The sequence below is a fragment of the Pongo pygmaeus genome, chromosome 7 (genome assembly GCF_028885625.2).
Source record: "Pongo pygmaeus isolate AG05252 chromosome 7, NHGRI_mPonPyg2-v2.0_pri, whole genome shotgun sequence".
Taxonomy (NCBI): domain Eukaryota; kingdom Metazoa; phylum Chordata; class Mammalia; order Primates; family Hominidae; genus Pongo; species Pongo pygmaeus.
The window spans coordinates 52,164,712-52,236,800 of record NC_072380.2 but is presented as its reverse complement, the minus strand read 5'-3'; the positions used below and the strand labels follow the sequence as shown (position 1 = coordinate 52,236,800).

Sequence of the window (72,089 nt, the reverse complement as noted above, 5' to 3'; positions counted from 1 at the left end):
AAAGTAACTAGATTCTGGATTTCAACTTCTAATTGTGAATCCTTCTGTTTTTTCTTCTTACAAGAGGAAAGTTAAAGGACACTACAAGTCATCAAAAACAAGTTGGCCAAGGACTCATTACTTGTTTGTCTTATATTTTTACTGCCACTAAACTGCCTGTATTTCTGTATGTCCTTCTATCCAAACAGACATTCACTGCCACTTGTAAAGTGAAGGATGTAAACGAGGATATATAACTGTTTCAGTGAACAGATTTTGTGAAGTGCCTTCTGTTTTAGCACTTTATCACATTTTGTTGACTTCTGACATTCCACTTTCCTAGGTTATAGGAAAGACATGTTTATGTAGTTTGTTTTCAAAATGTGCCAATGCCTGTACATTAACAAGATTTTTAAAAATAAAATTGTATAAAACATTTAATTTATTGGTCTTTGTGAAGAATTAGATGCATCACCACTATATTACAACAGAGCCATTAATCTTGTAGCTTCGTCAACATTAACAGGTTTGCTTTCATGACGCTGCTGAGGAATCTGAAAGGAGAAAGTATTGTATTTAAAAACGTAGACAACAATAGCAGACAAATGACTTATATAAGCTGTTATTCAATTTAATTTTTCTAGTCATATCTTTGGAAGTAGAACAATAAATCTGTATATTCAGACAATGTTTTAGAGTCTGAATATGCTATTTATACTATAGAGCCTAGTACTAGAGAGCCAGTACCAAGAAAGACACTCAACTTACAGGCTTTGAAAACTTGGAGTTTAATTTACTAGCCTCAATTTGTTAGCCATAAAAAAAAGCAAATGATTTCTGCTTACCAGTTCTTTCTGCAGAGGTTCAAGTGAAGTGCTTTTTGAGAAATGTGCAAGTTCCTTTTGTACATTTACAAAAGCTTTATTTACTCTGTTAACTTTTTCCTCATTCATAATGTTTATCTTTTAAAAAAGAAAAAAAAGCATTAATCTATGATCTCATAACCATTAAAGATAAGATATATTCAACCTTAACCCATTAAATCTAAAATCTAAAAACTCTTACCAACAAATTAGGAATAATTCACTCAAAAATTCTTATAGTCTTATTGGGAAATTACAGACAAAAAGTTTTGATTTTTAAAAAATGGGATTTATGTGGATATGCCTCACACTTATGTTACAGAAGGCCAAGATATGTGACTGTGATACTGTGATTCATAATAAGATATATACATATATTTGGTCTTTGTCCTCATTTCCCGTCATACAGCTTTTTAAATCACTGTATTAAGAGGCATAACAGTGTCTTTTTAATGCTAATGAGATGGCTGGCAGCTGGGAGTCTCTAGATAGCCTCAGGAGGAGGGCTAGTCAGATAAAAACCAGGGTTGGAGGATTAGGACTTTCTGCTCCAGAGAGAGGAGTCGGGAAAAAGGTTAAGCCCATCACTAATGGCCAATGATTTAATGAATTATGCCTACATAATGAAGCCTCCATAAATCTACAGAAGAACTGGGTTCAAAGAGCTTCTGGATAGCTGAACACATGAGGGCTCCTAGAAAGTGGCATGCCCAGAGATAGCAGGGAAGCTCCATGCCCCTTCCCATGTACCTTGCTCTCTGCACCTCTTCCATCTGGCTACGCATCTGTCTCCTTTGTAATATCCTTTATAATAAACTGGTAAAAGTATTTTCCTGGGTTCTGCAAGCTGCTCTAGAAAATTAATCAAACCCAAGGAGGGGGTCATGGGACCCTTTATTTATAGCTGGTTGGTGAGAAGCACAGGTAAAACATCTGGGACTTGTGATTGTCACTGGAAGTTGGGGAGAGGCTTAGGACTCAAGGAATCTGACGCTATCTCCAGGTCAGCAGTGTCAGATTTCAATTAAAGGACACCCAGCTGCTGCCTGCTGAAGATTCATCTGCTGAATTGTTAGGTGTGGGGGAAACCACCCCACAAATCTAGTATTAGAAGTGTTGAGTGACCATATGAGAGTGACAATAAGAGAAACTGAGTTGCTTTTTTCCTGTATCCATATAGTGACCAAAATCTTTCTAGGCTACAGTGCTGTCATCCCGCATCTATACAAGAAACCTGGATCAAATACTTTTAGTCCCTTCTAACATAACAGTACATCTCTGAATCCTTCCTGGACCTTCTTGTCTTAATGGAAGACCCCTGATGACAGCTTCCCTTGCAGTCCTCCTCTTTTGAGTGTAACAGAGGTAGGGGTGGTGCTCTTGTTCTTCACTGCTGCTGCCGCCAAACAATTTCTCCTTCAAAACCCTTACCTCCTTTGCACTTTATGCTGCCTACCCATAGATCTCTCTCTTAGATTCTACCTGGTGGCATATATAAAAGTTCTAGTACCTCCTGTCCAAATAAAATAATCTTCCTCAAATACACCTAGCTTTTCCCTAGCTCAGGGCCTCTGCACTGGCTATTTTTCTTTGCCTCGAACCCACCACTCCCAACACTTCCTGGCTCTTTGCATTGCTAGCTCTTTATCATTCTAGTCTTGGTTTCAATGTTTCAACTATGAAGACTGTCCTATATAAACTGTCATCCCCAAAACCCCCACCATCTGCTTAATTTCATTCCTAGCATTTATAAAATCATAAAACTATTCAACCAAAAAGCTTAACTCAGCTAGCTCATGAAAGTTGAAAGATGAAATGTTAGAATTCTAAGGATTATTATAATTAAACTGAGTCCTGGAGAGCTGACTCCATCTACTACTGAAACTTGAAAACATTTTCTTAAAAATTTTTCTTAAAAGAATCTAGTTAATCTTGAAGAAATTTCTCAGGTATTTTGAAATATAGACAAAGAAAAGAAAGAAACCCCTTTCAAATTGTGCATTTCAATAAATATTTTTTATCTTCATTTTACAAGTTTTTGTTTGAATTGCAGATGTCTTCAAAGAGACAAGAATTACTGAGGAGAAAAAGAATGGGTGCTCACTGACATCCCATGTCTTGCCTCTATTAATACATTCTTGTATTTGAGTTTAGAGATAAGAACTGTTTCCCATACTATGGTTTTTAAATGAGTTCTATGCTTCAGTAAATTATTAAATTGAAGCTTCACACATTTGTAGTTAAAATGTTTATTTCTTTTCAACATTTGTTTTCAAGAAAGGGAGGTTGTTTTTCTTCCTTTTTTTTATATTTTTTTAGACAAATGCTTGAAACCATCCTTACCTTTCTAGGAAAAATGAAGAACCTTTTTAAAAAGTCAGAGCCCACAGTTGTTCAGTAGCTTAAAATGACACTTTGCTTGTAAACAATAAAGTCAGAGTACTTAATTAATACTCACCTTCTTAAGATTAGTGGTAACTGGTTTTGCTTTGTTTTTAGCCTTAAAGTTTTTTTGGCTGGCTATGTGAAATACATTCCTGGACTTCGGCCCTCTTAATTTGTTCTTGGCCATTGTCTAGAAAAGAAAATAAATTCAATTAAATTGCCCACATTTATGAACCGTAAGTAAATTTTAACTTTTTAAAGGTACCAATTAAATCTAAAAAATTCCATCTTACTCTTGATTATTTTTAAAGTTGGTGCATATATTATTTCCATGTCTTTCACTCCTAGTAGATTTTCTGCTCTTTGAGTACAGAGTAGCTAATTCTTCCCTGTATCCCCAGTAATGGGCCCATAGGAGGCATCCAATTAATATCTGCTGGTTGAATTCACTAATATCATCAACACAATAACTGTTATTCTCAGCAGTACCTCACCACCCATCCTTCTGTTAGTCTATATACTACTATGCTATTCTGGTTCCTATCATACTTTAGAGACTGATTCTGCCTCCTTCTTGACTTCTTTTTTATTCCTTTTTACTCTCCCCACTTTCTCTCCTGTGCATCCCATCCAAATCAGTCCTTAATCCTCCATTTCCTACCTCCCTCTCTCCCTTAATTTACTTTTATGACTTCCATATTACCTCTACGTCAATGGCCCTTGCCTTGAAATGTTGGATATTGTCTTTCCTCCGTAGCTAGAGATGAATTAGGCCAGTAAATTCTACCTTAAAACATCTCTCAGATCTGTCTTTAATAATGTATATGAGGAATAATTTTTAAAATATTAAGTTAACATGTATTGAGCTTTTATTGTATGTACAAGCACTACACTAATGTGCTTTAACTCATTTACTCCTTACAACAACCCTTTGTAATAAGTACTATTATCCCCATTTTAAAGATTAAAATTAAAAAACTGACACAAAGAGAAGTTAATTTGCCCAATGTCACACTGTCATTAACCAGGAGATGCCAGGACTTACAGCCAGGCAGACTAGATCAGAGCTAACGTTATGTTGTATTGCACTTCATGTATAAATATAAAAGCTATACAAAAACATGGTGTAATATTGCTTAGTTCAGGACTGGGTTCCTGTTGAAGTCCCTAGGTCCATTTGTTCAAACCACTGTTTGTCAAACTATGCCCATGGAGCAAATCAGGCCAAGCACCTCTCCTTGTAAGTAAAGTTTAATTGGAAGCCAAGTGCAGGCGCGGTGGCTCACACCTATAATCCTAGCACTTTGGGAGGTGAAGGCAGAGACCAGCCTCACCATGGTGAAACCCTGTTTCTACTACAAATACAAAAATTAGCTGGGCGTAGCGGCACATGCCTGTGATCCCAGCTACTCGGGAGACTGAGGAAGGAGAATCACTTGAATCCAGAAGGCGGAGGTTGCAGTGAGCCAAGACTGCACCAGTGCACTCCAGCCTGAATGACAGAGCAAGACTCTGTCTCAAAAAAATTAATTAATTAAAAAATAAAGTTTAATTGGAATACAGTTATGTCCATTCAATCATGTGCTGATATGGCTGCTTTCCTGCTATAACTATGACCCACAAAGTCCGAAATATTTAGTGTCCGACCTTTAACAGAAAGTCTGCCAACCCCTGGCTTAAGCCATCTGCACAGTGGCTATCTGGCACCAAGCTATGCGATCGACCTTCCCATTGTTAAAAACCAACAGTTTTCCCAATGTATAAGGGGCAACGTGCCTTGGCTTGGCATATTACTGGCACGCTGAATGTACCCTAAATCTGCCACATATATCTCCTGTTACGTCTCTATAAACTCTGCTCTAGCCAGCCTGGTCTAACTGTTCTCCTGCACAGACACCTTGAACATTCTTCCTTTTTTTCCTTTGCTCAGTCGTAGCCTTGACTGAAATTTATATCTTCCTTCAATGTAGCCTTACTACATTTTAAGTAATTAAGGAACTACTTAACCGAAACAGCAATGCTTTTGAACCCCAACAGTATTCCTCCTACTTAAAAAAGAATGCAGTAGAAAATACATGGTTATTACAGAAGATGCAAGAAATAAAATATGCATAATAAAACCCCTCAAATGAAGTAATCTAAAATCATTCCAGGCCGGGAGCGGTGGCTGATACCTGTAATCCCAGCACTTTCGGAGGCCGAGGCGGACGGATCACTTGAGGTCAGGAGTTCGAGACCACCCTGGCCAACATGATGAAACCCCGTTTCCACGAAAAAAATAAAAATTACCCGGGCGTGGTGACGCGCGCCTGTAATCCCAGCTACTCGGGAGGCTGAGACACGAGGAGGCGGAGGTTTCAGTGAGCCGAGACCGCGCCACTGCACACCAGCCTGGGCGACAGACTGAGACTCAGTCTCAATAAAAATAAAAATTAAAATAAAATTATTACAATAGTAACCAAAATCCAATCATTCATCTAGTATATATTAATCAATTGCTATATGCCAGGTGTGGTAGTCACAAACCTGGTATACACAAAAAATATATATGGAACATAAATAATGACAGTATATATACGAAACATACACAGACTTGATAGGTATATTGTACATGACACTACCTATAATATATACACAAGGACCAGGAACAGACAGTCTACAAGTGGAGGAGAGGTTTACTAGGGCTGTAGACCTGAGCAAGGTTCCTGGAGAAAGTAATACACCAGTGGCGGTGTGCGAGTGGAAGGAAATTCTCTGAAAACCACGTAGAAACTGATCATGAAAGACACAGTCCGAAACTGGGACCGCGTCAGGAGATGAAAGGCCAACAAGCACGGGGGTTTCCGGCCTGCTACCCAGTAGGGCTGCCCGAGGTAGAGCGCGATGGAACCGTGCCTACAGGCCACAGCGGTATGAGACCAGCCCAATCCAACCCCGACCCCTGCAAACTTCACGCCAGCCCTCCAGAAAACTTAATTTATTAAACTCTCACCAGCAATTTAATACTTGCGTGTAGCTTTTTAAGCTCCAGGTGACACCATCTGGCACGTACGCCGTCTAGGAAGTTCCGGGGAGAATGAACCAGTCAGGATTCCGCTCAGGAGCCGTAGCTCCACCCACTGAATGGAGCCCCGTCCACAGGCGGAAGTCCCGCCCATAGGGCGAGTTCCCACCCACCTGGCATTGTCCCGCCCATAGAGCCAACTCTAAGGAGCAAGGTGCAGTGAGAAAGCGAAGCCCAACCCATAGAGCGAGGTTCGGAAGTTCAGTCTCATTAGCATCCCTTGTCTTCCGCGGTGTTGCAGACTTATCCTCAGCTCAAGCGAGTTTGGGGCTATAGAGCCAGCCAAGTCTCTACTTCCTGGCGTGGGTACTTGTGCAGAAACTGCCCGAGGTGCTTCTGAGACTGCACAGTGAAGACCGCGGCACTGGAGGTCAGCGCTCCGCGGCGGACTCCCGGTTAACTCTGCTACTCTCCCAGGAGGAGGCGCTGTGCACCTCTGGGTGGTTTCCTGGGTTCGGCTGGTGGTAGAGGGAACCTTGAGGTTGGAAAAGATCTAGAGCTATAATCTCCGAAAGGAAGATTTGTAATGCACTGCGAGTTAGAAATGCTTTTCTCATTGCAGCCTCCACGTTTCAAAAAGAGAATTTTTGACAGCACTGCAAAGGCACAAGAAACCAGGCACAGTATAAAACATACAAATAAAACAGGTACCAGGAACTTAAAACATTCAACCCATAACATCATCTAGGTTTTTCTGCTTTAAGAAAATTGACTCAATTCTTCCAAGAGAAAAACCCTATTAAAGCTAAATTTTCACATGTGCCTCTGTGAAGCGGTGGGTCGCCCCTCCACACCTGTGGGTGTTTCTCGTTATGTGGAATGAGAGATGTAAGGCTGACTGTAGACATACTCGGGATCTCTCGTCGACTTGTCCTCAATGACCACGCTCGAGCGTACCTTCACCCTAGAGAAAAGCCTCCACGTTGGGCACCAGATGAAGGGGGAAATGTGGGGAAAAGCAAGAGAGATCAGGTTGTTAATATGTCTGTGTAGAAAGAAGTGGACATAAGAGACTCCATTTTGTTCTGTACTAAGAAAAATTCTTCTGCCTCGAGATGCTGTTAATCTGTGACCTTACCCCCAAACCCATGCTCTCTGAAACATGTGCTGTGTCATACTCAGGGTTAAATGGATTAAGGATTGTGCAAGATGTGCTTTGTTAAACAAATGCTTGAAGGCAGCATGCTCCTTAAGAGTCATCACCACTCTCTAATCTCAAGTACCCAGGGACACAAAAACTGCGAAGGCCACAGGGATCTCTGCCTAGGAAAGCCAGGTATTGTCCAAGGTTTCTCCCCATGTGATAGTCTGAAATATGGCCTCGTGGGAAGGGAAAGACCTGACCGTCCCCCAGCCCGACACCCGTAAAGGGTCTGTGCTGAGGAGGATTAGTATAAGAGGAAGGCATGCCTCTTGCAGTTGAGACAAGAGGAAGGCATCTGTCTCCTGCCTGTCCCTGGACAATGGAATGTCTTGGTATAAAACCCGATTGTACGTTCCATCTACTGAGATAGGGAAAAACCGCCTTAGGGCTAGAGGTGAGACATGCGGGCAGCAATACTGCTTAGCAAAGCATTGAGATGTTTATGTGTATGCATATCTAAAGCACAGCACTTGATTCTTTACCTTGTCTATGATGCAAAGACCTTTGTTCATGTGTTTGTCTGCTGACCCTCTCCCCACTATTGTCTTTTGACCATGACACATCCCCCTCTCTGAGAAACAGCGACAAATAATCAATAAATACTAAGGGAACTCAGAAGCCAGAGGGATCCTCCATATGCTGAATGCTGGTCCCCTGGGTCCCCTTATTTCTTTCTCTATACTTTGTCTCTGTGTCTTTTTCTTTTCCAAGTCTCTCGTTCCACCTAACGAGAAACACCCACAGGTGTGGAGGGGCGACCCACCCCTTCACCTCTATTTATTTTGTTGAGGTCATAGGAAAAACTGGATTTCAAACAAACGTAGATGTAAGAATTAAATAGAGGAGAGAAGCGCGAAGGGTGGTTTTATAGTCAACAGGGACAGGTTTATTTTAAATAAAGCTGAGACTGGTGGCTGGCCAAGTTAGGTCAGAGCCACACTCTCTTACAGACTAAGAGTTTTTAAGGATTCAGGGTGGGAGAGTTTAACAGAGGCTTGGACTGCTTCTGTGTCTCTTTGCTGTGCTTATCTGGGAGGGAGAGTTGTGTGTCTATTGCCATACATCTTTCTGCAGCTGCAGGCATACCAGCAGCTAAAAGTCTGCTTTTAGCTTCCCTATCTTAGTACACCTGAAGGGAAAGGAATGTGCTTATTAAGGCCCACTGTTTCACTGGGGCCCATTGTATGAGGGTGAGGTTTGGTAGTTACCCAAGAGACTTTCCCCCTACTTCACACTGTGCCTGAGCTGTCTTATCTGTGTTTTACTGACTGCTCTTTCTATCTGCTTGTAATTAGAAGAGAAGTGATTTCCTTGAGATTCATGAGGCTAGAAAGGGAGCTGGAAATTAAAAGTGGCAGTGTTTGTCCGAGATGACGGTGCTCCTGCTCTGTCAGTAAAACTGTCATTTATATGCCATTTTGTAGCTTACAAAAGATTTCAGCCTATACTATGCTCAAAATAGGGTGATAAAACCACTCCTCTTTTGCAAGTGATGATACTACTAAGGTTCAAAGTTTAAGCCATTTGCTGGCAGCCACACAACTAACTAGAAATTGACAAAGCCAGACAGTTTTGTAAAACTAAGCATTTTTTTAAAACAGTTTTTAAAAAGTTTTTGTAAACTTAATAATTCGCAAATCCACATTGGTTAGCACTTGGTCAAGTCCTCTTTCCAACAAACCAGGCTCTTGCCTGCTTACAGAAAGATTAGCAATTTTTGCAATAAATCACTTAATTATGTTTATGCCCATCACACACAAAAAATTAAGGAGTAGAATATACTAAGGGAAGAGGAATAATTGCTTGCCAATGTATGTTTATTCAAACTTTTACATTCTTTCTGAAGATCCACCTGTTAAAAACACCTAAAAATGCTGGTATAAAATGCCCATAAAGTGTAAGAGCAAAACAAAAACAGAAAACCGTTAGACTTTTTTATAGGCCAGAGTTATTCACAAATACTGAGGTGAATAAGTTGGGTATAATTATTTGGTTCTTTGAATGTGAGGCTATTGATGTATATACAGAAGGCAAAGAAATAGATGTAACAGAATGACATTACAGTGTTTATGAAAACTGGTAGGTCTCACTTTTATTTTGAAGTGGCGAAATAACATGGTTATTCAGGCAAGAGCAGAGGTCTGAGTGAGGAGGCCTCGGTTTTTGGTTTACCTCTGCCACCAACAAACAGTTTGACCTTGGAAAAATTACTTCATTTCTCTGCCTCCCTTTCCCATATGCATGTAGATGGTCATTATAACCTCTTCAGAGAACATTGATTATCTGCTCCGCATCCCTTTCTGGATAACCACTCTTCTCCCATCAAGTGGTCCTGGTTGGGCTGATAACTACAGTCCTCCTCTAAGAATTTTCCAGCTAGAGCTGGTGGAAAATGCTGTCTCTTGCATTTGGTGTCTTTGTGCTGGGATGATATACAATCAAAGCTACTAGTGGCCATCTCCCCAGCAACTTGGAAGAAGTCTTCCTACAATGAGAGCAACACACACAAGAAGACAGAATTGAACAGACCAGAGGACGCTGATGCGATCATTTGAGTCCTTGGATTCAGCCATAGATGGGAGAAAGATCCATCCCTTCATTTTTCAAGTACCTGAGCTAAAATATTACCTTCTTTGAGCTTAAACTACTTTGGGTTGTTTTTATTTTATTTTTTAGTCACTTTTACCTGAAAGAGTCTTGACTCCACTCCTGTCCTACCTACTTCACAGGATTATTGTGCAGAGTTAGTGAAATATAAAACATGAAAGCATAAAGTATAACTAAAACAAAATAAAGGATTATGTTAATTTTCTAAGAGCCATATTTACACATGTTCCAAATGAATCATACATAAAGAAAATAGCTTAAAGATTTTTCATCTTTAAAAATACATGCAAAAATTAAATTTCCAGTTTTTCTAACCATCTTAAAGATGAATAAAATCATAAATAGAAAACTAATCTTTCAGAAACCTTGGTTTTCCTGTGATAGACTCAGCAATGCAGAGTTATTTATACAGACCTGGACCTCAAATAATTGTCTTGGAGGCAATTCAACAAGTAAACAAAGATAATTAAGGAGAAGAAGAAAATGAGAACACCACATAAATTACAAGCCATCTATAACAAAACTCATAGTCCTCTAAGGGAACACAGCCAGCCTTGTATAGATGATACTCCATAATTTCTCTTACTTAGTCAACCTCCGTCTCTTCTCTCCACCACACAGTTTCATTAAGTCAAAATAGTTTGGACACCTAGGCTCTGTAGGTGCTCAAAGGAAACACATACCACATTTCTATCTCTCAGGGCACAATCGTCTGGATTGTAAATGCACAGGGAACAATGATTCTTGACAGAAAGTGGTAAGAACTATGATAAATGCACAAAATATGCTATTTATGGGTGGAGATAATTCCGAATTCCGGAAACATTCATGTTAAAGCTCTTATTTGATTGTCTCAGAGCAGAAATCAGCAGACTTCAGTCCAAAGGCCAGATCCAGCCCATGACTTATTTTTGTATAGCCCACGAGCTAAGAATGAAGTTACATCTTAAGATGGGGAGAAACTCAACATAAGAATGATACATAGCAACACATGCATATTCTATTAAATTCATGTTTCTATATCCACAAAGTGTCACTGCAGCACAGCCATGCTCATTTGTTTACATCTTGTCTGTCTGCTGTCATGTTGTAACGATAATGCTGAGTACTTGCGACAGAAACCGCATAGCCTGGAAAGCCTAAAACATTTATTACCTAGGCCTTGACCAATTTAATTTTTTTTTTTTTTTGAGACGGAATTTTGCTCTTGTTGCCCAGGCTGGAGTGCAGTGGCTCAATCTTGGCTCACCACAACCTGTGCCTCCCTGGATCAAGCGATTCTCCTGCCTCAGCCTCCTGAGTAGCTGGGATTACAGGCATGCGCCACCATGCCCAGCTAATTTTGTATTTTTAGTAGAGATGGGGTTTCTCCATGTTGGTCAGGCTGGTCTCGAACTCCCGATCCCATGTGATCCACCCGCCTCAGCCTCCCAAAGTGCTGGGATTACAGGAGTGAGCCACCGCGCCCAGCCCTAATTTTTTTTTTTTTTTAAACAGGGTCTCATTCTGTTGCCTATGCTGGAGTGCAATGGTGCGAACACTTCTCACTGCAGCCTCCACCTCCCGGACTCAAGCGATCCTCCCACCTCAACCCCCCAAGTAGCTGGGACTACAGGTGCACACCACCATGCTTGGCTAATTTTTGTATTTTTTGCAGAGACATGGTTTCACCATGTTGCCCAGGCTGGCCTTGCATTCCTGAGATCATGTGATCCACCCTCCTTCGCATCCCAGATTCTGGGGTTACAGGTGTAAGCCACTGCACCCAGCCACCAATTTAAAATTTTAAAACATTGCCAATCCCTATATTAGAGTTGAGCAGCATGGTGGTGTTATTCAGAATATTGCTGTTTTATACTCAAATACACAGGCAGCTTAAATGAATATTTCCTCCCGGCATTTCAAGAAGGTAGAAAAATCTTAATGTCACGACTTTGGGTTCCCTTTCATCTGATGGTTATCAATAATTTTCATTCTTCCGGGCTAAAAATGGAAGCTCCCAGTTATGTAGAAGATATTTCCACCTGGATCCATCTTAGAAAGTGGAAAGAGGAAATGGCTTAATCCTAGAGGAGATGATAAGACTGGAGAAATTATCGGGGAAAGGGCAGTTAAGGGCTTTCTGCAAGTGCTTGCGACTATCCCTGTGGCACCCCCTACCACAGCCCTAGGAACAATAGCATAAGATCCTTGTACCAATAAATGTCACAGAAGGGATGGAGCTTTCTGCCTTTAAATGTAATCTGGACTTTGGCATTGAGCATCTCAGCAGCCACTGTGATGAATTGAAGATGAGAGAAAGTTTCCTATTTTCTGGGGAATGGGTAAGCCACCCACTTCCATATACTTGAGACTGAGATCACATTTTTATGCCAAATTAAGAAGGGAGAGTCGAAGTCAGATTTAATTTTATGTAAAATTTTAAGTTTTATGATGTTTCTAGCATACTTATACTCAAGTATTGAAGTGTTATGGTGATCCTCTTTTTGGAGACACAAAGGCTTACTGCAACCTCCGCCTCCTGGGCTCAGGCGATCCTCCCACCCCTCCTCCTGAGTAGCTCAGATTATAGGCGCATGCCACCATGCCCAGCTAATTTTATTTTTTGAGAGATGAGGTCTCACTATGTTGCCCAGGCTGGCCTGGAACTTCTGGGCTCAAGCAATCCTCCTGCCTTGATCTCCCAAAGTGCTGAGATTACATGACATCATGCCCCACAATGATGTTTCTTAAACTCAAGCATTTTAACTGGCAAAAATGGAGCTGTAAGGCTTTGTATATATACATACATATGGCCGGGCATGGTGGCTCACACCTGTAATCCCAGTATCTTGGGAGGCCGAGGCCGAGGCGGTCGGATCACCTGAGGTCAGGAGTTCAAGACCAGCCTGACCAACATGGAGAAACTCCATCTCTACTAAAAATACAAAATTAGCCAGGCTTGGTGGCGCATGACTGTAATCCCAGCTACTCAGGAGGCTGAGGCAGGAGAATTACTTGAATCCGGGAGACAGAGGCTGCAGTGAGCTGAGATCATGCCATTGCACTCCAACCTGGGCAACAAGAGCAAAACTCTATCTCAATAAATAAATAAAAATAAAATGATATATACATATATCTGTGTACATACACATATACATACAGCATAACATAAGCAAGCCCTAGACCCAGAGATGGACATGCTATGATTGTGGGAAAGGTCTAATATGGGTGGAGGATGGGGTTGTGGAGATGCTATTGAAGATGAGACTGTAAGATAAACTAATGAAGGGCCTTAACCAGGAAGGGTTCATTTCACTTTAGTATTTTAAAATACTTTAGTATTTCCAAAAAATAAGGATATTCTCCCTCATAAACACAATGCAGCCATCAAAACTCAAAAAAATGGATACTGACACATTACTGCTATCTAATCCATAATTGTCATTCGGATTCCATCAGTTATCCCAATAACATCTTTTATAACAAAAGAATCCTATTCAGGATAAAGTGTTGCATCAGGTTGTCATGTCTCTTTAGGTACCTCTTACCTGAATAGAACCTCAATCTTTCCTTGGCTTTCCTGGCTTGATGCTTTTGAAAATAACTGTTCAATCATTTTTTGAAATGTTTTAGAATGTTTCTCTTTCTATTGTTTCCTCATGATTAGATTTAGTATACACTATTTTGGGTGATGGGGAGAAAGTGATCACAGCACTACTCTCTCCTCCTTATAAGACCTAATGTCTTTTAGACTGAAGAAGGAAGGAAGGAAAAAGGAATAGAGAGAGGGAGGGAGGCAGACAAGCAGATAGCAGAGTTTGAAATTTTATTCTATAGGCAATGAAGGACTTGTTCGCCTCTCCACACCCCACCACCCCCAAAACACACAGGAGATTGCTTATTATAGGGAATAATTTTGTTAGCTGCATGAAAGTAGCTTAGAAGAAGGAATGGTTGCAGGCAGGGGAGCAGTGGTTCAGGAAATAAGTGATGAAGCCTAACGAGCAGATAGAGATCCTTAGATGACTGTGCAGCCACTATGGCTCCTCTGAGCAGCCAATGCATGAAAAACAGTCAATAAAAATTATATACAGTCTGCATTTCTGTGTAGTTTCTTCATGGGTCAAATAAATATTAGAGCTACTTTCCAATGAAATTTTTATTTCTTGGCCAGGAAGAGTGGCTCATGCCTGTATTCCCAGCAATTTTGGAGGCCAAGGCAGGAGGATCACTTGAGCCCAGGAGTTTGAGACCAGCCTGGGCAACATATCAACACCTTGTTTCTACCAAAAATACAAAATTAGTTGGACACGGTAGTGTGCACCTGTAGTCTCAGCTCCTCAGGAAGCTGAGGTGGGAGGAAGCTGAGCTTGGGAGGTCAAGGCAGCAGCAAGCCATGATTGTGTCACTGCACTCCAATGTGGGTGACAGAGCAAGACCCTGCCTCAAAATAATGAAAGGAAAAAAAGGAAGGAAGGGAGGGAGGGAAGGAAGGAAGGAAGGAAGGAAGGAAGGAAGGAAGGAAGGAGAGAAGGAAGGAAGGAGAGAAGGAAAAGAAGTCTACATTTCTTATGAGGAACCAATCCGATGAACATTTTCATGATTGACTGTGGAAATAGAGAATCTTTTTTTTTAACCCCCTATTGACAGGAGCATTTATTTCTAGACTATAAATGAAAATTTGTGACACAGCCTATATAAGAAAATGCATCAGAATAAACAGGATCCTAGATATGATCTGTCTAGGTCATATTCCTGGAAATATCTGGATGGTAAGAACCAGTTAATGAAAAGAGATGGTTAATGCTTTGCGGTGAAGGAAAAGTGACTCGCATCAGTAGATTACTTTGAAGCTGCAAGAGGTGAGTCACAGGGTTTAGCTTTTCATGGTATGGTTTCTGTATTCAAATACCATGTTACTTTTATGCACGCTTTTCTCTCATGCTCTTTTCAGGGCCCAGAAAAAAAAGTCACCTTGGATTTCCATTCATGAATACATACTTCTGTGACATAGGAGTGAAAGAAGCATTTGCCGAATGAAATAAAACTTCCTGAAATGTAAAAATAGGCAAGGGTTTGTAGCCCTACACTAAAAATTATTGTAAAGCACTATCACTGTTAGCACGGCCAAGATATACTTAGAACACTTTTTGTCTTCCTGTAGCACTGCTTCTTGGATGTGATAGGTGCTCCACAAGTATACTATTAATTTAATTAAGCAAATTTGATTTAGAATAATCTCCTGGCCAAATGCCTAGGGATCTTGAACCTGAACTAATTATAGTCACAAAGAAGGGCTTGCAGTTGAAATACTCGAGGGTTAAGAATGGTCAAATACATGTCACAAACACAATAAAAATATTCCAAGGGCTTGCGTCGTACTTTTTCACGCATTATGATACTTGGTTAAAATGCAAGTAATGGTTAAAAATTAGAGGAACTGTGAAATATTTAGCAGGTGCATATTTAAAACGCAGAAAGTTGGCAAAGGCAAAGAAGGCAGTGTGCTATTAAATTTAAAAAAATGAAAGGATGCAGTGCTTTGTAATTATCAAGTTTAATTGATAATGTAAACTCTCAGCTATCTAAGTCTCAACTATGATTTTGTGTTTCAGTTTAAAGTGTTATTTTCAGAGTTTCCGCAGACCAAAGCAGACAGTCAAAAACTGAGAGAATGCTTGAAAGAGGTGAAGGAGAGTGTCTTGCAGATATTTAGGGGGAGGATGCTCCAGGCAGAAAGGCCAAGAGCAGGAGAGAGCATGCATGATTAATGAACAGAGAGCACATGGCTGAAGGGGGTCACATAGGGTTCTGCAGGTCATTGCAAGTACTTTGCTTTCATTAATTCATTATTTCTTTTCTTTTATTTTCTTTTTGTTTTTGTTTTTGAGATGGAGTGTTGCTCTGTCGCCCAGGTTGGAGTGCAGTGGTGCAATCTAGGCTCACTGCAAGCTCCGCCTCCTGGGTTCATGCCATTCCTCTGCCTCAGCCTCCAGAGTAGCTGGGACTACAGGCGACTGCCACCACACCCGGCTAATTTTTTTGTATTTTAGTAGAGACAGGTTTCACCATGTTAGCCAGGAAGGTCTCGATCTCCTGACCTCATGATCCCCACGCCTTGGCCTCCCAAAGTGCTGAGATTACAGGCATGAGCCACTGCACCAGGCCCATTATTTCTTTCTTTAATTATTATTATTATTATTAATTTTTGAGACAGAGTCTCACTCTGTAGCCCAGGCTGGAGTGCAGTGGTGCGATCTTGACCCACTGCAACCTCCACCTCCCAGGTTCAAGTGATTCTCCTGCCTCAGCCTCCTGTGTAGCTGGGACTACAGGCATGCACCACCATGTCTACTAACTTTGTATTTTTAGTAGAGATGGAATTCCTTCATGTTGGCCAGGTTGGTCTCGAACTCCAGACCTCGGGTGATCCACCTGCCTTGGCCTCCCAAAGTGCTGAGATTACAGGTGTGAGCCACTGCACCCAGCTTTTTTGATATATTTCTTTACAATCTTTTTTTTCTAGGCATATATACTATATTGCTTATTAAAATTTCTGTGTAGATACAATTTAATAATCTATATATCTATATATATACAGTTTAATAAGTAGTTTGGAAATATGGCATTTAATGTCTTTCAAAAATTATATCATTTTGATATACATAAGTTGTTTCAACCCTTTTCTTGTCATTATCACTTTTGTTGTTTCTAGAGCTTTTTTCTGTTATAAATACACTGTAATTAACATCCTTTTGAATAATCTTTGACAGAATCTCTTAATATTTTCTCAGGCAGCGTGTCTATCAATAAGATATAAAGTTATGAATACACTAAAAATTCTTGATTTAAATTACCAATTTTTTTCCAAAAGATCATATACTCTACATTTCTACCAATAGTGTATGAACATGCCTGTTTTGCCATATTCTTATTAACACAAATTGTTTATACATTTTTGGTGGGTTTTCTTGTTTTTTTTTTTTTTTTTTTTTTTTTTTGAGACGGAGTCTTGCTCTGTCACCCAGTCTGGAGTGCAGTGGTGCAATCTCAGCTTACTGCAACCTCCGCCTCCCGGGTTCAAACTATTCTCCTGCCTCAGCCTCCCGAGTAACTGGGACTACAGGCATGTACCAGCACGCCAGGCTAATTTTTGTATTTTTAATAGAGATGGGGTTTCACCTTGTTGGCCAGGCTGGTTTCGAATGCCTGACCTCAGGTAATCCACTTGCCTGGGCCTCCCAAAGTGCTGAGATTACAGATGTGAGCCACCGCGCCTGGCCACTCTTTTTTTTTTTCTTTTTTGAGACAGGATCTTGCTCGCTTTGTTGCCCACGCTGGAGTGCACTGGTGAGATCACTGCTTACTGAAGCCTCCATCTCCTGGGCTCAAACAATCCTCACGCCTCAGTGAGTAGCTGGGGCCACAGGATTGTGCCATCACACCCAACTAATTTTTGTTTCTTTTTTTTTTTTACAGACAGGGTTTCACCATGTTGCCCAGGCTGTTCACAAATGCCCAGGCTCAAGTGATCCACCAACCTCGGCCTCCCAAAGTGCTGGGATTACAGGCATGAGCCACCGTGCCCACCCTGATACATTTTTAGAAGCAGAAAAAATTTGATTAGGAAGAAAGGGCATACAGATTGTTTTAAAATTATACATATTTTGAATTTTGTTTTAGGCTTATAGTATAGTGGAGTGTTTTTTTGTGGTGTGAAGATTGCTTAGGAGTTAAAACTGACAAAACTTAGAGGTGAAGAGAAAAAGAGAAAATCAGAAATTAATGTGACTATGAAGTTTCTGGTTTGTGCATCTGGTGGATGGTGGTACCATTGGATGAGATAGAAATGTGACAGGGAAGTTGGGACAGGGAAATACTACATAATTCCATGTGAACAATTTAAGTTGAAGTCATTGGATCTAATTCAGTAGATCTAGAGCTGTGCCGCCAGCATAGTAGCCACTAGCCTCATGTGGCTTTTGAGCTCTTGCAATGTGGCTACCCTAAATTGAGATGTGCTGTCAGAATAAAATATACACAGATTTGGAACCTTTGTAAGAACAAAGAAGATAAAAGACATATGATAGTATCAGTTAAGAGCCAACCAGGAGACAAATCACACAGTAATTTGAACAGGGAAAGTTTACTGTAAAGAATTATTAAGTATAATGGGGCAACTATAAAGATGTAAAAGATAACTCTAAACAATATCCCAAGGCTAAGGAAGTTTCTAATGAGGGACAAACTTGGATGTCAGCCTCCGTTCCAAAGGGATTCAGGTCACTGGAGAAGATACGGTTGCAACCCAGTGGATGACAGAGAAGTTTGCTGGGTTGTCCAGGTCTGAGCTGGTCCACAGTTACTAGACAAGCAAGAAACAGGGTAAAGGTGGGCTAAGACTGGTGTGCAAGACTACAGGTGTGCAGAGGGACTCAAAGCATTGGGAACAACTCTGGCTGACAGATGCATAGCCCAGAGTGGACAGTGTCCATGTCAGGAGGCCATGGGAAACACTCTTTGGGGTGCAGGCAGACTAAGGCTGGTGGGCAGGTATGCAGAGGGAGTTGGGGCATCTGCTTGCCAATAGGGTGGCATGAGGCCTGGATTATGTGGGGTTTGTTTTGGGAGGGGCAGTGAGGTGGTCACTGGGTTGGGACTAGGATTGTCAGCTTGCTGAGAGACTGCATACTTTGAGTGTGCTGCTAGGCCGGAGTGCCTGGATGTCTCCATACATGGCCACATGTGGCTACTGAGAGCAGCCCAGCAGGAACAAGAATAAAACAAAAACACAGCATTCAGGAACCAGGAAGAGAAGTTCCTTTCTCCGGCAATGACCTTCCACTGAAGAAAGCTTAACATTATGCTTGCTGCAAAAAAGAAATGCTTAAAGCTTCATTATCACAGAGCTGGTAATGCAGGGTAAAATTAGACGTGAAAGACAATAAATTGATAACTGAAACACTCATTAATTTTTATTTTTTTTTTTGAGACAGAGTCTCACTCTGTCACCCAGGCTGGAGTGCAGTGGCGTGATCTCAGCTCACTGCAACCTTCATTTCCTGGGTTCAAGTGATTCTCCTGCCTCAGCCTCCTGAGTTGCTGGGATTACAGGCACCCACCACCATGGCCAGCTAATTTTTTGTATTTTTAATAGAGACGGGGTTTCACCATGTTGCCCAGGCTGGTTTCGAACTCCTGAGCTCAGGCAATCCACCAGCCTTGGCCTCCCAAAATGCTGGGATTACAAGCATGAGTTCATTAATTTTTTTTATTGACTAATGTTGAAATGATATTTTTGATGTATTATGTTAAATAATATATATAATTAAGTATAATTTCACTTTCCTTTTTAGTTTTTAAAGTGTACCTAGTCAAAAATTTAAGTAACATATATGCTTAGCACTTAGACAGTTCTGGAGTAGATGTCTAAGCTAGGTAGATTACTTCCATAAGAACTGATGGAAGGGCCTAGGAGGAGAGTGTAGAGAGAGGAGAGATTATAGTAGAAAGCCCCAAACCCCCAAATTTAAAGGTTGGTGTGATGATTAATTGTATGTGTCAATTTGGACCATGAGGTGCTTGGATATTTGGTAGAACAGTATTCTGGATGTTTACATGAGGGTGTTTTTGGAGGACATTAACATTTCAACCAGCAGATGGACTAAGGCAGACTGTCTCCCTAAGGAGCTGGGCCTCATGTAATCAGTGAAAGCCTGAATAGAAAAAAAAAGCTGACCCTCTTCCAAGTAAGGGAAACTTCCTTCTGCCTGATTGTCTTTGGGATAGGGCATTGGCTTTATCCTACTCTAGGATTCAAACTGAAACAATGGCTTTACCTGGGGTCTTGAGCCTGCTGGGCTCTGGACTGAAACTACACCATCAGCTCTCCTGGGTCTCTAGCCTCCAGCTCGCCTACTCACTCTGAAGATCTTGGGTCTTGTCAGGCTTCATAATGAAGTGAGCCATTTTTAATAATAAATCTCATTTTCTCCCTCAGTAAATATACATGGTTTTGGAGACCCCTAACTAACACATAATACAGTTGAGTATAGAAAGAAGGACCAAAGGAATTCCAGAGAGCATAGGTGGGTAGCAAATGGAAAATGTAAATTCAGGAAGAAAGTTTCCTTCTAATGAGAAGAAATTCCAGAACATGTTAGTATGCTGTTGGCAATAATGGAGAAGAGTGAATGGAGGTGGCAATGGAGGCTATAAGGGATAAAATAGTATATGTTCGGCAAGAGTGCAAGGTTTTGCTAGGCACATAGGGCTAGTGCAGCAAGCTTTCAGTAATGAAATGGTGGCATCCAGGTCAGAACTTCTTGGAATGAGGGTAAATCACACCTTCCTAGGTGGTGAGACGGGCATATGGGTACTGCTTTTCATAGAGCAAACTGTTCGGCCAGGGGCACGGTGGCTCACACCTTTAACCACAGCACTTTTAGAGGCCAAGGCAGGCGGATCACCTGAGGTCAGGAGTTCAAAGCCAATGTGGTGAAACCCCGTCTCTACTAAAAATACAAAAATTAGCTAGGTGTGGTGGTCCATGCCTTTAGTCCCAGCTACTCAGGAGGCTGAAGCAGGAGAATTGCTTGAACCCAGGAGGCAGGGGTTGTGGTGAGCTGAGATTGTGTCACTATACTCCAGCCTGGGCAACAGAGTGAAACTCTGTCTCAAAAAAAAAAAAAAAAAAAAAAAGAGGAACAAACCTTCCTGTTCTAGAGGACAGAAAGGAATAGACAAACCTTACAAGAGCTGATGACAGAATGCCGTCACACCCCTAATATCACTCTGTGGTTACATTTCAAAGAGCTGACAGCAATAGAATGACATTGACTTATTCATTCTAGGCCAAGGAACTACGAAATTCTTTAACAGCTGAATTACTTTAGCATGTATTATCTGGACTTTTCAACACTGATCTGATGTTTATACAAGCGTATTTCCTTTCAAATAGTCTTGATGCTTCCTTTTTCTCTTTCACACTTTACCTACTTTTGTAATATGCACAAATAAGATGTGAAACACTACAAAATAGGGTGTAGATAAATTTCGATTAGAAAACTGTATAAAATTAAACAAAACAAAAATGTAGAAATTGAGTTTTAGCAATATGTTCTTTTCTGAGAATAGACGACAAAGAATGTTTGGCTCTAGTTTCTGAAAGCTATCATTGGAGAGGTGACTGGAGAAGAGATTTATTGAAGTTATCCTTTCAATTTTGGTCTGAGAATCCTCATCTTGGCATGAAAACTTGGTCACCTGAGAAAGTCCTTTAACCCTTTTGAGTCTCAAATTCCTCTTTGGGAGATTGCATTATGCAAGCCTAACCATAGGATAACCTTAGGAATAAGAAAATAAAGAAATCGAAACCCCATATAGTATCAACTCCATAAAGTCAACAATCTCCACAAGATATCAAGTGATAAGACGTTCTTGTGGGTAATACTTCCTGGTTGTACAAATCACAGGACTCAATGAATAAAGGAAGCTGGGCAGAAATTGGAGAGCACCTTGGACTTGGGACTCTGCAGACTGGTGCTACGTCCCTGACCATCTGGCTTGCCTCTCTAGGGGATTGGGGAACCTTGCTCATCTAAGCTTCGTGCTTGGTAAAAATCAGATGATAATAGCTACTTTGGCTCACATTTAGAGTTTTTCAAAATAATACCTGGGGGCTGGGTGCGGTGGCTCACGCCTGTAATCCAGCACTTTGGGAGGCTGATGCAGGCAGATTGCCTGAGGTCAGGAGTTTCAGACCAGCCTGGCCAACATAGAGAAACCCCATCTCTGCTAAAAATACAAAAATTAGCAGGGCGTGGTGGCACATGCCTGTAATTCCAGCTATTCGGGAGGCTGAGGCAGGAAAATTGCTTGAGCCCAGGAGACGGAGGTTGCAGTGAGCCAAGAGGGTGCACTCCAGCACTTCAGCCTGGCCAACAGAGCAAGACTCTGTCTCAAAAAATAAATAAATAAATAAATAAATAAATAAATAAATAAATAAATAAAAAGAATACCTGGAAAAATGTGCATCTCAGGGACAGTCTGTATACATGCCATAATAAAACAATATGAACTTATACTCTGATATTTCCTTAATATGTTACTGTGTTAATTAAATATTTTCATGGCTAGATTTGTAATTTACAAGTGTTGCTTTATTATGACACACAGTGTCACTGAAGAGGAGAGTGGACTTCAGCACATTTTGTTCCTTAAGGGTGCTTAAATTGGATCTAAACAGTTCAAAAGTGAAGTGAAAAAAAAACACACATCTCCACCAACCAAAAAAAGAATGAGGTGGAGATGATGACCATATCGTGGGTCCACATTTCTGGGTTATTTGGTTAGTGTTAGTCTTTTTGTTTTTGTTTTCTGTTTGAGACAGGGTCTCACTATCTCACCCAGGCTGAAGTGCAGTGGCATGATAACAGCTCACTGCAACCTCCGTCTCCTGGGCTCAAGAATTCACTGCAACCTCCACCTCCCAGACTCAAGTGATTCTTCTATCTCAGCCTCCCAAGTAGCTGGGACCACAGGTGGGTGCCACCATACTTGGCTAATTTTTTTTTTTTTTTTTTGGCAGAGACAGGGTCTCACTGTGTTGCCCAGTCTGATCTTGGACTCCTGGGTTCAAGCAATCCTCCTGCCTTAGCCTCTCAAAGTGCTGGGATTACAGGTTGTGCCCAACCAGTGTTAGTCTTCTTTTACTTGGTTACACTTAATCGTTGTGAGCCTGGAGACAGAGACTCCTTGTTAAGGAGAAACCACACAAATAGTTATGAAAGATTATTTAGTAAGTTAATGGATTCATTGATTTGAAGAAGTAAAAGATTTTTGTTTCCTGTTTTTTTTTGAAAAAAATTCAAACCTACGGAAAAAAAGTAAGAATATTATCATGAGTTCCCAAAGATCCTTCAGCTAGATTAATCAATTATTTACTGAGACATTTGGAAGTCAGTTTCAGACATCAAGATATTCAGCCCCAGCAGTTTAGGAGGCCGAAGCAGGTGGATCACCTAAGGTCAGGTGTTCAAGACCATCCTGACCAATATGGTGAAACCCGTCTCTACTAAACATAGAAAAATTAGCGGGGTGTGGTGGTGTGTGCCGGTAGTCCTGGCTACTCAGGGGGCTGAGACAGGAGAATTGCTTGAACCAGGAAGGCGGAGGTTGCAGTGAGCCGAGATTGTGCCACTGCATTCCAGCCTGGGCAACAGAGCAAGACTCAGTCTCAAAAAAAAAAAAAAAAAGTATTTCAGCCCTGTAGCTTTAGTGTTGAACTCTTAAATCATTCTCAGTACCATTATCACACCTGAGAGAATTAGTATCAATTAATAATATCACATAGATGCTGTCCATATTTAAATTTCTCCAAATGTCCCCCAAACATTTATTACAGCTTTTATGTAACCTAGAATCTAACTAAGTGTCATACATTGCATTTGGTTGCTACATATCTTTTGTCTCTTTTAATCCTAGACTGTGTGAATATCCTATTCCCCAAAAACCTTTCATCCAGAAGTTTTAGTACCCATTACTGATCCTTGCCTGAATCAGATATTATACAGAGATTATATGGGCCTTGCAAAAATGGTGGTTTTCAAATTTTATCATTTCATCTGTATTTATTAGTGGACATAAAGAAGATCTCTCATTCTCTCTCAGCATCACTATGCACTGATGGATATTTGGTGGGTAGGGAGTTATAATCTATTACTATCATTATTTCTTTTGAGGGTCAAATTATCCCAAATTTGTCAGCAGTTCCTCCTTCAAGCTACCTTATTGGTGCATATCTGTGTATGTGTGTGTGTGTGAATATGTCTGTGTGTGTGTGTGTTTGAATGCTTTCTAGCTTTCTGGCATAAGAAATATGTTCCAGGCTCATCTTAGTCTTTCTCTGCTCTAGACTTAAAACTGTTATGTAGGTAGTCAGGAACACATAAGCAGGGCAGGAGAGCCCCTACTGCCCCCCAACCAAGAATGTCAGACAACCATCAGGTGATGGTCAGGTGGTTATTAACCTGCTTCTCTAAAATAATAATTGGTTGCAGCTGGCATCAGGAAAAGGCAGTCTCCCAATAGATAGAAACACTTAAAGTTGGTGATCAGCAGCTTCGCAATAGGATCTCAGGAGTTGGTTGAGTGGTCTCAAGCATGCACACTAAGAGGCAAATGGCACAGTTTAACTGGTATATGACCTTCCTCTAGGAACACTCAACTGGTAAGGGAAAAACCCCTCAAGTGAGCATGTGCACAATTTTGGTAAACACACTGGGCATACAGCCCCTTTCAAGTGCTGGCAGTCCACTATGCCTATGGACAGCCACCTCAAAGAAGAATCAGGGAAGAAGGATTGCAAGACCCCAGAAGCATGCCAACGTATAAGACCCCAAGTCAAAGGTCAAACAGTGCACTTCAATCTCTCAAGTTGCTGGCTTGGCCATCTTCCAGGTGTACTTTACTTCCTTTTTTCCCTCTAAACTTGTTAGTGAACTTTCATTCCTGCTCTAAAACTTGCCTTGGTGTTTCATTCTGCCCTATGCCCCTTGGTCAAATTCTTTCTTCTGAGGAGGCAAGAATTGAGGTTGCTGTAGACCTGTACAGGTTTGCAGCTGCTAACAAAACTAGTCACTTCTCCAAGTAGCTCTGGTTCCTTCGAATGGGGAATGGTGTTTAGGAAACAAGATCTGAGTGCTAGTGTTTAAATTACCTTTGCAAAAATCATAATAGTGAGAAAATTATAACAGTGAAAGAGGTCTGACCTAACCAACTTCATCTTGCCTTTCATCTCCAAACTGTCCTTGATCATTTCTGTGTGTGAACCAAGCTAACTTTGGGAGAAATTTAGTTTATAATTTCAATGGTAATAACCCTTCCCAAAGCTATTTGCTCTGGAGCTCACAACATTTGCAACTTCCCCAATTACTCCCATAAATAACATCACTATTGTAGAACCTAAGATTGACCTTTTGAGATGTTTTTTCAGGCATTTGCATTTAGGATGACCAGATGGCCCCACCCAGACCAGCAACTCCTCTGTGGCCCCCACCCAAAGTGGACTTAGCTCATGAGGACCATTTTCTACACCCCTATAATTGCATTTCCAACCAATCAGCATCACCAATTCCCTAGCCCCCTGCCTGCCAAACTATTCTTGAAAAACCCTAAGCTTGGAATTTGGTGGGAGGCTGATTTGTGTAATAATAAAACTTTGAGTAGGGCATGGTGGCTCACACCTATAATTTCAGCACTTTGGGAGGAGGCTAAGGAAGGAGGATTGCTTGAGCCCAGGAGTTTGACACCAGCCTGGGCAACACAGTGAGACCCTGTCTCTCCCTGCTACAAAAAAAAAAGTTAGCCAGACATGGTGGCACATGCCTGCAATCCCAGCTATGTGGGAGGCTGAGGCAGGAGGATGCTTGAGCCTGAGAGGTGGAGGCTGCAGTGAGCCATGATTGCACCACTCCACTCCAGCCTAGGTGACAGAATAAGACCCTGTCTCAAAAAACCAACCAAACAAAAAATCTCCAGTCACTCATTTAGCTGGCTCTGTTGCAATTCCCCTGTCTTGATCGATAATTAGTTCTGCCTAGGCAATGGGCAAGATGAACCCATTGGGCAGTTTCAGTGTCTCATAGCAAGGGGTAGATTCAGATTTGTAGAGCCTGAAGCTACTATAATTTTGGGACTTTTTTTTTCTTAAAGAAAAGGAACGTAAAGTTACAAATATAAAATTAGTATATGGCTTTAGAAGTGGTTCCTCAGTGAAGGGCAATAGATTTTAAGGTTTATTAGCTTCATTATTATTGGGATATTATTGTTTTGGGGATCTTTCAGTGAAGAGAGTGTTCAAATGCAACACCACAGGTTTATTACTTAGCTTCTGTCATTTCCTATTTTTGTATAAACCAGAATGAAAATCATGCTTCCAGAGATTATCAATATATTTGTTCATTTGCTCTATCTTACGATTTTCACACAAGTGGTTTCCAGCCAGGCACAATGGCTCATGCCTGTAATCCCAGCACTTTGGGAGGCTGAAGTTGGTGGATCACTTGTCAGGAGTTCCAGACCAGCCTGGCCAACATGGTTAAGCCCCATCTCCACTAAAAACACAAAATTACCAGGGCAGGAGGGCGGGCGCCTGTAATCCCAGCTATTTGGGAGGCTGAGGCAGGAGAATCGCTTGAACTGGGAGGTGGAGTTTGCAGTGAGCCAAGGTCACACCATTGCACACCAGCCTGGGTGGCAGAGCGAAACAACATCTCAACAAACAAACAAACAAACCAATAAAAAATGGTTTCAGAAGCATAACACCAATATCCTACCAAAAATAAACCTACTAGTAATGTTCAAGATTTTCTTGCATTTCTTCTTAATATGTTATATGTCCTAGTAAGGATATACAGCAAAAGTACTATCTTCGAATGCTATTTAACTTTTTCTTTATGGTTACATTATCAATTCAATATACAATTGATTTTAATTGTTTCTGTTTGAATTCAATTTCAGGGTTTGATTTTTTATTCTCTTTGATTTAATTTTATTTTTTTAAAATGCAGAACAATGTTAAAAGAAAAATCTTAGCCAAATTAAATTGAAAAGAGTTTAATTGTGCAAAGAACAATTTGCAAATTGGGCAGCATCTCCAATCAGAATAGGTTCAGAGAGACTCCTGCCCTTCTGTGTGGTTAGATTGATGGACAGAGAAAGGAAAGTGATGGACAGAAAATGGAAGTCAGGTACAGACAGCTGGTTTGGTTACAGCTTAAAGTTTACCTCAGTTGAACAGGGTTTGAACAGTTGGCTGCCTTTGATTGGCCAACACTCAGTGATTGGCACAAGAGTGGGCTGCAGTCTATTTACACATCTAGTTAGGTTAGAGTTCACTATATACAGAGAAAACTTTAAGCTGAACTAAAATATGTAAGGAGGCAGCTTTAGGCTAAAGTTAATTTAACAGCATTTATGATTAAAAGTCAAAAAGATACACTGAGAAGTTTCACTCATCCCTATCCCTCTGTTATTGGAAAGAGGTCCCAATCCAGACCCCAAGAGAGGGTTCTTGGATCTCATGCAAGAAAGAATTTGGGTCGATTCCAAAGAATAAAGTAAAGGCAGGTTTATTAGAGAAGTAAAGAAACAAAAGGGGCCGGTGGCTCACACCTGTAATCCCAGCATTTTGGGAGGCCGAGGTGGGCAGATCACAAGGTCAAGAGTTCGAGACCAGCCTGGCCAACATGGTGAAACCCCATCTCTACTAAAAATACAAAAATTAGCCGGGCGTGGTGGTGTGCACCTATAGTCCCAGCTACTCAGGAGGCTGAGGCAGAAAAATCGCTTGAACCTAGGAGGCGGAGGTTGCAGTGAGCTGAGATCATGCCACTCCTCTCCAGAGACTCCATCTCAAAAAAAAAAAAAAAAAGAAACAAAAGAATGGCTATTCCATCGACAGAGTGGCCCTAAGGGCAACTGGTTGTCTACTTTTATGGTTATTTCTTGATTACATGCTAAACAAGGGGTGGATTACACATGAGTTTTCTGGGAAATGGGTGGGGATTTCCTAGAACTGAGGGCTCCTCCCACTTTTAGATCATATAGGGTAATTTCCAAATGTTGTCATGGTATTTGTAAACTGTCATAGGGCTGGTGGGAGTGTCTTTTAGCATGTGAATGCATTATAATTAGCATATAATAAGGTTTGAATGGAGTTGCTGTGGTTCCATTGCCTCTGACACTTCCAGTCCATTCACACTCATCCTCTACAAGGAACTATTTTTATTAATTTATGGCTTATTCTCTACTTTTTTGGTAAAAATCTGAAAATATGTGTGCAGGTTCTTATTTCTATTTTTTTCTTAAACATGCAGTCTATTATATACATTCTTTTGTTCTTTTGCTTCCCCCACCCCCACAACCTCAATACATCCCAGGACTCACTTTACATCTGCTCTGCTCATGGAGATCTTCATTCTTTTTATAAATGGACAATAGTGCGCACCGCTGTGTGCGGTGGCTCACATCTCTAATCCCAGCACTTTGGGAGGTCGAGGCCGGTGGATCACCTCAGGTCAGGAGTTGGAGACCAGCCTGACCAACATGGTGAAACCCCATCTCTACTAAAAATACAAAAATTAGCCAGGAGTAGTAATGCATGCTTGTAATCCCAGCTTCTCTGGAGGCTGAGGCAGGAGAATCCCTTGAACCCAGGATGTGGAGGTTGCAGTAAGCCGAGATCGCACCATTGCACTCCAGCCTGGGCAACAAGAGTGAAATTCCATCTCAAAAAAAAAAAAAGAAGTCCATTGAATGATGGATGCTCTACAGATGATCTAACTAGTTTCCTATGAAAGGTAATTTGATTGTGCCAATACTTAGGTTGCTGTTTTAGAAAATTATATAGACTGCGCTATGAATTTAAACAAGAAGGAACTTGAAACCACTACTGCAAAATTATAATTGAGACAGTGAAAGAGATCAGACCTAACCAATTCCATCTTATTTCTAACTTCCAAGCTGTCCTTATTCATTCCTAGGCATAGGCTGAACTAACTTTGAGGAGGAACACAGTTTATAGTTTAGAACAAAGACAATAACAGCCCTTTCCCAAAACAAACCTTCTTGCCAGGGGACTAGACCGCCTTTGTAGGACTAAAAATTTAGTCAAAAGATTAGAAATTATGGTTTAGGATTTACACAGCTGAAGGCTGTATGATTCTGACCCTCCCCAAATTGCTCCTGGGAATAACATCACTATTGTAAAGCCTAAGACCAGTGCTTGAGATATGTTGCAGACCCTGCACTTGATGGATCAGCAGGCACCACCCAGCTCGATAAACTGGCTCATCTGATCCCATGGCCCCCACCCAGGAACTGACTTAGTGCAAGACAGCTTTGACTCCCTGTGATTTCACCTCTGACCCAAACAATCAGGTCTCCTGACTTGCTAGCTCTCCCCCACCCACCAAATTGTCCTTAAAAACTTTGATCCCCAATGCTTGCAGAGACTGATTTGTGTAATAATAAAACTCCAGTCTTCTGCACAGCCGGCTCTACATGAATTACCCTTTATTTATTGCAATTCCCCTGTCTTGATAAATCAGCTGTGTCTTGACAGCAGGCAAGGTAAACCCATTGGGTGGTTACAAACTGTGTACCCAAGCAATAAAAGTAACAATTTGGGAAGTATTTGAAAACCACCGACCAAAATTTCTTTAACAATTTTGATCTATTCAGTCATTCATCCATTCATGTAACCACTATTATTGGGTATCGAGAACTAATATTTACTTAGAACGTTAAGAACATTATTCATCTTGACATACCAAATCATCCAAGTTACTGAAAATGGGTTTACTAGGTTCCTTACAAAGAGGTTGCTTGGATTTATAAAATATGAGGTAGTTGACCCGAGACAAGGAGGTAGAAAGTGGTTCATGTACCTGATTTTTATTTTTCACTTTGAACCCAGAACACTCACTACTCCAGGCCAGAAATTCAAGGCTCTGCGGCTAGTTCTGACTCCAGTCCTTGGGTAACAAGCCCACCAAGCATCCAGGAAAGATGTCCTGAAAACCTTTCTTGCGGGGTCAGGAAGGCAGCACAATTTTGGGACCAAATCTCAACAGCTGGTTTTGGTTTCCTCACTCACCAAGCCACAAGCCTGCAGAGTGAGAGGAAGAGGCAAGGAAAGGATGAATGGGTAATGGAGGCAGCCCAGGACGGGGAGCCGGTCCTCTCTAACAGCGACCCCGCCCGCTTTAGCTGTGCGACCTGGGGCAGGTTACCTAGTGTCTCTTAAGCCACGTGTTTCTCGAGGAAATGCTGAGAGGATCTAATGGGAAGACGTGGGTAAAAGTCTTAGCTAAGACCCTCGCCCACGATAAGCCCTTAATAAGTAGTTATTTTTCAATGGTGGTGATTACCATCGTCATTATTGTTTTGTATTTGTAATCACCACTGCCACGACCATCACCGACCTCTTCTGCGCCTCCACCGGGATCCCCACCTCCCAGCCTGGCAGTTCCAGGATCTGGTGACTCATTTACTTCCTGGAAGCCCTCTAGGCGACACTTTCCTCTCCCGAGTGACTCCTTCTCAGAAGGCAGGAGATTCCCCCCGGAAACCTTTCTCTCTCCGTCTCTCTCTCTAACTCAAATATCTCATTACCGAGTCCAAACTATGAACAACTCGCGCCCAGAACTCAGCCAGCGGCGCGGGCGCCTTCCCCGCACCCCTCTGCCTCCTGGAGGACGCAGGCGGGAGCGCCCCGGGCCAGGTTCACGGTCTCGCACTCCGGCCGCCGGCGCCCCGCGGTCCCGCCCCAGCAGGCTCCCTCCCGGGCCCCTCCCCGCTCCCTCCGCTCTCTCGCTGCTCAGTCACATCTTCCCCTGCCTTCCACCCCGAGGGACGATGTTGAGGCTCAGCTGGGGATACCGCGAGCACAACGGTGAGAGCCTTTTCCTGATCCAAGGCGGGCTTTGTGCGGGGGGCGAGAGGACTAGCGCGACGCCCCTGCGCTCGCCGACCACACACTGGGCTCGCACATTGAGAAACTTTTCGGTTCCTCTTTAAACTAAGCAGCACAACTCGGAGCCCAGTGCAGGCAGCGGAGAGCAGTCTTGTCAGGGTAGACGGGTTGTTGGTAGTGGATGTGAGCGATGGTGTGTGTTATCTCTATCAGGATTCCCCAAACTCCCAAGTGTTCATACGTGTGCGTTCACCTTCATCTGAAAAGCCAAGGACTTTGCCTAGTAACAGCCACTTATCAATTACAGGCTTGGAGATTAGAAGTCTGATGACACACTTTAATGAAATAAGGACAAGTTCGCTTTCAGTCTTTTAAGCTCACTATTCACTTAGGAGAAACAAATCATAGAAAATCTTTGAAAATATATTTAGGAAATCTTAGCTTGCATTGTGACACTGAAGATTAAGTTGGCTTCGTGGCAAACAAAATACTGCATGTTTCCTAATAGCTGTTACTGTAAATATTCCCACAGCAATTTGCAGTTGGCTGACTACTACTGGGGACTTTAGTAAGGGTTCAGGTTCTCGCTGGGAAATGAAGTTACATTGTGGGCTACTTCTCCACTCTTCCTCTCTTTCCACGCTCATCCTTGCAGGGTGAGCAAAGGATTACTGAAATTATAATTCATTGATAGAAATGTATTAATAGGATAAATAATAATGACATACACTTTTCTTCTTGTATATCACACATTATCAAAAGTAAAACATTTTTTCTTGTTCCTACGTTAAACTGAACTGATTGTTTAAATAATCATTATTTGAAATAATCGCAGTGACAATAATACTTTCCTTCTATTAGCATGTACATGATTAAACAGTATAGAATGGTCAAATTTTATAGAAAGTTTAATTTCACAAACTAACAGAAAAATTCCATTTCTAATTGTAGCCTGTTTAATTTCTAATTGTAGACTGTTTTTAAACATGCTAGTTTAAAAATGGCAGCAGGTGACATTTATAACTTTAATAATAAAAGGTATATAGTCAGATTTCTTCTTGATTAAGGCCATAATTATAATCTTACATTTTGCTAATTTCCAGTGAATGTTTAGGGGGAAAATATGACAAATCTTTTTTCACTTCCCTCTCTGCTGAAGTCGTTTTTATTAGAGTTATTTAATAGTCATTGAGTCCCAACTGCGCCTTTATGGTAGTTAGGAAGAAGAAGGGTATTTCAATCAATGGATATTGATTACTCTTTAGTAGGTTAGAAATTATTCACCTGAATGAAGCTTATTTCAGGAATTTTAAAAATTCATCTTAGCAAAGCCATTAATAAGGAGTGATTTTGTATTTCTGTTAGGAATTGTTCTGTTAGGAATTAGCCATTCCCTTCTTTTAGATGCAATCTCTCTCTGAATACAACATCCTTACTAAAAGGTGTGGTCTTCAGAGAAAGATTGGGAAAATCCTATTGGAAATGTATTATCTACTAACTAGGCAAGTTTTTTGTTTGTTTGTTTATTGTTTTTGAGACGAGTCTTGCCCTGTTGCCCAGGCTGGAGTGCAGTGGCACTATCTTGGCTCACTGCCATCTCCATCTCCTGGGTTCAAGCAATTCTCCAGCCTCAGCCCCACCAAGTAGCTGGGATTATAGGCACGAGCCACCATGCCTGGCTAATTTTTGACTTTTTAGTAGAGACAAGGTTTCGTCATGTTGGCCTGGCTGGTCTAGAACTCCAGACATCAAGTGATCCACCTGCCTTGGCCTCCCAAAGTACTGGAATTACAGGCATGAGCCACAAACATTGGTAAAACCGGTGACTGAGCAGATAAAAGGAAACTTAAGCTGGGAATAGCAACACTGATAAAATGAAACATCAAGACTTGAAGCCCTGAAAGGGTACTGCCTTCACAAATAACTTAGGATTCTTTCCCTAACCTTTGACTACTTTATTATGTTTAGTTTAGGGAATGTGACATCACTGAAAAGTGTATATCACTGTAGGTATTTAAAAGTTCCTAAATCAGTTGAGCAACCACCACATATCTCTAATTAAGAATTATGCTGGCCGGGTGCGGTGGCTCATACCTGTAATCCCAGCAATTTGGGAGGCCAAGGTGGGTGGATCACCTGAGATTGGAAGTTCAAGGCCAGCCTGACCAACATGGAGAAATCTCGTTTCTACTAAAAATACAAAATTAGCTGGGCGTGGTGGCGCATGCCTGTAATCCCAGCTACTTGGGGGGCTGAGGCAGGAGAATTGCTTGAACCTGGGAGGCAGAGGTTGCAGTGAGCCGAGATCACGCCATTGCGCTCCAGCCTGGGCAACAAGAGCGAAACTCCATCTCAAAAAATAAATAAATAAATAAAAGAATTCTGGTGGCTTCCACCTGTAATCCCAGCTACTCAAAAGACTGAGATGGGAGGATTGCCTGAGGCCAGGAGTTCCAGACTAGCCTGCAGGGTCATGGGGGGGACAAGGAGGAGGAGGAGGAGGAGGAAATTTTTTTTGGAAAGATTGAAAAAGGGGACCTCTTTAAGAGGCAGGGTACTGAACTGACTATGGTAGTTAGTAGATAATATTGGGAATGTGATACAAAGTATTATTACTTTTATTTTATTTTGCTTTGACTTCTTTTAAAAATAGTTCTGTTTATAAATGACTGGAAATAGGAGAGCAAAGCAATTAGGAGAAGAAAGCAACTCTATTGATTGGAAGAATGTCACCTGCATGTTGTGACACATGCATTGCGTATTTGAAATTGAATTTTTGTTAGGTTAACTCTTACTTTGTGGCAGTGAAATAGAAGGCTTTTTCTGAATTAAGGGGGAAAAAAGATCTAGGTTATATATAGAAAAAGTACTCAGAAAGATGGTAAAAGTATTGAATAAACAAGGCTTTTTCTGTAATACATTCTAAGCAAGGACTTTTGATGCTCAAGTGGCTTTGAAGTCCAGTTTGTCAGATGACATCTTTTAAGCTGAGTGTGTAGTTATATATTTATGCTATGACTTTTTGTGCCTGAAGGATATATGAAAGAATGTATGTATGTGTGAGTTCTCTTTTGCAAAAATGAGGCATAGTAAGCAGTATTAGATTTAGAGTTTGGGCCAGGCGTGGTGGCTCATGCCTGTAATCCCAACAATTCAGGAAGCTGAGACATGCAGGTCACTTGAGCCCATGAGTTTGAGAGCAGCCTATAGTGAGACTTTCAACAAAAAAAGTTTTTTATAAAAGTAGCTGGGTGTGGTGGTGCACACCTGTAGTCTTAGCTACTTGGGAGGCTGAGGTGGAAGGATTGTTTGAGTCTGGGAAGTTGAGGCTGCAGTGAGCTGAGATCACACCTCTGCATTCCAGCCTGGGCAACAGAGCAAGAACCTGTCTCAAAAAAAAATAAAAAACATTTATAATTTTATGCTTTAAAGTTTGTTGATGATTGTGATATATTGCATTTCTTTAAATATCACTCTAAATTTTATCATTTTAAAATGTTTTTGGTTGCATTAGTAACATGTTTAATTAATTGTCATGCTATGATGTTTTAATTAGTACTTAATTTTTAGTGAAAGATTGGTTAGCAAAGTAGGTGGGTAAACCTTAGTCAGTAGCCCAGTGTAGGTGGTGATAGCTGTATAAATTTCAGGAATAGTAGAGAGAATAAGAACCTATAACCTATAAAGTGACTCACATCTGTAGAATGACGTGGAACTTACATGAAACTACAGTTTTGCTGCTGATTTTGAGAGGCAAGACTTTATAGAGTCTTCCAAAGAAGTGAAGAGGATTGAAAAGGGAACTGTCAGCTGATTGGCTCATTTCAATTTCCCTAACATGTCTGATTTGTGAAATTGATACGATTTTGACGTTTTGAATAGAGGACCAGGATGACACCTTTCTCTTGTGTTGAAATTCAAATGTAACATTGGCAAAATAACCATAGAAGAACCTTCTGAAATGAAGAAACAGAGAAATAAATTACAATCTGACTCCACTGCAGATAATCAACAATATTACATTTCCTGACACGGTGCAGCCATTTTATTTGGATTATCCTAGGTGAAAAATTTGTATGTTTCCTTGGTATGCCTGTTGCACATCACAAGTAATTGAGTGGAGGCCTGAGTGACACTAGAAGATAGCACTGAGTGATAGAAGGAAGAATAAAGAAGTAAGCACAGCATCTTTAAGAATGACAACCTTTCTTTGCTTTATGGCTTTCCCAGCTTTTTTTGACTCTTCCAGTCTGCAAACTTGAACTCTGGAGCAACAGCTCATTCTTGGAGCTGAGACTGAATGTCATTGTTTTCAATGATGAATTGTATTATTGTTTTTAGTTTGGTAGAAGGTTACCTTTGGAGAGTACTTTATAAAATTTACAGACTCTTTTGTCTACAAGCGTTACTTTAATTCTGAACATGACTTAAGGCACACCAAGAGTTTCCCACATCTATAATAAAAACAACTAATCTTGTAAAAAAAACAATTAGATGCCAAGGTCCTGAAGACAAGAATCTCATTTTATTAATCTTTGTGTTTTCTTCAATTTCAAGCACAGTGTGTTATACTCAATGTATGTTTGTTGAAGAAATAACTAATTTAATCCTTTTCTTTTGGTCCTATGTATTTAAGGTCGTATTCACTGGAAGGAATTTTTCCCTATTGCTGATGGTGATCAGCAATCTCCGATTGAGACTAAAACCAAAGAAGTGAAATATGACTCTTCCCTCCGACCACTTAGTATCAAGTATGACCCAAGGTCAGCTAAAATCATCAGCAACAGCGGCCATTCCTTCAATATTGACTTTGATGACACAGAGAACAAATCAGGATGGCTTTTCTTTTTTGTGTGTGTGTGGTGGTGGGTGAAGGGTTTGAATGATTAGACTACACCGTTTTTTTTTTTTCTTTTTTTGAGACGGAGGCTCGCTCTGTCGCCAGGCTGAAGTGTAGTGGCGCGATCTCGGCTTATTGCAACCTCCGCCTCCTAAGTTCAAGCGATTCTCCTGCCTCAGCCTCCCGAGTAACTGGGATTACAGGCGCACGCCACTATACCCAGCTACTTTTTTTGTATTTTTAGTAGAGACAGGGTTTCACCATGTTGGCCAGGATGGTCTTGATCTCCTGACTTCGTGATCTGCCTGCCTCGGCCTCCCAAAGTGCTGGGATTACAGGCGTGAGCCACCGCGCCCAGAATACACTCTCTAATCTTTCATGTTTTGTTTTTGCTAGACCTGGAATTTGTCAAATTGAAGCATATTTTTTCTTCGTGTGAATTAAGATATCTTGTTATATATTTGAACCTTCAGATAATCTTACCTTAAAATAATAAAGAGTATTTGGAAAAGGATATGTTGCATGATAATTTAAAATTGACCTTAGCTTGTTATGATAACTTCACTTAGCATTTACCATTATAAAAATATTGAAGTTTAATAGTTTTTATAGATATTTCATGATTTGTTTCTGCAAAGTTTTAGCCATAATTATTTTAGCATTATTTGCAAACCTATAATGCCATTTAGTACATGCTTTAATAGAAAAAGGTTAGTTTAAAAAAAATCTTATTCTGTTACTTTAATTGCCAAAGTAATATCCACTCATAGTAAATAAAACAATATGGGAACATATGACAAATATTAATGTCTCTTTCTTCCCACAATCTCTCCTGAAGTAACTAATGTTATTTCTTCCATAATATTTCGGTGCTTAGTTATGTATACATACATGTGTATCATCCTTGTTTTGCATTTTCTTATTAAAAATACATTTGGAATAATGCTATATAACTCTGAAATTTTTTCCCGTTTAAAAATATTTTATAGACATCTTTCCAGATTAAAATATATCTTGTTTAAAAAGCTAAACTGCAGCCGGGTGTGGTGGCTCACATGTATAATCCCAGCACTTTGAGGGGCTGAGGTGGGAGGATTGCTTATGTCCAGGAGTTCAAGACCAGCTTGGGCAACATAGTGAGAACTTATCTCTACAAAAAATAAAACATTAATCAGGCATGGTGGGGTGTGCCTGTAGTCCCAGCTACTCTGGAGGCTGAGGCAGGAGGATTGCTTGACTTCAGAAGGTCAAGCCTGCAATGAGCCATGATAGCACCACTGGACTCAGCCTGGGTGACAGAGCAAGATCCTGTCTCCAAAGATAAAAATAAAAATAAAATAATTTTAAAAGTTGAATTGTATTAGCTATGCTTGTATCATAATTTATGTACCATTCTGCTAACAATGGACATTGAAGGGAGGGAAAGTAGAAGCTTAATTTTTTAAAAAAATAAATGCATGAAACTTTTTTACTGTATATTCCCTATTAGTACTTTTTTCTAGAACATGTAATCATTTCGTTTAATGATTAGTTCTTGGGATAGTGTCTTTCACACCATGAATAAATAATGGACTCATAGATTATTTGTTAATTTATTAAGTAAGTGATGAAAAAACATTTCCTTGATATGAATGTTTAATCCTTCTTCAGACTATCTACTGCCCAAGCAGAGATTCTGCCCAAGGTATCAAGTTTAAATGTAAGATGAGATAAAGTATTAGAGAGAATCATATTTGGAAACACTTTTTAGGGCCTCTGACAGATTGTTTTTATTTTTAATCTAAGATCAGGATGATGCTGTATTTGCTATATTAATGAAAAAATATAGTTAATTTTTAAAAATCCTTAATTGAAAGAAAGTTTTTACTTATTAATTGAGCCTAGATTTAGATTAGTAGTAATATCTTGTATTTATGTAAAGCCTTATTGTTAGTAAAAATTATAAGCCCAACCACATTTCTTCTTCATATTTGTCAAATTCATAAAAGTGGTAAGATTTTTTTCTTTTTTTTTGAGATGGAGTTTCACTCTTGTTGCCCAGGCTGGAGTGCAATGGCACAATCTTGGCTCATCGCAACCTGTGCCTTCCGGGTTCAAGCAATTCTCCTGCCTCCGCCCCCCAAGTAGCTGGGATTATGGGCATGTGCCACCATGCCCAGCCAATTTTGTGTTTTTAGTAGAGACGTGGTTTCTCCATGTTAATCAGGCTGGTCTCGAACTCCTGACCTCAGGTGATTCGCACGCCTCGGCCTCCCAAAGTGCTGGGATTACAGGTGTGAGCCACTGCGCCCGGCCTTTTTTTTCTTATTTATTTATTAATTTTTTTTTGGGACAACGTCTCACTCTGCTGCCTAGGCTGGAGTGCAGTGGTGCAATCATGGCTCACTGCAGCCTTGACCTCCTGGGCTCAAGCAATCCTCCTGCCTCAGCCTCCTGAGTAGCTGGGACCACAGGCAAGTGCTCCCGTGCCCAGCTAATTTTTGTATTTTTCATAGAGAAAAGGTTTTGCCATATTGCCCAGGCTGATCTTGAACTCAGGGGCTCAACGGATCCGCCTGCCTCAGTCTCCCAAAGTGCTGGGAGCCACTACACTGGCCTAAGTAGTACATTTTCATCAAAGCATTGTAAAAAATGCATAAAGACAAATAAATAGATGGTATTTTCAACTTTTTGGAGGAAATGCCAAGTAAGGAGGGACCTGGCCTTTTATATACATGTTCAACTATATTTCTTTCAACCCCTCGGTTTTGTGAATCTATGTTAATAAAAGTGGTTAAGTCAGGCATGCTGACACACACTGGTAGACCCCACTACTGAGGAAGGAGGATGATTAGTTAGGCCCAGGAGTTTGAGGGCAGCTGGGCAACATAGGGAGACCCCATCTCTTGTGGTTAATGTAATAGATATATTGTAAAGGTGTCCAAGTCTTCTAAATACAAAGTTTATACCACCCATAAGTGTAGTTTGTTACTGTTTACAATATGTCAAACATTTAAAAAGTGAAGCTGTCTCAGAAAATAAAAAGATAAATAAATTAAAAAATAAGGCCTCGTGTGGTGGCTCACATCTGTAATCCCAGCACTTTCGGAGGCCGAGGTGGGCAGATCACCTGAGGTCAAGAGTTCGAGACCAGCCTGGCCAACATGGTGAAACCCTGTCTCTACTAAAATACAAAAATTAGCCAGGAGTGGTGACACACACCTGTAATCCCAGATACTCAGGAGGCTGAGGTAGGAGAATGGCTGGAACCCAGGAGGTGCAGATTGCAGTGAGCCAAGATCATGCCACTGCACTCCAGCCTGGGCAACAGAGCAAGATTCCATCTCAAAAAAAAAAAATGTAAAGCTACTCATTCCTCATTTTAGAATAAGAAATGATGACATTTTACTTCATCTAAAACTTTAAGTATATTTTTTATAAATGCAGACATTCATAGTGTAAAAATTTTCTACTCTACTTTGCTCTGTGAGAACCCAGGTTTCTCTCTCTCTCTTCTGTTTTTCTCTTCCTGTCATTTTCCTTCTACTTCGGGTTAATCAGTGAAATCAATTTATGTTTCCAGATTTGACACTTAGTCATCAGTAGTGTGTGCTCTTTCTTTTAAATGAAGATCCTTTTCCTATCTAGTTCACAATAAAATTACCAGGATTAATTGAAAATATCCATAAAGTACTTTGTAGTCCTCTGAGACAGTAGCTATGTAAATATGGGTCATGATTCTTATTCTTCTTTTCTCAAGATAAACCAAAAGAGATTGTTTCATGGTGACTTGGGAGATTAAATCAATTAAAAAGAAGAAATCACCATAGTTAAACAAGTTTTTGCTGGTTTTTTTTTTTTTTTTTGATTTTTGGTAAACTATAAAAAACACAAAGATACTTTCTGTAGCAAACCACATTAATTTGAATAAAACAGTTTCCATTTTGTAAAGAAGCCATTTTTGACCAGGATTAACCCTGAATCCCACCTCAGGCATGTCAATAAACCACAGGCATGAAATCTTCCTCATAGTCCTTGGAGGGCGTGTTTGGCTGGACACATCCATGCTCCGTAGTTAAACCTTTAGAGTACTACCCAAAAATCCTTTCAAAAGGGAGCAAAAGGGAGGAGGTGGATGTGAAATTTTTCCCTTCCTTCCTCCTTCCCTCCTTCCTCCTCCTTCTGCTTCTCTCTCTCTCTCTTTCTTTTCTTCACTTGCTTTGTTCCCAGGCTGGAATGCAGCTGCCCAGCCATAACTCACTGAAGCCCAGAACTCCTGGGCTCCACTGCTTCTCCCCACTCGGTCGCACACTACCATGCCTAGCTCATGAATTTTTTTTTTTTTTTTTTTTTAAGACAAGGTCTCACTCTGTCACCCAGGCTAGAGTGCAGTGGTGCAATCTCAGCTCACTACAACCTCTGCATCCTGGGTTCAAGTGATTCTCCCACCTCAGCCTCCTGAGTAGCTGGGATTACAGGCGCATGTCACCATGCCCAACTAATTTTTTGTATTTTTAGTAGAGACAGGGTTTCACCATGTTGGTCAAGCTGGTCTCGAACTCCTGGCATTTTTCGTAGAGACAGGGTTTCGCCATGTTGGTCAAGTTGGTCTGAAACTCCTGGCCTCAAGTAATCCACCTGCCTTGGCTTTCCAAAGTGCTGGGATTATAGGCATGAGTCACTGTGCCATGCCTGGCTCATGAAATTCTTCAGGAAGACTTCCAGTTGGCTGTAATATACAGGGGAAATAGTAGTTTGAAGAAGAAAGACAAGGCTGTTCTCACCTGAGCTCCTGGTCTTCCTGGACTCAAACAGTATCTCGCTGCTTTGGGAACCTCACCTGATGCCCTACCACCCTTGCTATGGCTCCCAGGGCATCCTGGAGTTTTCCTAACACAGAACTCTCCACATTATGTTGTAACTGCTAGTTGGCTTCTCTGTCTTTCCATTTAGCTAAAGCTCTCTATGAGCAACAACTATGTCTTACTTACCTACCTAGCATGGTGCCTGGCACATGGTAGGTGCTCAATACATGTGTGTTTAAGTTACAAAAAAAAAAAAAAAAAAAAAAAAAAACAACACTTGTATGATGGAAAGACATGGAAAATACCATGACATAACATTAGGGTACCTTAGCATACATAGATTAACTCTCAATAAAGTTACAAACCACCAGAAATCAATTAATATTTACCATTTACCACTTAAATAGTTAAGCATTATTCATTGTTGGAACCTTTATTTTTAAAAAATATGTGGTACTAATTTTTGTATTTTATAAATGAAATAGTTCTTGGATTATAGTAGGCGCTCAATAACAATGAGTAACTACTACTACTAACAATAATGGTGTGTGTTCTTTTTGTGGATAAAACACGTGTGCTGAAATTTTAAAAAGATATCAAAAAGAAAGTTGTATTCTGATTAAGAAAGTCCTGCTAGGAAGAGCAGTAACTTGATGAATTCAGTGATTGTTCTTTAATTTTTATCTCTAGAAAATGCCAATTTCTCAGTCATGCTTCCATTATCTAGTTCTAGGTAACTGCCTGAAGTCAAACAAATTATTCCCAAGATCTTACGCTATATATTCTTAAAACAAAAACAAAAACAAAAACAAACAACAAACAGAAAAAGATTTAGTAGGTGGACATACCATAGGTGTATAATCCCCCCAGGAGCCAAGATAGCTAGGAAATGAATTGGTAACCTATGACAATGTGACAATTATATAAAGCTCTATTATGATTATTTGTTTCCTTCACTAGACTAAGTTTCTTAAGGATAAGGAGAAACTTGTTTATCATTGAATATTTAGTATTGAATAATTGCTAGCCCATCGTAAGCTCTTAATAATTGTTGAATGAGAGACTAGCTTGGTGTGTATATGCTCTGAGTAAAATAAGCCAGATTTAATGAAGGTTCTTCTGACTCCCTAAATAATACAAGGTCGTACTGAGTGGGAACATCTATGTCCTTTGGTTTCTCTCTCTCTCTCTCCCTCTCTGTCTTTCTCTCGGTGTAATCCTGGCAGATTTGTGCTCTTGGCTCTTGTTTCTCTAGATTCCAAGCAAATTGCAGATGTGCTGTTCATGTATCTTTACTTCAGAGAACAAGTTTACCGTAAAGTGATTATTCTCAGGTTCACTAGTCCTAAGAACTTAGTTTTTAGTGATTCCCAGGTAACTTCAGTAGCATCCCTACAAACTAAAGTTTGTGGAAGAGTGCTTTAACAGGTGACGTCTCTTATTTTATCGTGGTAATATTAATTGATTCAAGTACTCTCTGGGCACTGGAGATACAGGGGACCAAAACAGTTTCTGCCTTAAAGGAATTTGTATCCTAATTGGCAGAGAGTAAATGCGTGAGCAAACAGATCCTGTTGCCAGCTTGCTTGTCATTCAAGACAGCTGACTACAGTGTAGTTTAGGAAAATGGCTAGGGTTAGCAAATTACCAAATTTTTTAAACAGTCAAATTTAAGGCTGGTATGGTGGCTCACACCTGTAATCCCAGCAATTTGCGAGGCTGAGGCAGGAGGATCACTTGAGACCAGGAGTTTGAGACCAGCCTGGGCAATATGATGAAACCCCATCACTGCAAAAAAAAAAAATACAACTAGCTGGACGTAGCTGTGTGCGCCTGTAGTCCCAGCCGCTAGGGAGGCTGATGTGGGAGGATTAATTGAGGCTGCGAGTTTGAGCCCCACTGTACTCCAGCCTGGGCAACAGAGAGAGACCTTGTCTCAAAAAAAAAAAAAAATACCAAACCCCAAAATACTGCAACCTCTGCTTTCTGGGTTCAAGTGAGCACTTTTGGTTAATTTTTGTATTTTTTTTTTCTTTTTGTAGAGACAGGGTTTCACCGTGTTGGCCAGGCTGGTCTCAGACCCCTGACCTCAAGTGATCCACCTGCCTCAGCCTCCCAAAGTGCTGGGATTACAGGTGTGAACCACCACACCCAGCTAAAAAAAATATATATAATATTTCTATATACAGATATTAAATATCAAAGATATATATTTATATTAAATATATACATATTAAATGTATATAAATATAAATATATATTTAAATAATAAGATGGGGTCTTGCTATGTTGCCCAGGCTGGTCTTGAACTCCTGGGCTCAAGCGATCCTCCCTCCTTGGCTTCCCAAATTACTGGGATTACAGGTGTGAGCCACCATGCCAAGACTGTTCATGGAAATTTAATAATGCTTACGGTATATTTAGCTTCCAGTGCTTCCTGATTCTCCCATATGCTTTAAACATGCCCAATAAAGATTAATTAGGATGAGACAATTTAGGACTATGTTTTCTATTAAGAAGCTTTTCTGTATACTTAAGATATGATTTATTGTCATAGTTTTAGAGATCATATTTACTGAGGAAATTACTCAAATGTACTTTGTCAAAGTGACAAAGATATGACAGATTTTTGAAAAATTATTTTTGTCCTATATTTCACATTTCCCCAAGAATATAGAATTTAAGGACAAAAGGTATGCTTGCTTTGCCTGTTTTTACAGTAAAAAAAACTGTGTTGATTGTGTTGACTGTGTGTCTGGTAGTAATAAGTGCTTTGTGTTCAATTTTTCTTCTGTTTTAATGACAGCATTAGGAGGAGATCCTATTACTATCTTGTTGTTACACTTGGAAGATAAAGCTTAGAAGTTAGGGTTTGTGGCCAGGTGTGGTAGCTCATGCCTGTAATCATAGCACTTTGGGAGGATCGCTTGAGGCCAGGAGTTTGAGACCAGCCTGGATAACATAGTGAGACCCTGTCTCTACAAAAAAAACAGAAAACAAAAACAAAAAAAAAAATTAGCTGGGTGTAGTGGTGCACACCTGTAGTTCTAGCTACTCGGGAGGCTAAAGTGGGAGGACGAATTGAGCCCAGAAGTTAGAGGTTGCAATGAGCCGTGATTGCATCAGCTTGGGCAACAGGGCGAGACCTTGTCTCAAGAAAAAAAAAAAGAAGTTAGAGTTTGTTCAAGATCACATAATTAGGAAAAGGCAGCATGAGTGTAGGCCTTCTAATTGCTGAAGGCTGTGCCCTAACCACAATGCTGCACTGCTCTACCAAGCTCAAACTGGACCGCTCTGCATGTCACATCCTTATTCAGACAGGCTGACGTATCCTCAGGTAAACACAAGCATTCTTTACCTTTCAGAAGTCCTAATTTCTATGCCTTTCTAACCAGCATGTCTGTTATGATTTCCCAGGTGTTCCATAAAAATCTGTATTGTGGATGCTTTAAGCTTTTAAAAATGTTCTATTTTCAATCTACACATATTTAAAAGTGGTATTCTTGTCAGCAAAGCAAATGACACATTTGTAAAAAATTCCTTGGAGGACATGAATGTATGGAGTAATTCAGGGAGATGTTGTGGTTTGAGCAGCTTATTTAAATATTTTTTTCTTGCTAACAATGTAAAACATGTTGTTGTTTAGTTCTGCGTGGTGTTCCTCTCACTGGAAGCTACAGGTTACGGCAGTTTCACCTTCACTGGGGGTCTGCTGATGATCATGGCTCCGAGCACATAGTAGATGGAGTGAGCTATGCTGCAGAGGTAAGCCATCAGACATATCTGTGATTCACAGTTTTCCTACATGGTGGGATTTAAGGGGTACAGAGACAACTTTACTGATTCCAAATAGATCCTGAGCCAATTAGGTATCTTAGTGTCTGAAATTGCTTTAATCATTCAATATGAGAGTTTATGAATATGAGAGTTTCAAATGTTGCCCTCCTAAGCCTTAAACCAACCCTGAGAGCTTAGGGTTATATGTTCCCATTTTAGAAATGAGTAAACTGGTTGCTGGAGAGATTAAGTAATTTATCCAGCTAGGAAGCATTGAGACAGGTTTAAATCTAGATCTGTCTGATAGCAAATTACAAATTGCTTCTATCTACTGAAAGGCCAGTGAGAAGAGAGAGAAAGAAACATTTGTCTTATGTCCAAATGTGGTCATATTTCATCCAGATACAAATATCCACTAATATGTAAAGACCACATTAAATAGGTAATATTTAAATAGGTAAATGGCAAAGTTTCACTGAGGAAAAAAAAAAAGACAAACTCTTCTAAACTCTATATTTACAGGTATAAAATAAAAATCTCTGTTATTCAGCTTATTGGTAAATCATAACACAACAAAGCATTCATTGAGTTGTTTCTACTCCTTTTTCCTTATAATTGTATTCACTAATAATACTCTGTGGAGGATCTGGATTAAAACAATGCTCTACTTCTTTTAATCCTCTGGTTAAAGAACAAAGCATAATAAGCTTCAAGTTTAATATGATTAAATATTACTAACACCTAATTTACCATGAGATGAAAGTGAATTATATGACTCAATCAATACTATTCACGTGAAAATAATTTGGTTTCTGAGTTGCCTAGGCAAGACAGAGCTAAGTTATCAGGCAAGTGCAATTTTTCTTCATGTTCTCATGGTTACTGAGCTGTAGAGTTTAGATGCCCCGTAAAGCCCTGCTGTTCAGAGAAATCCGACAATCAGAACTTTTTTCCAGTTTCACTCTTCCATTGACATGTACCTCTGCCCTTTAAGGTTATCATCCAAAACATTTGCTTTGCCACTAAATCACTTGTGTTTGAAGCCAAGTAGCTTTAGGGTATGGAACCTTCTCTGTCCTCAGGGTAGAGAAATAAAATGTACATACAAAGTTTTTTTTTTTTGAATATATATTATTTTTAATTAGTTAACAAATTTATCCTAGAAAAAAGTAGGAGTTCTAGTTGTAAGAGCCATTTTTTGAGTTTAGGACAATCACTTTAATTGTCTTGACTTCAGTTTCTTCATCCAAATAATGAGGACATTACCAAATGATCTGCAAATCCAGCGCCCACTCCCCCACACCCACTCTAATACTACAGTCCCATACTCTTTTGAAATGAGTCAAGATAATAAAACTGTTAATTATATGTACAATTATGTGACAAAGTTTTTTATGATGGTGGACAAACTATGTCAAGAAGGTTGAAAGTGGGACTGCTGAATTTGTATAAAGTTTTATGTTTTGAATATAACATGTTCTAAATGTCAAAAGTGCCCTCGGGACTAATTACTGGTTGCTTTGGATCACTGGTCTCTCATTTTCCTTAGCAACTCAGGAAAATTGGTCAAAATGCTGTGTGTGGTTACACCTTGTACTTTAATAAACTTGAAAGTACTACATCCTCAGAGAGGCTTAGGTTTTCTGCCAGCTGGCAAGTAGTTTCCTGAAAAGGGTCCTCCTGACATATATCAGAGGCTCAGAATCCTTACCTGTAGATCAAGGGCCATTTTTGTAGATAAAGACTTTTTGTTGTTGTTGTTATGCAATAAATCATTATCTTTTTTTTTTTATTTATTTTAAAGCAAACCAGTGAAGGAAAGGACCAAAACCTTTGGCTCACTTATGTATTTATGAATGGAAAAAATTTGTAATGCAAATTTCACTTATTAAAAAACTTAGGTACAACTTACAACATTCCAGATAATTATTTTCCCTTCTTTTGTTTCACATGGAGACCTTGGAGACTCAATTCATGTTAAGACACCTAAGTATGAGTCCTCCAGGTAAATATTACACAAATCGGAAGTACCTTGGAATTTTTAAGTATATTTCAAGACATATATTTTTATACATGCTTTAAACAAACAGTATTTTTTTTTTTTTTTTGAGACACGAGTTTTGCTCTTGTTGCACAGGCTACAGTGCGATGGTGTGATCTCAGCTCACTGCAACCTCCGCCTCCTTGGTTCAAGTGCTTCTCCTGCCTCAGCCTCCCGAGTAGCAGGGATTACAGGCATGCGCCACCATGCCTGGCTAATTTTGTATTTTTAGTAGAGACAGGGTTTCTCCATGTTGGTCAGGCTGGTCTTGAACTCCCAACCTCAGGTGATCTGTCTGCCTCGGACTCCCAAAGTGCTCAGATTACAGGCATGAGCCACCGTGCCCGGACAGTATATATATATATATATATATAATATATATATATATATATTTTTTTTTTTTATATGAGAGAATCTAACAAAGAAACTATGACCAGCGCCAGCTTTGAAAGATAAAGCTTTGTGGATAAAGCTTGGAATAGATTTTCTTTTCTCTTTCTTTTTCTTTGAGATAGGCTGTCGATCTGTTGCCCAGGCTAGAGTGCCACAGTACAAACATGGCTCACTGTAGCTTTGACCTCCTGGGTTCAAGGGATCCTCCCACCTTAGCCTCCAGAGCAACTGGGACCACAGGTGGGCACCACCACATCTGGGTAATTATTTTTTATTTTTTGTAGAGACAGAGTCTGGCCATCTTGCCTAGGCTGGTCTGAAACTCCTTGAATGCATATTAAAGAACAGTATACAATTCCAAGGGTGGGTGCAGTGGCTCATGCCTGTAATCCCAGCCCAGGAGTTTCAGACCAGCCTAGGCAAGATGGCCAGACTCTGTCAATGAAATAAGAAATAGCCTTGAATGCATGTTAAGGAACAGTGTACAATTCCAAGGTTGGGTGCAGTGACTCGTGCCTGTAATCACAGCACTTCAGGAGGCCAAGGAGGGATGATTGCTTCTTATTTCATTGGCTTATATATTCATTCATTCTTTCACTCAGTAAGAATTCATTGAGAATCAACCATGCTCCTAATCTTTACACAGCTTACTGATGCTTACCCTGAAAGGAGTGCAGCCTCACACATATTTGAGGTCAGAAAATGCTGTCCTGTGGGATAGGCATCCGTTTTAAGTTAAACCTGGTTTAACTTAAAACCTGGTTTGGATGAAGGGGAGGGAACCAGGTCAAGTGGGGAGACAGCAGTGGTTTTGCATAAAATCATGTGTGAGGACGTGGGTTGGGAAGGAGGATCACACATTTGAAAAACAGTATGGCCTTTAACAGTGTAGTTAGAGCATGGAGAATGAAGGGGAGAGTTGTCAGAGGCAAAGTTGGAGAGGCTGGGAAGGGCCTGAACTTACTGAGGTAAGTCCTGGTAAGATTTATGAAGGTGATTCTAAGTGCAATGGGAAGCCACTGAAAGGCTTTGCATTGGAAAGTGGTGATATTTGCATTTCAAAAATAATTCAACTAGTGTTTGAGAATAGATTGGATGGAAGCAGGAGTGGCTAAGGGGAGCTTTGGAGGAAACTTTTGGGGAAAGTTCCAGGCAATAAATGAGAGTGCAGGTGGAGGCTGGCTGGCTGGCAGTGGCAGCTTTAGTGGCATTTGTCATTTGGTGGGTTTGAGAGTGAGGGAGGGCAGGATCCATGTTTCTGGGTTGAGATAGGAAATGCAGATAGAGAAAGTCTGGGTCAAACCTCAGGGTTGGTGGGGTGGGAGAGGTAGACAATAAACAAATAAATAAATGGTGCATGGTAAGTTCTTTGATGGGAACAATACCATGTGATTTGGTAGAGGGGCTGAGGGCTTAGGAAAAGCTTCTTTGAGGTGATACATGAATTGAGACTGAGGGATAAGAAGAAAGCACTATGACAAAAATCTAGAGAGAGCATTCCAGGAAGTGGAGCAGCAAGCACAAGTGCTCTAAGGCAGGGAGTGAGGCTGGCATGTTCAAGAGGAGAAAGTCATTGGCCTATTAGGATTGGAGTTAATGAGAAAGGAAAAGTTATGTGCTCTGTCCCAGAGAGGCAGGCAGGGACCATGCCACATCGGGTGCTGTTGGGGATTGTAAGCAGTCTGAAGTTTATCTGTAACGCAGTGGGGGGAAGACAATGGAAGGTTTTGATCGGGGAATGACATGTTCTGCTTTATATTTTACAAAATATAACTAGCTGCTGGGTGGAGAGGAGGCTGTTGTCAGGCAAATGTTGATGTAGGGAGAAAAACTAGAAGGTTATGGAAGTCATTCAAGTGAGCAGTGACAGTAATTTGGACTCTGGGGGTGGTGGAGACGAAGAGAGCTGGACAAATCTATGATGTTTGGGAGATAAAGTCAATAGGGTTTGCTGATGAAAAGGATGTCATGATTGAAGAAAGGAAAAAGAGGAGTTTAGAAACACTCTTAAGGTTTCGGTGTAAGCATATCAGAGGCTGGTGGTGCCATTTACTGAAATGTGCAAGTCTGGGAAGGAGAAGGTTGCAGAGAGGAATTCACTCTCTGTTTTAGACAGGTTAAGTTTGAGATGTCTGTTAGGCATTCTAGGCTCATGTTCAAGTAGGCTATTGGATAAAAACTTCCAGTTTAAGAAAAGGTCAAGGCTGGAGATGGGGGCATTTGGGAGTCCTTGCATTTGGTTTCACATTCAAAAGAACCCCTTTGTGCTCGGCTCCGTGATTCCAAAGAGTTGATTAGTTTTTCCAGCCACTTTTGTACGAAGTTCATGATCATCATCAAGTTATGTTCCCTTGTGAGTAAAAAGAAGAAGTGAAAGAAAGAAAAAAGACATTTAAAGTTGCAACATATACAACTTTAATTTTAGGCCTAATATGATGGTTTATAATATTACAGAGAGATTAAAGTGATCTAAATCAAGAAAAGTTTAATCCCAAACGTTAGGCATCTACAAAACTAGGCTAATCGTCCATTCTGTGTTTGGAACTTTATCTAATGAAAGTTTAGGCAGACTATATAGCAAGCATTTTAAATATGCAGCTAATAATGAAACTGATTTCAACATTCATCATGGATTTTTGACATAGTATTTGGCAGTATATTCTGCATACCACTAATATGCAATTTGAAGCTGCTAAATTTTAATATTATTATTTAGAAATTAGTTGCCAGTAGGGAAGAATCTAATTTTCATTTTTGTAGTGGTTACAATTTCTTGTCATTCAGCTCAAATCACTGCTGTAGTTATTGTTAGTCAGGAAATGTGAGTTTGCTATTTTTTTAATGTTTTAATTACAATATAAATGCTAATAGAAGTGGTATCAGTTCCTCTGTGAAGGTATTGTTGCCAGTTAAGGTGTGTAGGAGAGAAAGAAAAATATTTTCTTGGCCTAGTTTCCCATCATAGTTTAAATAGTTGTACTTTTATCTAGCAGAATGGATATATATATATATATATCCATTCATCTCTCTTTAGTTACACATTCATTTTTTGATCAGTTCTGGTTGCGATCCTAACGAAGTCATTCTATATCTTTCTCTCTTTGGTCTCATCTCTTACTGAGAGAACTGGTGCATTGGCACGGAGCCACTTAAAACAATTTTAACATCCTTATCAGCCCTTCCCTGACAGTGAATGTCATCTGTCTCATGTGAGCCAAATGAATTCTGTTTCATCACTTGGTGTTTTCAGGTTTCTTTCCTCCCCCAACTATCTCACACCAACTTGGAACATGGCACTACAGGAATCCACTTTTATATTACTAGCCTGATATTGCACAGTCTTCCTTGATCGTTTGTGGATGGTGCACTGTTTTATAGTTGACTGTTTATGATAATTGTTATCTATCCAGAAATTATCTCCTATAAATTGCCTGTAAGACATAGAGTTATATTTAAAGGATGGGATAAACATGTATTTGAATATGCTAAATCCTCTCTGTAACAGTCAGCTAGAAAGATGATTTGGGCATGAAGGCTCACATAAGAATTTCCTCCCTGATAAACAAAAGGGATTCATTAGAAGGAGATCTTGTCTGAAGCATTCCCTCATATCAGGTCCTTGGACACCATGGCTTGATCACCATTTATGATCGTAGCTAAATCTTTTGGGCATGTCGCATTGCCCTTTGGCTTCTATCTCAGTTTGTCCTTTTGGGGAAGACTCCCCAAAAGTGTTTTCTCCTTTATCATTATTCTGAAATCTTTCACCCTTGTGGGTGTGTTCGAGATACTGTATTGCTTGCAATGGTAAAACATTTAGGATACCTTTTGGTGTTGCATAAGGCCACTTGCATATGAGTAGAGTTGTAAGGGGTGGGTGAAGTCTGTTTTCCAGAGTTCCAGGCCCCCCACCTCTTTCCCTTCCCCCTTGTTTTATCCCCCTCCTTAGTAGCACCAGCTACCCTCCCGTTTTCTACCTCTTTTTCCCCCATTGAAACTTGCTCTCAGCAAAGTATCTAAACATATTCATAGAATGTGGTAAATGTAGCAAAATGATAAGAATTTTTATGTGTGAGATGACAAATATGTTAATTAGTTTGATTTAATCATTCCACATTTACACATATATTAAAACATTACATTGTGCCCCATAAATGTATACAGTTATGATTTGCCAATTTAAAATGCTCTTAATAAAAAAGTTTGAATGCTACTTAAGAAGAAAAGGAGACTTTGTGTTTTCAAGCCATAAATAGTCTTAAAATGACAGGTAGTAAACATTTAACTGGGCAGTTTTAGAAACAGCCTCACTGTCCTTGGTAGCGGGATTGTCCTGGAAAACCTACCGTGTAGGAGGTTGACTTCTGCACCCACCTGTGAGCTCAGGCCTCTTCCATGGACTTTACTGCCAGCTGGGATCTGATCTGAGGCTCTTCCATTGCAGTCTCATCTGTGGAAAACATGGAGGAGTCTCCAGTTACTTGGGAGCAATGGCTGGAGTTTGTTAGGGCTGGAGGGGCTGTGAAGGATGTTCAAGGCTTTTTAAAAAATTTATTTATTTTCTGAGACGAAGTCTCGCTCTGTCACTCAGGCTGGAGTGCAGTGGCACAATCTCAGCTCACTGCAACCTCCACCTCCTGGGTTCAAGTGATTCTCCTGCCTCAGCCTCCTAAGTAGCTGGGACTACAGTCATGTACTACCATTTCCGGCTAGGATGCTCAAGGCATTCTATAGAGTCTTTAATATAGTGCACCACAGGCTAGTTAAGTGACTGTGATCCTTCACTGCATGAACTTTCACTTTTGGACAAAAATAAATAAGAGGATTCTGTCCAAGATTCTTGTGATAAATACATTATACATAAGTGTACAGCACCAGAAAATTTGTAAATGTTTTATTTGCATTTATGTTTTTCAGGATGTCTAACAAAACATTCCTACTATGTTGTATATCTCCCTTTCAGCTCCATGTTGTTCATTGGAATTCAGACAAATACCCCAGCTTTGTTGAGGCAGCTCATGAACCAGATGGACTGGCTGTCTTGGGAGTGTTTTTACAGGTAAGAATCTACTGTTTTCATTTTAAATGATCAGCCTTGTTGAAGAAAGAGCTTCAGTCACGATGTAGACATTCAACCATCTTGTTTAATAGTAAATTCATTTTAGGTGTAGCATTTTCCTTTTGAAATGAATATTTAAAAATTATATATTCATTTAGGAGCATTGTCTTATAAGTCTTCTTATTGTCCATTGATCATTTTTATGTGAATAACAATACCAGCATCAACATCAAGAATAGCAGCAGAAATAACAACTGAGATACTGGAAGAAAACATTTATTCTGGGCTCTTCCTAATTGTATACTATTGAGGACAGAATAAAGTTCAAGCTCCTGATTCTTGAAACACTCATCTCACCACAATGACATATTGTCCCAATGTGCTCACTGGTTTTTAAAAAAATTTTATTGTATTTCCTTTAATCTAATATTCACGTGTGGTTAGACAATTATTGTCATCATACCTGGGAACAGGTTGGGCTTCTCACCTCCCTCTGCCTCCACATTCTTGTAGGCGTGCCCCTTTGTCACACCCCATACTCTCCATGTGTTGTAACTCATGAACAGAGAATGCTTCATGGATGGCAACAATTCCTTGCCTTTGGACACCAAGTAGGGGTGGTTGCGGCAGGATCCGCGTGCTTTAAAACCTTCAGGTAGATTCAGAATATCTGTAATAATGAAAAGAGGGTCATTTGTGTATCTATAATTTATGATGAGTTTGCTTATGATGATATATTCCCTTGATTTGGGACCTCAAATCATTTTAGGCTGCAAGTGTGACATGTTTGCATCTAGTATTTTGATGCCACCATTGTCCATTTGAATTGAGGGGCTGACTGTTACATCTAGCTTAGTAGTACAGGTTATTTGTTAGACTGTCTTATACAAAGTTTCTCTCAAGTTAACCTACATCTTAAACACTGATAAAACTTAACAAATATTAAGCTGTTACTATTAGTTTTGGGACTAAGCTGAAAGTTCAGTACAGGAACCCTGTAATATTATCTTGTTGTTCAGATCCTTCTGGCATGATACGGCCTGCAGGTAAAAGAGAAGCTTTGTTATAGAACAATCACTGTATGTTCTGTGCTGGCTAAGGTTTTTTTTAAAAAAATAATTTTAAAATAGTGGCTGAAATTGAGTGATTCAGACTTGATCTGCTACAGTAACCATTTCCTTTGAAATTTCATGTTTTTAGATTGGTGAACCTAATTCCCGACTGCAAAAGATTACTGACATTTTGGATTCCATTAAAGAAAAGGTAAAATGAATTACTATTTGTTAATAATTAACATATTTCTTTTCTCTTCCACAGTCTCTTAGCTCCCTTGAAAGACTTAGACATACGCTGCCTGCTTTGACGTTTGCAACATACTTGATGAAAAAAAGCAGAAGTAACCTATTACCATTTATCTTTTGAATGTAAAGGTCTTAAATTACCTAAAATAAACATGAATAAATATACTTATGCACAATTAGTCTCTGGTATTATATTAGAGTAAGACTTTAATTGTAACACATTTAAGGGACCACTTATATTAAAACAAACCTTATGCTTCTTAAATAAATCTATATGTTACTTTATCTAAAATTTTTAAGATGAGGATAGATGCTTTTTTAAAGATACTAAAGGAAGATATTAGATAATTCTAGATGCAGATATTCTATATTGTTGATGGAATTATAATGGATGTGCATGGATGTATGTTTTTTGAAGTCTATGTAAAGCTATCCCATTGTAATTTGTGGGAATTCTGTATGTTCCCCCAGGGTAAACAAACTCGATTCACAAATTTTGACCCATTATCTCTGCTTCCACCATCCTGGGACTACTGGACATATCCTGGTTCTCTCACAGTTCCACCTCTTCTTGAGAGTGTCACATGGATTGTTTTAAAGCAACCTATAAACATCAGCTCTCAACAGGTACATCATCTCTTCCAGGTTGATACTGATTCCCTCAGAGGAAACTGGGCTTTTTTTTTTTTTTTTTCAACCCTGCCCTTAATTTCTGCTGTGTTTTGAAGTCTGTGTTTTCCCTTTATTCATCAGATGGGTGGTTGGGCTAGATGAGATCTATGTCCCTTTCATATTTGACCTGTGATTAGATGATTTATTTGCCACTTCTTAGAAATGTACATAGCAACACTGATGAAAGTGAAGCATCATTTTGAGCACTATAATCATTTGCTTTTGTTTTGTTGCTGTTTGTTTGATATGGGGATATAAACAGGCTGAGATAACAAACAAAAAATGGGGATATAAACAGGCTGAGATAGAAACAAAAAAATCAGAGAGAGGCTACTTATAGAAGGTGACATTTTTCTTTCTGACCTTAGTCCCCACACCTGCTTCTACAAATTTCCAAGTGAAACTTGAGGACAGTGATTGGTGCAGTGCCCTAAGAAATGTGTGCCTGCTAAGTGTAAGAAGTTGTTGTTTTGTACGCTTAAAAGCTAGATAAGTGGGTAGGCTGGGCACAGTGGATCCTGCCTGTAATCTCAGCACTTTGGGAGGCTGAGGTGGGTGGATCGCTTGAGTCCTGGAGTTCGAGACCAGCCTGGGTAAAACCCTGTCTCTACGAAAAATACAAAAAGTAGCCAGGTGTGGTGATGCGTGCCTATAGTCCCAGCTACTCAAGGGGTTGAGGTGAGAGGATTGCTCGAACCCAAGAGGTGGATGCTGCAGTGAGTCAGGATCACGCTGCTGCATTCCAGAGCAAGACTTTGTCTCAAAAAATTTTTTTTTGTTAAGAGGGTGGATCGCATTTAAGTGTTCTTACTATAATTATAAGAAGAGGAAAGAGAGAGAAAGGGGAGGGGAATGAGAGGGAGAGAAGGAATTGTTGATCTTTTGGCATTTGTTGACAAAAACTTTTGTTGGGTTGTCTGAGGGGCTTAATGCTTAAGCGTTTGCAGAGAGGCTGTGGGGAGGCTCTTTCTATGTAGACATCTACTCACTCATTCTTCTGTTAAAAACTTATGGAGCTTCCCCTGTAGGCCAAGAGTCTGCTAGACTCAGGATACCCAGTTTGTCAGCCATGCTGGTGTGGAGTCGGTGCAACCATACCTCACCCCAACCTTGAACTCCTGGGCTCAAGCCATTCGTCTTCCTGCCTCAGCCTCCCACGTAGCTTGAACTACAGGTGCATGCCACCATGCCTGGCTTATTTTTTTTGATAAATTTTGTGTAGACAGGGTCTTGCATTATTGCTCTGATTGGTCTTGAAGTGATCCACTTCTGGCCTCAAATGATCCTTCTGCTTCGGCCTCCCAAAGTGCTAGGACTACAGGCATGAGCCACTGCACCTAGCCAGGATATCCAGTCTTTAATGTTCAGAAACTGTGCTTGGAGTGCTGAACCATGAGGCTGGCCAATCTGATGGGTGGATGCTGTGTGTTCTTGGATGCTGTGCTTCTTCACTGGTTTTGTTTTTGTTGTTCTTTTTGAATTAGGTGCAGTATCTTAGCATGAACATAGTCTAGTAATTTTTGCAGCTAATAAAGTACACATGTACTGGGCTTGCCCACCTGCCTACCTGTTTATTTTTCCTCCTAATGATACCAGAGCTGGCCCACCTTTACCGAGATCATTTCAGGCAGCATTTCCCCTTGGGACACTGAACACATCCTTCCTTTTGTTGGGTGTTTCTCCTTGTTGACCTTGTCTCTAGGATTAAAGGCAAATAATAACCTAGTGCATACATTTTTAAAACATTTTACAAAGGTCTGTATAGAAATCCAGAGCTTGACTGACATGAAAACTCCTGTGAATTTTTTCTATCATTGTATCATGAGAAAAATGACCTGTTACTGATTCAGAGTCCTTAATAAGGAAATTCATTTTTCTCCCTGTCACATGCTAAATGGTTTACTTTTATATTTCTTTATTAAATTTGAACTGAATAATATTAAGAATGAATAAACTATAGCATCAAGGTAGTTAATAAGGGAATCATGTTTTCCCTCTATCTCAAGGATGCTGTTATTTCTTAAAGCCACTTGGAAAATAACTTTTTGTTTAGTTTTGTTTTTTGTTTTCAATCCACCAGTGATTTGGAAGAGAATATATCAAAATATATAGTTTAGTTCCTTAAAAATAATAAAGTTAACCTTATTAAAAATATCTACCTGCAAGTTTAGGAATTGTGAGTGCCTAGCTGAGGATTCACTACTTTGTCTTATCTGAGGCTCAGTGGATTACTATTATCAATGTGGCTTTTATGCAGAGCAGTATATAAAATAATAGCTCTGTTTTAGAGCTCTGAAGTGATTGTTAATTCACTTTGGAGCATTGACTTAAATCTCCTATAGTAGGAACACTTTCACGTATTTTAGTTTTTAACCAAATTGAGAAAGTTATTTGAGTAACAATTCAATTTATTAAAATCTGATATTGTGGTAGTTTTAAAAGTTAAAGAATAAAGCAAAAGAAAAAAAATTCAGTCCCAGTCTAACCATGAAAAAATACCAGGCAACACCCAGTCAGGGGACATTCTATAAAATAGTCAGTATTCTCAAGGTCGTTAAAACTGCCAAGGTCATCAAAAACAAGGTAAGTCTGAGATACTGTCACAATCAAGAAATGCCTAAGGAGATATGAATACTAAGTGTAGTGTTTTCCGGATTTTTTCCTAGGGTTTTCTCCACAATTTCTTGCCAAGTCACAGTTTGACCTAAGGGGCAAATCAGATGTTTTTCATTTTCTTTTTCTTGATTTAAGTCCATTTTTCTCTCTCCGAGTCACTCGTTGAGGACTAAATTCTTAACTGCCATGCCAGTGAGTGATAAATGTACTATTTTCTGATCCTTTTGAAGACAAGTCTGTCATTTTCTCTGGAGGGACAGCTTCTCTTGCCAAGTCTCTTTGGGTTATCCTAAATCATCAAAATTGGGTTACTTAGCTGAAATTCAATGTGCAAAATACTTGGCTTTGTTTCTACTCTCCTTTTAAAGAAAAACAACCCTCTTTTGTTTATTATGATATTATTTGCATGCAGTGAAACTCATGAATTTTAAGTGTGTGGTTGCTGATTTTGGTAACTGTATATAGACATGCTACAACTACTACAATCAAGATACAGTTCTCAACCACCGCGGTGGCTCACAGCTCTAATCCTAGCATTTTGGGAGGCCAAGGCGGGTGGATCACCTAAGGTCTGGAGTTCGAGACCAGCCTGGTGAACATGGTAAAACCCCATCTCTACTAAAAATACAAAAATTAGCCATGCATGGTGGTGCGTGCCTGTAATCCCAGCTACTCAGGAGGCCGAGGCAGGAGAATCGCTTGAACCTGGGAGGCAAGGTTGAAGTGAGCCCAGATTGTGCCGCTGTACTCCAGCCTGGGTAACAGAGCAAGACTATATCTCAAAATAAATAAATAAAAGATAGAGATCTCAGCCAAAAATTTTCTGGTGCTCTTTTGCAGTCCTTTACCTTCTTCACCATAGTCCTAGGCAACTACTGATGTGCTGTCACTAGAATTTAAATGAGTCATACAGTAGATTTTTGTGTTTGAGTTCTTTTACTGGTATAATCTTTTTAAGATTCACCCATTTTATTTTATTTTTTTCCTGAGACAGAGTCTGGCTCTGTTGCCCAGGCTGGAGTGGAGTGGCGAGATCTTGGCTCACTGCAACCTCTGCCTCCCATGTTCAAGTGATTCTGCTGCCTCAGCCTCCTGAGTAGCTGGAACTGCAGGCATGCATCACCACGCCCGGCCAATTTTTGTATTTTTAGTAGAGATGGGGTTTCACCATGTTGGCTGGGCTGCTCTTGGACTCCTGGCCTCAAGTGATCTACCCATCTCGGCCTCCCAAAGTGCTGGGATTACAGGTGTGACCCATGGTACCTGACCCATTTCATTAATTTTTATTACTGTGTAATATTCCATGGTATGGATATATTATATTTTTAAAAAATATATTTCACAGTTGATGGACACTTGGCTTGCTTTCAATTTTTGGCCATTATGAATAATAGCAATCCATATATGCATATTAGGAGTAATTTGCTCACTTTTGTGTGGACACATTTGTATATGTCTTGTGTCAATACCTAGGACTGGAATTACTAGGTCATGTTTGTTTAATTTTGTAAAGTACTATTATATTGTTTTCTTTTCCTTTTTTTTTCTGAAGGAGTCTCGCTTTGTTGCCCAGGCTGGAGTGCAGTGGTGTGATCTTGGTTCACTGTAACCACCACCTCCCGGGTTTAAGAGATTGTCCTACCTCAGGCTCCTGAGTAGCTGGGATTACAGGCACTCGCCACCACACCCAGCTAATTTTTGTATTTTTAGTAGAGACAGGATTTCATCATGTTAGCCATGCTGGTCTCAAACTCCCGACTTCAAGTGATTTGCCCACCTTGGCCCCCCAAAATGCTGGAATTACAGGCATGAGCCACTGTGCCCAGCTGAGTAAATTACTACTATATTGTTTTCTAAAGTGGCTGTGTCATATTAAATTCCCACCAACAACATATGAGATTTCTAGTTGCTTCATACCCCTGCAAGCATTTGGCATTGTCAGTTTTTCTAACTTTAGGTATTCTAGTGGGTATGTGTGTGATTTTAATTTGCATTTATCTAGTGACCAATGATTTTGAACATTTTTTATATGCTTATTGGCTATGTATGTATCTCCTTTTGTTAAGTATCTGTTCAGATTATCTGTCCATTTTTACATTGGGTTGTGTGCAAGAGTTCTTTATATAGTCTGGATAACAGCTCTTTCTCAGGCTGGGCGCAGTGGCTCACTCCTGTAATCCCACTGAAAGAATCTCCCCGGGGCCTGAAAGCTTAAGGGAATGAATAACTTTTCCCTCCTCAGGCCCAGTCCCAAGGCCCAAGGCCACTTGCTCCAGCAGCGTGCGTCAGCAAGATAGCAGAAGCAGGAAGAGAGCTGGCGGGAAGACACATACCCCCTGAAGATCTACAGGGAGGCAGTCTGGGTACTATGTAGCAGTCAGATCAGACTGGGACACTTCCTGTTTACAGAGAACTGTAAAACTCCTGCCCCGTCCTCACTTGGGACTGACGCCATAGGCCTCAGCCCATCTGCACCCAGGGATGCAAGGCTCTTGTATTGTTTCAAACCCCAAGAGCGTGCCAACAGACAACACGAGGTGGTGTGGAGCAACCGGCTGTTTTAATGAATGCCTGGGTGCAGACGGGCTGAGGTCTAAAATGGCATCAGCCCCAAGTAAGGACAGGGCAGGCAGGGGTTTTATAGTCTCCTGTAAACAAGAAGTGTCTCAGTCTGATGTAACTGCTGCGTAGTACCTGGACGGCCTCCGTCTCGGTCTTCAGAGGGTATGTGTCTTCCGGCCAGCTCTCTTCCTGCTTCTGCTATCTTGCTGATGCACACTGCTGGCACCAGTGGCCTTGTGCCTTGGGACTGAGCCAAAGGAGGGAGGAGTTATTCACCCCCTGCCCAGCTTTCAGGACCCAGGGAGAATCTTTCATTCCTGTCTATTTGGTTATAGAAAAAAGGAAAAGCGATGACTTTCTCAATAACTACTTCAGGCATGACATAGGGGTGGCGTGAGCACCTTGGAAAAAGAAAAACTTAATTTTGGGGGTATTCTTGAGAGAAGGGTTCGTATCCATCATGTCGCTGTAGCAGGAGCATCATCTGGATTGTTTGGTGGCTAGTGGGATAACACAGGGGAGAAACAAGAGGAACCCAGTGATGAAGATTACTGTCCCTACCAGTATTTTAAATCCTCCTAAATTAGAGAACCACCCTCCTAGAAGGTTTGTTGGGTCCCAACCCTTCCAGGTTTGGACTGATACATGGGCTACTTTTCTGATGTTTGAAGCGATTTCTAGAACCGCTTTTCCGTTATCATCTATGTTAAGACAGCAATTAGAGATATTAAACTTACCATAGACCCCACCTTCTTCTGCTAGTAAGTAGTCTAGTGGTAGCCTGTTTTGTTACGAGAGCATTTCTAGGGCTGAGGTGGTTTGGTTAGTGATTATCTTTAGAACAGCTGGTAGTCTAATTGTTCTATTTAGCATATATATGGAAGTGCAATAACCCCCATGAACCATCCTCAGCCCAAGTGGCAGGACCGTAATATTCCATGATCCGTTGCGGAGGCCACTCGTCCTCTTGCCATCTTTGGCTCCCTTCTACCTCCAAGGATTGTTTTTCTCTGGCTAGGTTATACACAGGGACTCCGAGGATGTTGCCCGCCTGCTTTGAAAGTAAAAAGAATCCAGGTTTAATTGTGCCTAGGAAGAAAGTACCTTGCTAGGGATAAGGTAGCCATGAGTATGCCTGGGTTCCACATATCCAAAGGAATCCGTCAGAGGCAATCCATTGGAGGCTGGTGTTCATAGGATTGTCCCACAGTGCACTTAGGCTGGGGTATGCCTCATAAGGGTTGTGGTGTTTGTACAGTATCAGGCCTTTTTTGACAAGACATAATTGAGGTAGCTTAAGTTAGAAGGAGACCAAGCTCCGTGGGGTAATTTTGGCCACCCCTCTGCTGTGGAGGCGTTGACTGTTAGGGTTTGGTGACAGGGGCTTTCACCTATGGCATGATGAGTTTTATCATTCCACTTGCGGGATATGCACACCGTCCCTGTTACTGGAAGTGTCCAGGACTGTGCGCATTCCTGAGGAGTGAAAGTGAGGCTGGAGTTTTGGGATGCTAGTAAGTAAGGGGGATTGTCTATCCCATAAAATGGCCACTGTTGACTCATACGGGCTTCCCTGCATACCTAGCAATTGGACACATTCATGGTAAGGACGGTGCGTTCCCCTAGATCTACAAACAAGTTTTTTCCTGCCTTGGGAAGTGATACGTCTGCTTGTAGTTTTGTATAAAGGGATGGAAATGCCACGGGTGATTTTGGAGAGGAGTTGTTGGCTTTTGTTTTGGCTATAATCTGTTCTCTCCTTGTATCCTCTAGCACTTGAGTTTTTACTCCCCATTGTCCATTTGTGGTGAAGCAAAGCCACTGCTTACCTTTTGGACAAATAGTCCCATTACGACTGCCAGATACTCCTAGATTTTTTACTTTATATTAACTTTTCCCTGATTCAACACATTCCTTGATTAAGATTCCATAACAGGATTTTTCTATATAAGTATAGTAAGTAAAGGATTGTCGTATTTTTCCTCCATAGTGGAAAGACTGATAATGAGAGGTGACAGTGTGCTGGCAGTCCTCGCAGCCCCTGCTCGCTCTACGCGCCTCCTCTGCCTGGGCTCCCACTTTGGCGGCACTTGAGGAGCCCTTCAGCATGTGGCTGCACTGTGGGGGCCCCTTTCTGGGCTGGCCAAGGCCGGAGCTGGCTCCCTCAGCTTGCTGGGAGGTGTGGAGTGAGAGGCGTGGGCGGCAACTGGGGCTGCCGGCGGTGCTTGTGTTCCAGCGCCAGTTGCGGGTGGGCGTGGACTCGTTGGGCCCCGCAGCGGTGGGCAGGTCCGCCTACCCCGGGCAGTGAGGGGCTTAGCACCTGGGCCAGCAGCTGCTGTGCTCAATTTTTCACCGAGCCTTAGCTGCCTTCCCGCGGGGCAGGGCTCGGGACCTGCAGCCTGCCATGCCTGAGCCTCCCCCCAACCTCCGTGGGCTCCTGTGCGGCCAAGCCTCCCCAAGAAGCACCGCCCCCTGCTCCACGGTGCCCGGTCCCATCGACCACCCAGGGGCTGAGGAGTGCTGGCTCATGGCTCTGGGACTGGCAGGGAGCTCCACCTGCGGCCCTGGTGCAGCATCCACTGGGTGAAGCCAGCTGGGCTCCTGAGTCTGGTGGGGACTTGGAGAGCATTTATGTCTAGCTAAGGGATTGTAAATACACCAATTGGCACTCTGTATCTAGCTCAAGGTTTGTAAACACACCAATGAGCACCCTGTGTCTAGCTCACGGTTTGTGAATGCACAAATCAGCACTCTGTATCTAGCTACTCTGGTGGGGACTTGGAGAACCTTTGTGTCTAGCTCAGGGATTGTAAAGGCACCAATCAGTGCCCTGTCAAAATAGACCACTCGGCTCTCTGTAAAATGGACCAATCAGCAGGATGTGGGTGGGGCCAGATAAGAGAATAAAAGCAGGCTGCTGGAGCCCACAATGGCAACCCCGCTGGGGTCCCCTTCCACACTGTGAAAGCTTTGTTCTTTTGCTCTTTGCAATAAATCTTGCTGCTGCTCACTCTTTGGGTCCACACTGCCTTTATGAGCTGTAACACTCACCGCAAAGGTCTGTAGCTTCACTCCTGAAGCCAGCGAGACCACAAACCCACCAGAAGGAAGAAACTCCGAGCACATCCAAACATCACACGCTGCGTTTAGGAACTGTAACACTCAGGGTGAGGGTCCGCAGCTTCATTCTTGAAGTCAGTGAGACCAAGAACCCGCCAATTCCAGACACAGTAACACTCACAGCAGCTCAGAGGGGCTGCTGTGGACAGTAGGGCGGGTACTGATACCAGATGCAAGGCTCTTGTATCACTTCGAACCCCAAGAGCACGCCAACAGAACACGAGGTGGTGTGGAGCAACACGAGGTTTTATTGAGCGCCGTGGTGCAGACGGGCTGAGGCCTAAAATGGCATCAGCCCCAAGTGAGGATGGGGCAGAGGTTTTATAGTCCTCTGTAAACAGAAGTGTCCCAGTCTGACGTGACTGCTGCATAGTACACGGACAGCCTCCCTCTCAGTCTTCAGAGGGTATGTGTCTCCCAGCCAGCTCTCTTCCTGCTTCTGCTATCTTGGTGATGCACACTGCTGGAGCAAGTGGCCTTGCACCTTGGGACTGGGCCTGAGGAGGGAGAAGTTATTCATTCCCTTAAACTTTCAGGCACTGGGGAGAATCTTTCACCCAGCAGTTTGAAAGGCTGAGGCGGGAGGATCACTTGAGGCCAGGAGTTCAAGACCAGTCTGGCCAACATAGCGCAACCCTGTCTCCACTTAAAAAAAAAAAAATTAGCTGGGCGTGGTGTCGCCTGCCTGTAACCTCAGCTACTCCAGACGCTGAGGCATGAGAATCACTTGAACCCAGGAGGCGGAGGTTGCAGTGAGTCGAGATTATGCCACTGCAATCCAGCCTGGGTGACAGAGCGAGACTCTATCTCAAAAAAAAAAAAAAAGTGATTCCTTGGGCCTTATTAGAAATTCCAGTTCACAAGTTTGGGGTAGGGTCCAGGGATCTGAATTTTTAAGAATGAACTCAAAAGTATTTTCATTCAGATGCTTTGGGACCACCCCTCCCAAAACTGGCTTAGAGTGAGACATGCGTGTGCACGTAATAGATCCATCTAGGAAGGTTAGTTAGAACTGCGTGGGCAAGGGGCTTGGAAGCCATGCTGACACATTTGTTTTGGGTGCCTACAAAAATGTTAGAACTGTGATGTATTATAGGGATGTATTTGGAAATGTTTACACTAAAATGAGACGATGTTTGGAATTTGCTTAAAAATAGCCTAGTTTGGGTAGGATGGCAAATGGAAAAAGAGCTTTGGTGGGAGAACGGATGGAAAAATTGGCTGTGTGTTGAAGCTAGGTCGTGGATTCCTGGTGATTTATGATGTTGCTTTTTCTACCTTTGTGTACTTTTGAACATTTACATAATAAAAAGTAAATTAAAAGGATAGGGGAAAATAAGGAAACAGAAAACAAGTTTTTCTGTGGTTAGTGCATGGCTTGTCAAGATGGCTTATTTATTGAAACTTCTCAGCTACCTCTCAAGTTTCTCATCTGTAAAAGGGGATAATTATATATTATTGACAGGGGTATTTTGACTGAGGTAATGTAAAGCACTTAACACAGTGCCCAGTCCATTATGTTCCATAACAGCACTTATTTTTATTATTACTCAATTTTGGCAGGCAGTGGAGTGCTATCAAAGAGGTTTGAGCATGAGAGTGGCATAAAGCTATTTACAGAACCATAGAAGAGTATTTTAGCTTATTGGAGTTGCTACACAATGAAATTACAATTTCAGCATTAGAGTCAAGGAAACCAGCAAAACAGGTCATACCTGCTTCAGCCTCAAGGCTGAACTGGGAACATTTCTACTGGGAACCTGTAGGTACTCAGTCAGCTTTAGTGACAGAGGTGCAGCTTTGCTGCCTGAATAAGGCCTGGAACCACATAAGGGGACAAGACTGGTGGGAACCAGCCAGAGATGTGCATTTTAAGGCCAGGGCAGTATTGGAGGACACCCAGAGCCAACAGAAGCAAATCTGAATGGGGACTGGCAAATACAGGGTCGACCTAACTGGGCTAAATGATTGTGAGACCCAGTTATAAGGGGAAGGGGTTTGGCGAGATATCAGGACAGGTCTAGGGACTCTTACCAAAATACACAGGCTGGTCAGAGAAGGAGCTGAAGACAGATCCAATTCTAGACTGGTGAGCTGAAAGTGCTACTGGGACAGGGAGCCATGATCAACTTTCAGAGGGGTTGAACTCCCAGAGGGGCAGGAGCTAGGGTTGTGGGAGAAAAATAAAGCCAACATCTTCAGAAGACTCAGCGGTATCACTGTGGAGGCAGGTTGCTTGATGAGGCCTGTGGACTCATGCTTTAATTCAGGACTCAGAATTCCTGCGCAGCCACCTGGAATGACCACTCCAGACAGACCTGGATTGTTATGATCTGCAGAAGGCTAGGTATCTTTCCTATGGTCTCAGAGGTTAGATTTTATTAGCCTCTGCTATTTGACTTGACCAGAGATTCTCTTCAGCCTCATGTGGTTTTAGCTATGATGATCTGGTCTAATGAAACATGAGTAATAGTACGTTGTAAACACTTGTCTCCTTCCCATATCTGTACTTAAAAAAAAAAACCTCAAAATGGCCGGGTGCGGTGGCTCCCGCCTGTAATCCCAGCACTTTGGGAGGCTGAGGAGGGCGGATCATGAGGTCAAGAGATCGAGAGCATCCTGGCCAACATGGTGAAACCCCATCTCTACTAAAAATACAAAAATTAGCTGGGCATGGTGGCACGTGCCTGTAGTCAGTCCCAGCTACTTGGGAGGCTGAGGCAGGAGAATTGCTTGAACCTGGGAGGTGGAGGTTGCAGTGAGCTGAGATCCTGCCATTGCACTCCAGCCTGGTGACACAGCGAGACTCTGTCTCAAAAAACAAACAAACAAACAAAACCCTCAAAATACCACATGTGGAAAACATGGTTGCTTGTATATATGATGGTTGATCCTATTGCCATAGAGCATGGTTATAAACTGTTGCCTATTTCTTATAAAGGACCTCTCTCTCCTCTGCCCCTGTCCTGGTTAGTACTGTACAAGAAACATTTTAGGCATCAGGTATTTGATGAAAACCTAAAGGATGTGAATTTGCTTGACTCTGAGATTAGATGGTTAACAAAATTTAGAGAATGTAGGTTCTCATTCCTAATAATTTGTCTTCATCAAAATAAAACAAACACCAAAGATTTTATTTTATTAATTGACAGTATAATTTTGGTGCATATTTTTGAGAAGATAAAATTAGTTTTAATTTTTCCAACTTCACTTTAGACCTGTACTAAATCTTAATAAATAATATTAAGCCACCAAGGGATTGTTAAAAATTTATAAAACATATTTATAATAGAAAAGTTTTCAGCAACAAAAAATAGTGATGTAGGTTGATATGTATTGGCATGCAAAGATGGCTAGGATATATACTAAGTGAAAAAATTAGGTTTCAAAACAGCATATATAGTTGAGTTCATTTTTGTCATAAAATGTATGTATGTGTGTGTGTTTATAGATTGAAAAACATTGAAAAACTTTCTCTGATTTCTAAATATTTCCTCTTTAGGAATAAGAAAATAAGAAAATAAGAAATAAACCACACTCTAGATGTTTCCTCTTGTTGGCCAGGCTGGTCTTAAATTAAAAATGCTTATACATTTAATTTTGGAACCCGTAGGTATTTGTACAGTGATGAGAATTTAGCAAAAGAGTTGTTTTATTATATATGACATGTAACAGAAAATTTTCATTGCAGTATTTTTTGTTCCTGGTTATAGATATATCTTAATTCTTTATGCAGAGTAATTCGTTAATATTGGTGGGAATTTCTATGCTGAAGCTAACTCTTTTCTTCTTCTACAGCTGGCCAAATTTCGCAGTCTCCTGTGCACAGCAGAGGGTGAAGCAGCAGCTTTTCTAGTGAGCAATCACCGCCCACCACAGCCTCTGAAGGGCCGCAAAGTGAGAGCCTCTTTCCATTAAAAATTGTCACCAGTGAACTCCCCCAAACATGGCTGTGGAGAGACAATGAAACAAATCAAAGCACAAAAGTATCTGCCAACATCTCCTTTGTGGAATTCTAATTTATAGGAAACATTTTACTATGAGCCTCAGTGTCACAAAGAAAACCAGATCTGTCTCTCTCTCTCTTTAATTTTTTTTTTTTTTTTAGTGATAGAGTCTCACTCTGTCACCTAGGCTGGATTGCAGTGGTACAATCTTGGCTAATTGCAGCCTCCATCTCCTGGACTCAAGTGATCCTCCCACCTCAGCCTCCAGAGTACATAGGACCACAGGCATGCACCAGCATGCCTGGCTAATTTTAATTAATTTATTTTTTTTAAGAAATGCAGTCTTGCTATGTTGCCCAGGCTGGTCTCAAGCTCCTGCCCTAAACTAGGCCTCCTGCCTTGGCCTCTCAAAGTGCTGGGATTTCAGGCATGGGCCATCAAGCCCAGCTGACCCAGATCTCTTTGCTAACTTATCTGTCTCTTATTTGCACTCATGGATATTCACAGTAAGCATTGTTTGACATATATTAAAACCCATGAAATATGCCAACTTCAACCTGTGTGAAAATATAGTTAACATTGCAAACTTTAGAACGTATTAAAAATTTTACCTTGCCATAGAGACTGAATTAGTCACAGCTCTCAATGATGTTAGGTGGAAACTTATATCTCAAATGATAGGATTGTGATGCTTTTTTTGTAACAAGTGATTCTGCTTAATATTTTGTTATTCCAATTCATAAAAAGTAGGTTATGTTTTCCTATAAGGATAATTTTTGCAGTGATTATATTGCTAACTCTCATTGCATGATACCTTTAATAAAATGAACAATATAAGAGTTAAGGGCAATGGGATAAAACTACTTAATGGGTCTCCTCCACTGATCAACAATATTCCATATAGTCTTGGTGAGGAATTTCCCAGGATATAAATGGCTATTTACACTGTAATGAATTATACCATATATAATATTCACTCAGTAATGTTAATAATGAACTGGCTAATAATTGACAAGATGCAATGCCTGCCAGTTTATGACATTAACATGGTTTGAAACTAACATATGACATAGTACCAGTGCAGTCAGTGCTGCCCTCAGACATGAAGAACATGTTGCCCATTTTTGCCTGGTGTTTTGGCAGCAAAGCAGGAAGCAATTTTGTGTGGGTCATTGTTCTGTCAATTTGTGGAAAAAATTACTTCAGTCTCATATAAGTATATAATGGGTCCGTAAACCCTTCAACCCATTTCCATGGCAAAACTCACTTTTCTTTTTATACATGTCCCTCAGTCTCTTAATTTTATCAGGTGGAGCTTGATCTTAATTTTAACCTATTATCTTTTATTTTTGTTTGTTTTTGGTGGGGGATAAGAGTGGTGTTTCTTTTGCCCTTTCTGTTACAATCGGAGGGACACTAAGCATTAACTTAATAACCACATTTAAGACTTGAACACATGCTACACTTTTGTCATCTCCTGACATAACTTTACCTGAGTTTCCTTGATTTTGATGATTTGTTTCTTACATCTCTCTTCCTCTGGATGTAGTTTTTTTTTTTTGGATGGAGTCTTACACTGTCACCAAGGCTGGAGTACAGTGGCATGGTCGTGGCTCACTGCAACCTCCACCTCCCGGGTTCAAAGGATTCTCCTGCCTCAGCCTCTTGAGTGGTTGGGATTACAGGCACATGCCACCATACTTGGCTAATTTTTGTATTTTTAGTAGAGATGGGATTTTGCAATGTTGGCCAGGCTGGTCTCAAACTCCTGACCTCAAGTGATCTGCCTGCCTCAGCCTCTCAAATTGCTGGAATTGCAGGCGTGAGCCACCACGCCTGGCTTGAATGTAGATTTTAATAATTGAACTTATTCTGTAATGTTGATAGAATAACTGAGTATCAGCAAATTGTGTAACAGTGATGGACACTGTTGCATAAGGTGAGCTCCTGAAGAGTGAAGCTAATACTTTGGTCAATGTTCTTTTCCCCTCAGTGTGTAGTTTAAGGCTTTTAGAAGATTGATCTGTAGCAATTATTTAATGAATTAAATATTTAAAAAATTTTTATTTGATGTCTTTAGTAATTATCTCTCTGCTTGAAATCAAATGCACTTTAAGTTAATATAACATGTAAAATACATTATCTTTTGAAAATAGTTTCTTTTTAAAGGAATGCTAATTAGTTGTAACTTGTAAACCCAAAAGTTCTAATGGTTTTTAAAAACCAGGGTTGAGTGGAAAAGTGTTTGTTTAGTTTGGAAAGACCTGTGAATTTCCTAGTCAGGGAAAGAACCTGTTTTCTGGAAGAATGTAAGTTGCTATATCTGGAGAGGCATGTAGGACAGGGGTTCTAATTACTGTCTGTGAGAGTTACTACTTTGTAACTTATGGTTTCTGCTTCAGTATTTTGTCAGTTCTGTATTATAAATTGCACCTTAATAGACCAAAAATATCTATACAGCACTGATTTCCTTGAATATTGTGTGTTAATTGATATATCTCCTAGAGGCAAAAGGTTTAAATGTGTGTTAAAAAGGTTATATTACCTCCTTTTTAAACAAATTAAAGAGTTGTAAATACTAGTATAGATCTCTTTTGTTTACCACAGCATATATTGATTTTATGATTGTTAAGCATTTCATATTTTAATTTAAATTGGATTAAACCACAATAAAGAAAATGAGACAAGCTTTCAACTGTATCAGGGCCGTGTATGCGCATTACGTACAATGAGATTGCATTTTACACTTCTTTTTTACTTTTCTTTTGAGACAGGGTCTCCCTCTGTCACCCAGGCTGGAATGCAGTGGTGACAGGCTGCTCACTGCAGCCTTGATCTTCTGGGCTCAAACAGTCCTCCCAACTGAGCCTCCCTAGTTGCTGGGACTACAGGTGTGAGCCACTACTCCCGGCTAATTTTTGTATTTTTTGTAGAGACAAAGGCTCTCACTATGTTGCTCAGGCTGGCCTTGAACTTCTGGCTCAATTGATTCTCTTGCCGCAGCCTCCCAAAGTGCTGGGAGGACAGTGTAAGCCACTACACCCGGCCACATTTTACACTTTTAATTTAGAAAATAATTTCAAACTCACAGAAAAAATACACAGCGCAAAAAAACTGTTTTTCCCATTGAATTGTTTGAAAGTAATTTGCCAGTCTGATTCCTCGTCATTTCACAAACTTTAGTGTGTATTTCCTACAAGCTAGGGCATTGTCCTACATAATCATAATACAGCTGAAACAACCATGAGATTAGCATGGCTTTATTATTAACCACCCAATCCATTCAAGAATAACTCGTCCATTTAGTTTGCATGTTTCCTTCAGTTAGGACCTGTTTCCCAGTCTTTCCTTGGTTTTTGTGAGCTTGACACTTTTGAAGATTATAGGTCAGCTATTTTATAGAATGTTTCCATTTTGAGTTTGTTCAGTGTTTTGTGATTAGACTCAGATTTAGTGTTGCTGGCAGGAATATCACAAAAGTGGTGCTGTGCACTTCTCCTTGCATCCATCCAATCAGGCACCCAACTTTGATCTGGCTCTTATGGAGTATGTTCATTTTGCCATTTGATTAAGATGGTGCATTAGTCTATTTTCCCACTGCTGATAAAGACATACTTGAGACTGAGTAATTTCTAAAGAAAAAAAGGTTTAATGGACTCACAGTTCCACGTAACTGGAGAGGCCTCACAATCATGGCAGAAGGCAAAAGGCACATCTTACCTGGTGGCAGGCAAGAGAGAGAATGAAAATCAAGCAAAAGCGGTTTCCCCTTATGAAACCATGAGATCTCCTAAGACTTATTCACTACCGTGAGAACACTATGGGGGAAACCGCCCTCATGATTCAATTACCTCCCACTGGGTCTCTCCCATAACACGTGGGAATCATGGGAGCTACAATTCAAGATGAGGTTTGGGTGGGGACATAGCCAAACTATATCAGATGATGTCTGCTAGATGTCTCTGTTGTAAAGTTATTTTGTCCTTTGTAAATGTTTGTTGGGAAGGGATTCTTTTCAGAGCATGTAAATATTCTGTTCCTCATTATACCTGTAATTTATTCATTTATTTCCAGCATAGATTTAGAGATACCTGTTTTATTTAACAGGCTGTAATCTGTTATTATCATTATTTATTCTGATACTCAAATTTTTTGTTGATTTGCCAAGCAGGAGCACCTTCAAGCTGACTTGTGTGTCCTTTTGTCGTGTCCCTATGTCCTTACTTTCTGGCAGATATCCTATGTTCCTGGCTCATTCTATGCCTTTCTTTCCCCAGCCCTAGAACCAAGGAGCCCTGGTTTTTTTAGTAGAAAATAGTATTGAGGAAACCAAGATTTGGGCGAGCTCATTGCTATTGGAACATTGCTACTCTGAGGCCCTCTTGATAAACAGTGGTTGAGAATGTATACGCACAAGTAAACATCTACATGTCTATACTTATCTATATTAAAACATGATTTCACACTCATATCTCTAATTCTAATCCAAGACTGCAGTGTTCATTCTAGTTTTCTCCATTTCTATATTTGTAATTTCCTTCTCCAACAGTGAGAAACTTGGCTTCCATTATCCCCAACATAGTTTCTGATTTGGCTCATTCTTCTGTGTGTAGCAAATACCTCATTACTACTTCACCTCTTACCCTCACACTGCACATATGCCTGTCTCACTCAGCTTGGGTTCTGGTGTCCTGGGCTAGGCTGCCTTGTCCTTCCTGTCATCCTGCAGTGTCCACCTTGCTTGGCTCTATCTTATAGATATCAGACTAAATTTTCGGGAAGGGTAGGGGAGGGGAGGGGAGGGGAGGAGAAGAGGGGGGAAGAGGGGAGGGGAGGGGTAGGGGAGGGAAGGGGAGGTTGGGGTAAGAGTAAGATTATGCTTTGAAATATTTCCTTTTTTGTTTTTCTAACAAGGTTTCTGAGAATCTAGCTTTACTTATACACATTCTATCAAAAATGGTATTGCAATGAGATATTTTGTGAAAGGGTTTCAGTACCTTGTGAGTGGGGCTACAGAAAATATAGGTCAAGAAATAGTGGTCTTATTTGAGAGGATGGGAAGGCATCCTGGCCCTCAGATAACTACCTCACCAAGCACTTTCACATTTTACTGAAGAAGACTAAATCCTGTATGTTAAGCTTTCAATACCCATTGAAATGCAAACTCCACTCAGGATAATTTTCCAGGTTACCAGCAGTGATTTGCACTTGAGTGTAACTGATCTTCATATGTCAAGTTTTGGTAGGACCGAAGACTCTGACAGAAGGAAAGTTAGCTTGATACAAGAGTGAATGATCTGAGTGTTTGGATAATCAAGGTGAACTTGAACCACTTCAAAGTTTTGCCTATGTGCTTACTGTACTGTAATACCTTACACCATGACTGATGTATAGTAAATACTCAATTTTGGTGAATAGAAATCATTCTTTTTTGAGTCAAATTAATTGGCGATTTCTCTGGTGTGGCTAGAAACCTGCCTTTTCCTTCCTAAAGAGAAATTATACCAACCAAGTACCCCCATCTCTGTCGTGGGCTGAGAGCAGTCTTCCTGCCTGAAGATCTTCAACATTTTCTTGCTTCACCACTTCTGCCAGAATAAGTTACCCAGCAGAAGAAAGTGGGTACATTAAACTTCCTTGTTTCAAGTGAATTTGCTTCCAATATAGCTCTTCTAGGTGAAGAGAATGGTCAGTTTATCTTAGCTGTGCTCAAAGAGTGAGAGTTGCAGAAACTGTGTGGGTTTGATGAACCATAACTCAGCCGTAAGTTATTTATGGAAGGCATGACTTAGGAAAAATATGTTACACAAAGATTTTGTATTTTAACAAGGACTCCTGGAAATAACTGTGTTATGAAGGAGACACATAACTGTATTATGTGTCTAAAGGCTCCAGACACAAACACATAATGAAATGATACTGGCATTAAAAAAAAATAGATGACATAGTATCAGTCAGCTTCCAAAAAGAAGACAGAAACCACTCAGTATTCCAAACAGAGGGTGTAAATACTTCGGATTAATTATACAAGTGATGAAAGATGCTGAGAAACCAAACAGAGGACAGTGAGGCAACCAAGAGATTAGCAAGAGCAGTAGGCTCCTGCCTTCCATAGGAGGAGGTAGTGTTCCTAGAGCCTAGGAGCTGTGGAACAGCTAATATGAAATGAAAGTATGCCTGAGTAGTAGGATCTGGTTTTTTTTTAAAGACACAGTTATTATCCAAGATCTTACTTGAGGCAGAAAGGAGGGGAGAAATACTCTGGATTCTCCCTTTGTTGTATCCACTAAATTTCCATTAGTACCTATGGATGGAACCTTGCCAGAAGCCAGATACATGAAAGGCCATCCCCTTTGTGATACAGAACAGATGAGTGGAAAAGTCTAGGATTGAATCTGAGAACATATGGGCTTAAAACCAGACAAGACACCAGTGCTGGGAACCTCCATTATTAGGTCAAACAAAAGACTGTGA

General features: G+C 40.6%; 2 protein-coding genes across 3 annotated transcripts in view; one reads left to right on the top strand and one right to left on the bottom strand.

Moving 5' to 3' along the window:
* The window catches only part of LOC129043012 (ribosomal biogenesis factor), a 6,473-nt gene extending 131 nt beyond the window's left edge, over window positions 1–6,342 (bottom strand). The window contains exons 1-4 of one of the 2 annotated variants that reach the window (XM_054499474.2): window positions 6,220–6,342; window positions 3,301–3,417; window positions 825–941; window positions 1–533 (exon numbers count right to left, since the gene is read on the bottom strand). The exon at window positions 1–533 is cut by the window's left edge and continues 55 nt beyond it. In XM_054499474.2, the coding sequence (XP_054355449.1) occupies window positions 462–533; window positions 825–941; window positions 3,301–3,414 (303 nt within the window). In that variant the 5' untranslated portion in view covers window positions 3,415–3,417; window positions 6,220–6,342 and the 3' untranslated portion in view covers window positions 1–461. Of the gene's footprint in view, window positions 534–824; window positions 942–3,300; window positions 3,418–3,520; window positions 3,798–6,219 lie in introns of those variants that run through there. The other variant, XM_063668743.1, reaches the window with a different exon arrangement.
* Window positions 6,343–30,320: 23,978 nt separating this feature from the next.
* On the top strand, window positions 30,321–65,733 carry LOC129042631 (carbonic anhydrase 13-like). The gene is made up of 7 exons (XM_054498858.2): window positions 30,321–30,482; window positions 35,140–35,335; window positions 43,772–43,892; window positions 51,302–51,397; window positions 52,598–52,660; window positions 53,170–53,325; window positions 65,467–65,733. Exons 1-7 carry the CDS (start codon window positions 30,446–30,448, stop codon window positions 65,584–65,586), a joined length of 789 nt encoding a protein of 262 aa, XP_054354833.1. The 5' UTR covers window positions 30,321–30,445; the 3' UTR covers window positions 65,587–65,733.
* The last annotated feature ends 6,356 nt before the right edge of the window (window positions 65,734–72,089 follow it).

Bases quoted from the DNA above. Each gene is read 5' to 3' on its own strand.
- LOC129042631 (XM_054498858.2), top strand. From the start codon at position 30,446: ATGTTGAGGCTCAGCTGGGGATACCGCGAGCACAACG. The intron at 51,398-52,597 runs GTAAGAATCTAC...TCATGTTTTTAG, and splicing joins TCTTGGGAGTGTTTTTACAG to ATTGGTGAACCTAATTCCCG. The intron at 53,326-65,466 runs GTACATCATCTC...CTTCTTCTACAG, and splicing joins TAAACATCAGCTCTCAACAG to CTGGCCAAATTTCGCAGTCT.